Source organism: Lactuca saligna, chromosome 4 (genome assembly GCF_052625555.1).
Source record: "Lactuca saligna cultivar CGN05327 chromosome 4, ASM5262555v1, whole genome shotgun sequence".
In the NCBI taxonomy this organism is placed as follows: Eukaryota; Viridiplantae; Streptophyta; class Magnoliopsida; order Asterales; family Asteraceae; genus Lactuca; species Lactuca saligna.
In genome coordinates, this window is record NC_136420.1 from 155,968,830 (window position 1) to 156,040,918 (window position 72,089).

Here is a 72,089-nt window from a genome sequence, read left to right on the forward strand (position 1 = left end):
ACATGACCCTTAATGATCTTATCTATTTGCTTAGTGCTGTTAAATTACCAATGATTTGGAGGACTAGCAAAGAAATTTTAATTAGAAGATCAACTTTCCAAACATTCAATGGACATTGACAATGGTAACATTGGATATCAAGAAAAAGCTTTCCCTTCTCAATGGAAAGGGATCGGCCATAATCAACTCAGTTGACCAAATGGTAAAGAGAAAGGCTAACTCTGCGATAGTCCCATGAACCATTCCCAAAGAGTCCAAATGTTTCTATTGCCAAGGGAATGGGAATTGGTTGCGAAGCTGCCCTATTTACCTGAAAGATCGTAAGGTTGGTCAAGTCAAAGAGTTTGACTCAACTTCGGGTAAATTCCACTATCTAACTCTATTAAGTTCCTATTTGAGATTCTGATGTTTTGTAGAATCGAAGAGAGGAAGCTTAAAGGAAGAATATGCTTATTTTGATCACGAAGATGGATTTCGATCGCATGGTTTAGTGATCACAATTTTGAGCTATTGCTTAGGAGTTATGATAGATTGCTAGAAAATATGTAATAACATAGTTTTCATTGAAAGATGCATTGTAATGAAATAGTTTTTTCGCATTTTATAAATAAATAAAATTTTGATTTTATTTTAGTTTATATCTCCTTGTAATGGATTTTATTGAAAATCGATATTTATATGTTTCTATAAATAATGGAAATGTGAATTTGATTCTTTCATTTGTGGCAGTGTCTAAATTTGCCAAATAAGGAAAGATTCTCATCACCGAAGTTTCATTTGGACCAAAACTTGGAATCATGCAAGTTGTATAGTATGATGTATGAGAAATTTCAGCTTTGGAAAATTAAGACTAATTCCTTATGTGAACAAGGAAAGGAATAAAGGGATCGAGTAGTCATTCTTGTGCACTGGTCAAGTCCACCACAAAAGATCGATAAGACTATTCATCATGGTTTACTAAAACCTAGTAAATACAATTATACTTACAAGGTTAAGTATAATTCTAAAGTATTTGAAAAGGTTCAATGTATGGCAGAACGAATGAGAAGAATCAAATTAGGCCGAAAGATAAAAGTTTCTCAAATATGAAAAGATGGGAGAGTACTTTCGTATCATGTTTTGTGATCATCTTAATGATTAATAAACCATATCACAATTCATCCTCAAAGGAAATCTTAGTGCATTCTTATGGCTAAGAAGAGGAGACATGAATTGTTAAAGTGGTTGAATCAAGAAGATGAGTCATACTTCATTCCAAAAAAATTCTTAGAGTCATACTCCAAGATTGTAACTTGAGTGGCATATCTTAAAGAAGGGTTATAACACTTGTCAAATGTAAGAGTAAAATGTGTTCTACTCTTGTACATTTGAAATTGGTAAGTTGTGATTTTTTGTATAAAATAGAGACCAACTAAGGCCAAATGTGTGAAGTGTTTGTCTTGACAATGAATCCACACTATCTATTGAATATGTGACAAGAGAGTCTTATATGTCAAGAGGACAGTGGGAGTCTTAAAGGTTTTGAATGTCTCAAAGAACTAATCAAGGAAAAAACCTATTGTTCATCACTAGCACACGACTTGAGGTTTATAACCCATCGTGTTGACATATTCCTATTTTTGTGCCCATTCCAGTTAAAGTTGGCTTTGCATCTGAGTTCTACAAGTGCTTAGTTGTTTGCATAACTAGTTGGAAGCAATGATAGGCCCTTGTGCTGCCAGGTGGCAAGAATTTAAGATTGCACAAGTTGCCATATGAGTTTGGATTTTTCACTAACCTTGTCTTGTGATTATGGTTTTGACAAATTTTCATGTATAGGAACACACACACACACACACCATAAAATCTAAGTGTCATAATGTTTCTCTCCGATTCATGAAAATGATGGTGAGGAAACGATTTCACTAAGTTGATTTTAAGTAGATAGCAATTGTGATATTTGCATTCTCAAATTCATTAGTGGAGCGTGTGTGGTTATCCGGCACACTAACATGGACTTGTGAGAAATGGAAAAGGTCTGAACAATTGTGACTATGATTACGACATCCCTTTTCATAGTTCTAAAATTGTTTAGACACACATGTATGCTATCTAAGGAAAGGTGTATGATTTTGATAAAGTCTTATCAAAGCATCTCGTATCAGAAATATAAACTTTGGTAAGAAAGTCAATAAAGTATTGATTTCTAGAAGTCTAGTTGATTTCTGAATTCATGTCAAAGCTAGCAGCAGTATAAAAGTTATGCTAATAATCATCATGTTAGTGGGAACATGATAATTATGATGAGTATTGCAAGTTAACAATGTTATTTATAGAAAACAAAAGTTTCAATTAGGAAAAATTTGTTTTGCTATAATTAAAGGAGAGGAAATTATACTTCATTTCAATTCCAAAAGCTTAGATTGTGGTCTTAATCATCTTTAGTCAAGGATATATATATGAATCTTGTGTTGGAATGGCTCAACATAAGGAAATTCTATATATGGGTCCATTATTTGCGTTCTAAAATTCAATTATGATTACGGCATCCCTTTTCATAATCTAAATTATGAGAACATGGCAAATAGAAATAGAAATGTTATAGCAAAAGACTGGTCTAGTATCATGTCTTTATGTGAGACATCATGAATCGTGTCCTATATGCTTCGGATATAGGATCGATTGCATGTGCTATAATATTTATCCTTTCTAAATTTTCCTAATGCTCAGGTTATTAAAAGGGGAAAAGTTTTGAATTGGATACGACTAAAATGATTAAGCAATTATCGAGGACAATCTAAGGTTTACTAAAGATCGGTTGCGCAGGGACTGTTGGAAGTATGGTGTTAATCTTGGAAGGAAAATATTGACATATTCTTAAAAGAGGCAAGTCTTGTTCATAAGTGATAGTTAAAATGAGAATATGGAAATATTCCCATAGGTGGAAGTTATTAATTAAATCTGTGTAAGATTAGGAAGCTTAATGCAAGAAGGATGTTCAAAGCAATGTACTTTGAATTTGATACTTCGTTTCCATGGAATGCTCTCCATTGGAATACTCTGTAATGAATGTTGACAAGTCTTTGTGACTTTGTGCATAATCATCACAAGAGTATCAGTTCATATAAGTTTAAAATCTAATAGATTTTGGTAAATGGTAGGAACTTGGAATTCTTACATTTACGATAAGGATTTGGGATTGTGAAATGAGAATCACTGGAATTATGTTCAATCGATCTATTTCACAAAGTAAAGATCACAGACAAACTTAGTGTGAATAGTTGGTGTATAGCATAACTATTTTTTGGATAAACATAGTATGCATGCTTAGAGCATGGCATGACTATTGTTTTAATTCAAGTATAAAGTTGATAATTTGAAACAATATACAATAAATAATGTGTAATCAATATGATAATAGATAAAAGGTGTTCTATTTATATTCATAAGTTCTGAGACAATATTGAATTTGATTATTCTTGTGTTTCACTTTGCATGTTTTGACTTCCAGAATAGCTAGGTTATTCTTTCCGAATAACTAAGTTATTTAAACTCTCCATAGTCAGTCATATGTTGAAAGTAGGTATGAATTAAGAATGTCATGAATCGGGTTTGTAGATGTCTAAGATGTTAGACATAGCACGAGTTGCTACAAAATTCCTAAGTGCTCATAAGTTCTAAGTATTGGTTCAACCCATGCTCATTTGACTCACTTCATGGATTTCATCACGAGTAATCATAAGACAATAATATCTTATATTTTTTAAACCTAGAGATATGAGTTGTTGCCTATGAGTTGGTTATACATTGATTGTATGAAAACACATTGGTAACTCAATGTTATAAAATGCGCCTTTGTGTATGATTCAACAATTAGTAGAACAAGCATATGAGTTGAAGTTTATCCATTCCTTTTATCCTTAAAGGGATAAAAGCGATATATGTTGGTCCCTCGATGATTTATTAATGACACCCCGAAGTGCTTGGCCAAGCGTGGACTGATTTAATTTGTTCAATTATTCGGTCGTCATAAATAGGAAATCAGGAAACAAAAGATGGACTGAGAGAATGATTATAATCCACGTCTCAGTTGATATAATATCTAGAATGGAGGAATATATGATCCCTTAACTAATGGACGCGTCATTGATTTGTTCAGAGTTCGACATCGACTTTAAGAGCTACGATTGCTAGTTGGATTATGAAGTCATACTTGCAATAATAGTATTAGACTTATCCAAGTGGGAGACTATTGGATTAGATTTCTAAGCCCATAACTATTATTGGTGTACTTAACTCGAGAGTAGCATGGTCTATTTGGGTTGCATATGATCAGGACAATTTGTTAGGATGGACTCTTGAGAGAAGGTCATATAGGGTTTATTAATATATTATAAATTATAATATATTAATATAAAATCATATGGTTTTAATTAGTATTGATCAAAAATTAATTTGGAATTTATTTAGTGATCAAAAGGAGACTAATTAAATCTATGGGGACTAATTATGTTAATTAGTTATATTTATATGTGTTGGGCTTATGATCAATGTTAGACCAAGTTTACGTATGGATACATAAAGAGTTGGGCCACATGAACCATGGATCATACACCCATGGGTATGGATTTGGGTTATACCCATGACCCTTGAAATCCAACATATAAATACATGCTCTTAACCTAAAAAACGCCTACATGTGTATTCTTGGAGATTATGGGTGTTTTTCGGTGCATGGAATTCTCTCTCAAGCTCCTCCTTTGTCCATGATGTGTTGTGATTCCATTGGAGGCTTCCAAACTATTGGGGCTATGCTCTTAAGGCTAGATAAATCAATAATTCAAGCTCCATCATAAGGTATGTTATTTTAACTTGACTCTTGTATGGTATATGACAATTGTATGCTAGTTATAGGAATAATACCTTGGAAACACCATTGCATGTATACTTACTGAAAACATAGATCCAAGGTATTTAGGGTTGCATGAACACCTTAGGAGTGTTAGAATGCTCATAACCCAACAAAAGCAATATGAAGTCATCGGAAATTGATGGAATAATGGTGCAAAGTGTCACAAGTTGATGTTCTAGAATTTTCCGGATCGATCAAGAACATGGTGGAACTAGTAATAACCAACCCGGAGTCCCTAGAACGTCCTAGAATTCTCTAGGACGCAATAGTCTAGCATAAAATTTTATAGATGTAACACCCTGCTTATTTAAATAAATTAATAAATGTAAGTCCCAGACTAATTTGTGAAGAATTTTGAAAGTTGGGGGTTGTTTAGTAAGTTATAGAGTTGTTTTGAGAAGAATTTTAGAAGCAAGGGTATGTTGGGTAATTATTGGGTTAAAATTGAGAAAATTTTATGGGCCAGGGGGTAAAGTGTACGTTTTGGCTTGATATGAAAGGAATTTAAGAGGGCATGGTCGAATTGGTAAATTATGGACTAGGTCTGAAAAGAATTCGGAAGGAGGGGCCAGAAGTGTAATTATGGATGAAATCTTGTAATTGATGGACATAAACCCGTTACCCCTTCATATATATGCATTATGTAACCCTAAACCTAATACACTCATATTAGCCGCCACCCTCTCCATCTTTAGCTACCAGCAGCCGCAGTCTAACCGAGTCCGGCAAGCATGTCGTTTCCCAGCCGTCGTCACCATTTGATTGCGTTTCTCCGACCAGTCACATTCCGAACGAACATCACCAGATATCTCGTCCATTCTCCGATCACCTAGTACCGTCGAGCAGCCTCCAGGCATTGCTGCTTCATCGGTCGCCATCAGCAACCGGCACCGTCGAACCCTCTTGCCACCTCGTTGTTGCCGTTGTGGTGAATCCCTATGAGAAGACGAAATCGCCGATAGCCGTTGCTGCTGAAGACGAGGACAGAACGCCTCCTGTCGCTCATGGTTCCACCACCCATCACGTCCATTCGCCCGTGATTCATTCCAAGCTATAGCAACTGTTGGGCGCCGCTCATGTTGGTCGTCAAGGGTCTTGCCGACCACTAGGACCGTGGCTGTCATCGTAAAATCACCACTGCCGCCGCCTCACCGGGGTTCTGTCGCCACCAACACCACAGGTGGGTGGCTGTGTTACTATTCCGGGAAAAAGGTTGTATTGTGTGTTTAATGCAGTGTGTGTCTGTATTTCTTTTGATAGAGAGTTTTTTCTTAGCCGGGAAAATCAAGATCAGCCGCTACCACCACGACCAGCCACCGCCGGCCACCACTAGGGTGTCTTTATGTGTGTGTGTGTGTTAGAGTAGTTAGTGTGTATGTGTGTGTTTAACTGTGGATTAAAAGCTTGTAATTGTAATTAGCAAAGGATGTAATGAAAAGAACCATAACCACCACCCTGAGGTGGTGGCTACTGCTGTGAGTCGCCGTTGACCACCACTACCCGAGGTGGTAGTGGGTGGTGCCCCAGTAGCAAAACCCTAACAAACCTAGCAAAACCCTAATGGGCTTAAAAATTAGTTTTGGGCCTATTTGGCCATGTTTGGGTGGAAACCCTAATTAGGGTTTAGAAAACCCTAATGTTAGATACGTGGGCCTCAGACTTATTGGGACCCACTTTTGGGCCATTGGGACTAGACTGTGTATTAATCCCATACTACTCCATATCATTATCTAATAGAGTAAAGGACTTAATGGATTAAGATCTTAATGGGTTAACTGAGAAACACTTAACCCTAATTGTCATTTTATGTGAAACCCTAATTTCACTTTGGCCTTGAGTTGGGCCTTTTATTAGGTTTTGATAATTGAGCCAATAATGGGCGATCCAAAAATAATCATATGGACTAGAATATTTAGATGCACTCTAGGGTAAGGCCCATATGAAGGTTTGGGACCAATTTGGAAAATTGGGCCATAGATGAGCCATAGTTTGAGCCTTGATGGTTAAATAATATTGGGCCCTTAGAATACCAATTGTTGGTCTGGAATAAATGGTTGGGCCTTGTGGTAAGATATTATAAATGTTTGGGCCCAATTTGGAAAATTATGCCATGAGTTGGGCTTTGAGCCATAGTTGACTTTTGGGCCTTTGGATTGAGCCTTGGGCTTGAATAAAGCTAAGCTTGGGGTAAAGTAGTATTTATCCCAAGTATGTACATATGGTTATGTGTTGGAACCCAATTATTAGCTAAGTGTTATTTTGATGTTCACAGATCCGAGAATCTATCATCCAGCAACTAGGGTTTTGTCAGCAGGACTTCAGCAGTGTGAAGTGAGTTTTCCTCCAGTAGGAACGAGTCTAAGGCACCAATGTCGGACCATTTATTTAGTTGTAGTTTTTCGGGGTAAGCCCTATGTTGGGGTTAGCTCGATGCAGTTTATATGTTCTAGACTGTGGTCTGATGTTGCGGTGGTCCCGAGAAGTAATTACGTATGCTTGATGTCTTTGTGATGCATGCATTTTTATGTTATGTGGTATATGTTATAGACTCCAATCCAATGCCAAGCAAGCCCGACGTAGTATATGTGATTATGTTATATGTTTATGTTTTTGTTATGCTTAGTGGGTGGGGCACAAGTAGTTTCTAGACTTCGGTCCGATGTCAGGTGGGGCCCGATGTGGTGGGCGGGGCCCAAGTTAGTCCGGACTTTGTTCCGATGTCGGGCGGGGCTCAATGCAGTGGGCAAGGCCCAATATGTGCTATATGTTTTATCGTATAATATGTGGTAGTTTGGGGAGAGTCACTAAGCTTCGTGCTTACATTTTTCAGTTTGGTTTCAGGTACTTCAGTTTTCTAAAGAGGAGTTTGGGAAGGTTGCAGTGTAGACACCATTTGCTCAGCCTTAGATGTTTATACTATGATATACTTGACAGTTGTTATAAGATTTTGAGACACAATGTTTATGATTTTTATACGATAACTGATGACTATGGTTTTATTACTGATTTAAAACGAAATTTTTGGAGTGTATTTTTAGGATGTTACAAGTTGGTATCAGAGCCTTTGTTTGAGGGATTCGGGCACACTTTCAGGTGTGTTTGAACTCAAACTAAGGAATTGGTATAGAAATTTTCAAAAAGGAAAATCAATTTTTCTAAGAAGGAGTTTCAGAAAAGAAAAGAGTTTTAGAAAAAGCCAAAAGAATATTTAGAGAAAAGAACTTTGTAAATAGAAGAAGGGTGCTTTGCATGCAATCAGCTGAGCTCAAGTAAGTACTCCCAAATTACCCATACAAGTTTATGCCATGTTATGATTATCAGCTTATTTTGACCAACATTCTAGCTTAGGACTAAGGATCTTGGAAGGATGCCTTATGTGCCTGCTATATGTGTTTCGACTTTATGAGAGCTGCATGCTAGTACATATTAGTTAGGATGATAGCCTGCGTAATATATTCTTGATTATGTGTACTCGATTTCTGAATGCTACTTTCTTTGTGCTTTTAGGAGTTTTAGTTTTCTTCCACTAACTAGTAAATGAATATGTTACATTACATATTGCGAGGATTAAATAATTTCAGAATATTTGGTCTAGCTCTATTTCGTGTCTCTTGTTTGAGTCCGACCATTGTAGAGTAGGATCTCCCATTCGAAGAATTATCTAGTCTAAGTAATAAGTAATAGTATTCGCAAGCTAGTTAGGGACGAAAGCAGGGACTTCTTATGTAGCTGATGGCGGAGAATCGATTGGTGAATACCCTAGGGCAAGCTTAGGATGAGAGTAGCAGAGAGCAGTAATAGTAGAAGGGACTTGGTGGAGTCAAGATAGTTCTTGAGGAAAGTACGGATAGATGTGGAAGGTAGTATGGGCCCGTACTACTGAAAGAAAATGATCCATACTCGAATCAAGGAAGGTTGAGATAAGACCAGGGAACTTGTATTGTGTGAGATCCGTCGAGTTTTGATGAGTATTATGATGTTAATGATGGTATATTGCCGAGTATAGTGACGTTACGTGGTAGACCAGATGGTATTTTTGCTGTCGACGAGGGATCATGCTCGGACTCTGTTGTAACAACCCAAAATTTATTCCGTCATTATAACCCGTTTCCGTTAATAAAACATTTAATTTTATAAAAGTTCCGTTAATTTGGGATCAACAAATAAATAAATGTTTTATTTTATTTTTCATTTTATGTTATTATTGTCGTAATAAAATAAATAAAAACACGTAAATTACATTTCCATTTAGTTGGAAAAAGTTTATTTTTATTACGACCGTTTAACCGGGTAAAAATTTTAAACCTTGTTAAATATAAGTATCAGGTAGTCGTATACCGGGTACAACACCCAAGTCTTATATAAAGGTGGGTGGACACTCCTTAGAACTTTTTACACACTAGACACACTTTCTCTCTCTACTCTCTTTCCTCAAGTCCGATTCCATCTCCAAAAACCGCAAGTTTCCACTTCAAATCGTAAGTTCTCTCACCCTAACTTGTTCTAAACATCATTTCTTGTTGTTATGGCTCAAAAATCATTCACGAAAGCCAAGTAAAGGGGTTCATGGCCTAAGAACCTCCTTAGGCCGTAAACACCTAAAATGGTGCCAAAAATGCCCAAGTTATTCCCTTTAAGCTTAGAAACTAGTTTTGGACCTAACCTAGAAGTGTTTGAACCTTGAATCAACAAGTTTTAGGGCTTGAAAGAGGGTTTACGATCCAAGCACATGCTTAGACCATAAACACCCTCTAAGCTTGCAAAACAAGCCCAAAACACTTCCAAATCACATTTAGGCTTAAGATATGGCTTAAGGACTTGCTGTTTCGGACTTGGAACATCTAAACATCAACATTTGAAGGAAAAACTAGAGTTTACAGCCCAAGCATATGCTTAGACCGTAAACTCCCTTAAACCATGCCAAATGACCCTTTAAACCCCTAAAAAGCCTTACACCCTTACTAGAACTCGTTAGGAATGAGATAAGGATCTTGAAATCAAAGAATTGAAGGTGTCCAAGAGTTTAATACCATAAACCATGGGGTTTATGGCCGTAAACTCCCAAGGAGTGGTCCTTGGACCATAAACTCCAATGGAGTAGCCTCCTTTAACCTTAAACACACCTATAGCCTTGTATATTGCCTTAGAATCATTGCTAGAACCACAAGAGGCTTGAAATCACTCAATTACACACCTCCTATGAGTTTACGGCCATAAACTCATGGGGGATGTGGTCTCCCAACCGTAAACTCACTTAGGGTGAGTTTTGGAAGAGTAAACTCTATGGTGAGGTCTTATACTCTTTCCTTGCAACCCATTAGCCTTCTAGCACTCAACCATAGAACTTTTATTCACATTAGGAGGTCATTATGTGTTTAGTTAGAGTTTAAATCACTAATTACTTGTAAACATATGTCTCCATATGTTACTAGGGTCATAAAGGGTGTTAAAGTCTTTACTTGACACTAAACGCTCATCCAACACATCCACCCGATCAACTCATTTTAGGTGAGTTCATACCCCTTAATGAACCTTTTTAAATGTATTTACATGTTTTAGTACAAGCAAGTTGAGAACTACACTGATGATGATTTCAAGAGAGTCGAGGAGCAGGAAAAGGCTCTTGCTACACTTACCATGGCATTATTTCCAGAAATCGCTCAAGGTTTTCGTGAGTATACATAAGCAAAGGCCTTATGGGAAGCACTGATAGAAGTATATGAAGGAAATGAAGACATGAAAGCAAGTCGACAAGACATGATGCGGAAAAAGTTCAATATGTTTATCTATGTCTTGGGAGAAACACTTGAGAATCTGTTGCAAAGGTTTATCAGACTCACCACAGAAATGAGCTTTGCTAGTGTGATGGTTACAAGCTCGGAGATCAACAAAAAGCAGTTGAACTCTTTGCCAAAATCATGGGATATGAATGTCTCAGTGATTAAGAAGACCAAAGTTTTGAATCGTTTGAGTTTGGCTGAAACGATGGTGATCATCAAGGCTTGTGATCTCAATGATAAGCAAAGGGAGATTGACCATGTCAATTCATATGCAATAGCACATCTTGGGATCCAAACCACTAACAACACTGCTTTCTCAAGCTTTTCTACTCCTCAAGCTCCTCAAGTTCAACCCAGTCTGACTCATCAGCCCACCTTATACGTTACACCTCAAATGCAATACATTCAAGTTCCTCAACCTCAAACTTTAGCTCAACAAGTTGGTTCTAGTGTTGGTTCATCCACAGTTGCACCAGTTCAATCCCATGGAATCAGTCCTCAAGTTTCATCTTTAAAAAAAAGGAAGAAAAACTGGCCCTCAACACTGGTTTGGTAAACAGTTACAATGCTTTTGTGGCTAGAGAACTCTCCCCATAACTCTCATTTGCTGACCTAGAACAGATCCATCCCGAGGATGTGGAAGAGATGTGCATTACATGGCAGATGGGCATGGCGGTTTTCAGGGCAAAGCAGTTCTCCAAGAAAACACGAAATAACAATTAGAGTGTGAATTCGAACAAGAAAGTGGGATTCAAAAAAGGAAAACTACGATGTTACAACTTCCATGAGCCTGGGCTTTTTTCAAGGGAATATACAAAGCCAGATCGAAGAGAGAATTCTGAATGAACCATGGTGCTGGTGACCTATGTCAACAAGGGATCTTCTTCAAGCAATCAGAATGCTAACTTGGCAATGGTGGCCCAATCCTTTAATTGGGAAGACCAAGTTGATGCTCTGAATATTTCAGGACCTGAAAAAGCACATCTTGCCAATATCAAGAATGGTGTGGAAGAAGCAACAGGGAAGGATCCTGAAGAAGAGATGATGAATCTTCAGTTTGCATTCATGGTGCAAACCACTCCAGAGTCTGCCAAACCCGAGGTTAGTGATTTTGGTTGCTCTCAATCTTGTCTTAAATATGTTAAATTTTTGTGAGACCAAATTGAATTAATCAAGAGAGAGAATGAGGACCTTAAATATGAGGGTTACACATTTAGGAAAAATCAAAAGCATTTAACGACACAATTAGAAAATAAAACAAAGGACTTTAAGAAACTGCAAGAGGATTATAGCAACAAATGTGAGAACTATGATCATCTCAAAAGAAAATTTGTTGCTGTAACCGCTGAACTTGACACATTGAAAAATCGTCTTGAAAATGCTGAATTTATTTTTAACAAATTCGATGGGTGAAGTGAAGTAGTTACAAAAATGATAGAAGGACAGATGCAGTGGAAGGATATTACTTGTGGTAATCAGATAAAAGTAGGATTAGGATTTGAGAGTTTCCCCCTCCCTTCAATCATAATTACATTGCTATTCCCTTGTCTCAAGAAGAAATTGATAGAGAACCTTTCATGGTTTATGGGAAATCAGCTTCTGAACAAGGAACACGATCTAATGATAAAATCTTGGACACTAACATTTCTACCTCAAGTGCAGGTAAGTCAATAGTTCAGGGGGAGCAAAAAGCTGAAAAGTCTGAGTTGAATAATTCTGTGTCCAAATTTGGTGTTAAATTTTGTGATTAATTTGTGTTAAATTCAAACACTAAAGTTTTTGTTTATGGTGGAGTGTTGCTTCACACTGATAATTTTGAAAATAATGGTGTTGTTTCTGATAAAGTTGTTAAATCTGATTTGAATGCTTCTACATCTTCCACGTTTGCTACACAATCTAGTGCTTGTTCTTGCAAATGTGAAAATTCTAGAAAAGATAATAAAAACCAGAAATATGACAAGAGGAGTACTTAATCCAATGATAATAAACAAATCTGCTTCAATTGTGGTACTGTTGGTCATATTGCCAGAAATTGTTTAAACTGAATGTTTGTACATCACATGTCAAAAAGGGGGAGAGAATGAGTCTAGAGGACGATCTTTAATTAGAAAAATCCTCCAGAACCCGCTCTCGAGATGATGAATAGAAAACAAATCAAAACAAGAAGATGGCAAGTTTTAAAAAGAACAAACAGGTTTTCAATAAATTCACAAACAGTTTTCCAAAATCGACCCAAGCTAAGCGAAAGTCGATTTCGTCAAAGAGTAGGTATGGATCTTCAAACTCTTCGAGTAGAAAATCCACCTGCTCAAAGTAAACTGAAAATAAAACTGTTTCAAAACCTAAATATTAATGGATGCCAAAATTAAAACCTGATCAATCATCATCCTCCTCTGTATCTGTTGAAAAAGGACAATCAAAAGAAAAATTGAAAGATGAATCTATGAAAGTTAAGGGTCAACCCAGGACTGTAATGACCTGGGCCCCCAAATCTAAATGATTCCGCTCATTGTGCAGGGACAGTTGCGGAGGAATGTCGTTAGACCCTGGTATGTCGACATCGGCTGCTCTAGGCACATGAGTGGAGATATCTCCCAACTGTGCGACATTCAGACATTTAATGGGGGATATGTCTCCTTCGCAGGCGAACAAGGTGGAAAGATAACGCAGAAGGGAATGGTGAACAACGGAGTGCTCAGTTTTGAGAATGTCAATTACGCTCCTGAGCTGAAGCATAGTCTATTGAGCGTCTCTAAAATATGTGAAAAGGGTTACTCAACACACTTCACCAATAAAGAATGTCTAATCTTACAGTCGGGCAGTATCATCCAGGAGGAGTGGATTCTCGTAAAATCAAAGCGGAACGGGAATGCCTATATTATCGACATGAACAACAATGTACCCGATGAAGTCACTTGTCTCTTTTCCAAAGTCTCAGAACAAAACGCAATGTTGTGGCATCGTCGACTTAGCCATGCAAATGCAAAGAATCTGAATCATCTTGCTAAGAACGAAATGGTCTGCGGTTTGCCTGTAAGAGATTTTATTACATTTGAAAAATGTGTTTCCTATGCTCAATGCAAACACCATCGGAAACCACATCTGCCACAACAAGTCAACTCCATCAGTCAGGTGCTCCAATTGTTGCATATGTACTTGTTTGCTCCGGTCAACTTCCTCAGCATCAACCGAAATTTATATTGTCTCGTTGTGATAGATGATTTCTCTCGTTTCACATGGGTATTCTTTTGGTCCAACAAAGCTAGAATCACCGATCTTATCAAGAAGTTCATTGTGATGATCGAGAACCAAACCAACATCCAAGTGAAAGAACTTCATACAGACAATGGAACAAAGTTCATAAACGCTGTTCTTGATCATTTTTGTGCTGAGAAAGGGATCATGCGTTAATTTAGCTCTGTTCAGACGCCACAACATAACAGTGTTGCTGAGTAGAGGAATCGGACATTACAAGATACCGCAAGGAAGATGCTTTGTGATTCTAAACTTCTAGTTTTCTTCTGGGCGGAGGCGATCAGCACAACTTGTTACGTTCGAAATCATGTCCTGATCAACAAAGCCCAGATGACAACACTGTATGAGATTCTCTATGGACAGAAGCCATTTGTCTGTCATTTCCGCGTATTTGGTTCACCACCATGTTCAGAGATGCGTATGTTCCCCTGGTGGAGAGGGATCGGCTGATTCAGGAGTTCTTGACCCTCAAGCAGGGTAATGATTCGGTTACTGTGGTCACCCTGAAGTTTCATGAGAGGGCGATGTTCTGCCCTGAGCAGGTGTATACTGATATGGTCCGGAAGGCATAATGTTATGGGATGGAAGGCATTATGTTATGGGCCGGAAGGCATTGTGATGTGGACCGGAAGGTCGACATGGGTAGGACCGGAAGGTTTACTGGGTTGGGACGGAAGTCCCCTGAGACACATGGACCGGAAGGTCATGGCCTGGAAGGGTGTACATGTGTAATTGGTATTTTGGGGAATTCACTAAGCATTTATGTTTTCAGTTGTTGTGTTATGTATTTCAGGTACTAGCGAGGACCGTGGGAAGGCGCCGGCATGATCTGTACACATTAATGGAAGATTTATTTTATGATCTTGGGATGTATTTTATTATGATGACATTTGCTAAACATGAGACTTAAGAATATTATATGATGGTTTATATTGTTTGAGAAATGAAAAATTGTTTTGAAAATTCACGTTGTTACATGCGGTCTATCAATGCGAGCGCTACCAGGCTAATCCTAAATTGCCTCATCTTATTGTTGTTAAAATGATTTTTCGGTACCTCAAAGGCATCCCAAAACTGGGTCTTTGGTATCCGAAAAATTACGAATTTGATCTTTATGCTTTTACAGACAACAATTATGGAGGTTGCGAGCTTGACAAGAAATCGACTTCAGGCAGATGTCAATTTCTCTGAGATAGGTTGGTGTCTTGGCAATCCAAGAAGCACAATACTGTCTCGACCTCAACAGCAGAAGCTAAATACATAGCTGCATCTTCCTGTTACTCTCAAATAATATAGATCCAACATCAGTTGTTGGATTACGGTTTGAATTTTCAAGAAACCCCTATATTCTGTGATAATGAGGCTGCGATCCAAATTGCTAAGAATCCGGTTGAACACTCAAAAACCAAGCACATCGAAATCAAAGTTTATTGTATCAGAGGTTGTTATGAGCGCTCGCTCATTCGGATAGAATAGGTTTACACTGATAATAATGTGGCAGATCTGTTCACCAAGCAATTTCATAAAGCTCGATTCGATGTGCTGGTAAACTTTTTGAAAATGATTCGCTTTGAGGATTAATTTTTTTAAGGTTAGTTTAAATTTTGTGCATTTTAATTTCATTCTTTCCCATGGACAAATTTTGGGGGAGAAATAATCAAAAACCAAACAAAAAAAAATAGAAAATAAAAAAATCCCAAAACGATAGAAAATCAAAAAATCCAGAAACATTAGAAAAACAGAAAAATAAAAAATATTTCTGTTAAGTGATGTGATGGGAAGTGATAACAAACAATCTGAAACTGTGTAAGGTACCAAAGTTGAAATGTCTAGGCTCTGTGTTTGATGCACCGGTAGGCACGAAAAGTTTAACAAACTTGACTAGGTGCAGATGAACTTAAGGAATCTAGAGACTTGATAAATCTTGACCTATATAGTTCCGTTTAGCTTGACAATATGACACTTGAGTAGGTTGAGCAGGGTGATATACATGAGAATCGACCAGTCACATTAAAGAAACACGTATCTAGAAATGTGGATTAACTTTTCCTCGATGTACGGATTCTATCCTTAATTCCGATATTGATGGAGCCACTGGGGAATTCCGATAAAGTAGGTCTGTCGAAAATTATTTTCTTTCTTTCATACTTTTAGTCATATGTTGCCTCCTCTGTGTGATCTAAAGATCCAACCTAGACTGCAACATATACAACTCCGTCTCTCTGCATCTTCTATCTATGCTATTGTTTCTATCTGTTAGCCATATGTTGTCACCTTTGCGTGATTAATAATCCGACCTGGTACACAACATATACAACCTTCTACGTCTCAATTCCTCTAAAACTCTAATTAGTCATACTCTATATCTATCATCTCTCATAATAATTGTTTGCTCACCTAAAGTAAGGAGTATCTCGGAAGTTCTTGATTGTTGGGGTATGTCAGGAAGCAAAAAACATGTTCTAGTACATCTAAAATTGAACAATTCTAGATTGTCTGTAGATCTCGCTACTCAATTTAGGTGGACAACAATATCCTTGGTCATCGTCAGATAAATGGTCCTTAGGAATTTTTATCTAGTCACTTAGGATCAATCTGTCCGGTCACTAATAGCATTCCTAAAATTTGTCACAATTTTTCGTGCTTAAGTGGACTACAATACCGGCAATCAACCAGATCTATTCATGAATGGAGAGGTACTGATAAATGGAAAATGATTGTCTAACAACTTTGATCTCATATCACAAAAGGTCAATCAATTTCAAGATAAAGGATTAAATTTAGTTTGAATTAAAATTTTAGTATTTTATTTTATTTTCACTTTTTAGGATTGATAAATTTTAGAAAATGTTTTTTATTTTATTTTATTTTTATTTTTAGGATTGGTTAAATTGAGAAAATTTTATTTTATTTTATATTGAAGTTAAACCTCAAAATGATTTATTTTTGAAAATTTTGAGTATTGGGCTTAATGCTAATTGAAATCGGGATCAGCCTATGGGTGAAGAACTAGGTTTGGGCCAGGTATATAAGGAAAAAGGGACACCGAATTCAGTTCTTCCCTCATTTCATTCTCTCAGACTATAAACCTCCAAGAATCCTTTAAACCCTCAGAAATTTTTTTGTGTTATTTCTTCAAATCAACTTGTTTTTCTTGAACGTATGAAGATTCCGACCATGCCTATGTGCTTTTCGCTGAGAATCAACCGTGAAATCGTGGCCAAATGGTGAAAAAGAGAACTGTCGCTGAGTTTTCGGTCGAAGCCGTTTTCGGTCTATCGGCTAACCGACTATCGGTCAAGCCGGCTTAGACGGCTCTTAGTCAATGCCATGATTCAGTCAAACTGGCTCATTTAAGCCTTTTTTGGTTCTAATTGGTCCATGAGTTTTCGGTCTGACTGTCTTGACCAGAAACCCATGTTTTGTTTAGTAAAGTTCAATTTAAAATGGCCAATATTAATGGATTTAATTGAGAAAATAAATTTAATTTGTTATTATCAAATGTTTTCTCATCTGGCTTGTTTTGTGCAGGTAAAATGGCAAATCTCAAAGTTGCAGATAGTCATAATGTGTCCATTCTTCTTGATGTTCCTCCAGTAGCACACAACGAGTTCAAATCAATGATGTACACGCTAAGGGAGTGATGCATCTCAACTGCACTTACCGGGAACCCCATAATTTATATGAACTTGATCAACGAATTCTGGAGTTCTGCAAGTGTCAAGAAGTCGAAGGATCAATTCCCGCTCTATCCAAGATTTATTCAAATCTTCATCAACAACCTATTTCACGATCTGGTCAAGACAGGAGAGATACTTGACATGAAAGCCTTCGGACCAAACACTGTGAGCCAAATCAAACAGAACCGTTAAGGGAAAATCATGCTTCATGGGAGGTACCCTCTCATGAAAATTGGAAAGTTTACTGAGCTGTCAGACTCTTCAGAATCCCATGGGTTGTCTGAACAAATGTCAACTGATCAGTCTCAGTAACTTTTCAAAGTTGCAGATAGTCATAATGTGTCCATTCTTCTTGATGTTCCGCCAGTAGCACACAACGAGTTCAAATCAATGATGTACACGCTAAGGGAGTGATGCATCTCAACTGCACTTACCGGGAACCCCATAATTTATATGAACTTGATCAACGAATTCTGGAGTTCTGCAAGTGTCAAGACTGAAGACACCTTGGTTACTAAGCTGTCAGACTCTTCAGAATCCCATGAGATTGAAAATGCTGTTCCGTCCACCTTGGTTGTTGAAGAGCATGATCTCACAAATGTGGCGGTTCAGAGTGACTTCAGTAAGGGAATTACAGAAGAAGTTACTGAGACTGAAGGAGGAAAAGAGGATGAGTATGAGAATCTTGATCTGTCCGGTTATGACGAAGATGATATTTCAATGCAGTTTACTAGACTTGAGCACCCTTTCCCGAATGAAGAGCTCGATGAATTCCTCAAAGATATCGATGATGGTGCCAATTCAACACCGGAGATAAGGGAGAAAGCTGACGATCGAGAAGTTGAGCCTTCGGTTACCGTTCAAGCGGCTGATTTTTCAACTGATATGGATACATCATCAGGTATTCCACCCCTTGATAATGTGGTTCCTACATCCATGCCAATTTCAAGTGATACCCAGTTTGTCCTGACCTCCCAGTCCCCGATGAAAAGATGCAAAATGGATACAAGGTAGAGACTAGTTTTTCCTGAACCAATTCAAACCACAAAGACTCCTCCATCTACAACATTTCCTCCATCCTCATCTGTACCCATTCAAGAGAATCCCAGCTCTATCCATGAAGTTGGTGGTTTGTCTGCTGGCCTGAGATTGTCTCCTCCAAGGCCTTATCATGATACTTTCTCGGAGAGACTAGCTATTCATTTGGCCAAGTCATTAAGTCCAACTCACTCCTCATGCGGAAAAGGAATATCCTTTGAGGAAGGTATATCTGGAGATGATGATGCCTCAGTCCCTGAGCTGAGAAAGGAGATTAGTGTGCTGAAGTAGAAAAATATCGAGCTTGATATCAAGGTTGCAGACCTTCAAACTGAGAATGCCAAGCTCAATACTCAAGTTGCTGATCTTATTAAAGATAAAGCTCAGAAAACAAAGCAGATCATTGAACTTCAGACGCATTTTGTTTTGTTGAGCGCCATCTATTATGATTTGAAGAAGAAGCTGGAAGAAGAATTTGGTGACAAATTCAAATCATCTGTCAATGAGCCAAGATTCTATCTTCCTAATCAAGACGCTCGCGTAGTTCCACCTCCTACAAGAACAACCACAGTTGTCAATCGTTTTGACAAAGAACCAGTGCAGGCTCAAAATGTCGTGGCGTTAAAACGTGTTAGAAAAGCCATGTTTGCCGAGAAGGGTCAACTTTTGTTCAAGAGGATCTCAGATCAGAATGCTCTCGTGGATCAACCAAACATCACTTTTACGAATCTTGGAGAAAATTACTTCAGAGACATTTATGGTGATAGGTCTGGGATCATTTCATGACCCTCTGAAAATGTGGATTGTAAGAAGGAGTTGTGGAAATACCGAGTTGTATAAAGACACTCACGACTTCAACTCTTGGACCAGGGTTGATCTTACAGAATTATCTAAGGCTCCTTTTTCAAATCAACCAAATGAACCCAAGGCGACATAGTTCAGGTTACTTTTTGAAGGTCAAGTGGCAAAGGGCTTTCCCTCAATGAAGAGTGTTGAATCTATCATCAAGGTTTACCCAAATGCCATTGATCCCAAAACCAATCAACCTCTTCGGATTGTGATGTGGCCCGCTACTAATAAATTAAAGCGGATTCTTATCCTTCAAAACCATCCAAATGGATCTCTACAATCCATCCAATACTGGGTGTTTGATGAATCTACAACTTCTTCTGTCATCAAACTTAAACATGGATGTATTCGTCTATATGACAAGAGGGATCTGCTGCTGTTTGGAAAGTGGGCTATTCATCAGTTTTCTATTCATCAAATCAAGATGGCTAAAGACATTTTTGAGTCTGATGCTAAGGAATACATTGGCATGGTTACTGATATTATTCAAAAGGAGATGTGGAATGGAGCTATGGGAAGGTCAGACGTGCTGCTGGTTGATAAAGACTGAATCATGCTAGCCCCAAGCCAAGGGAGAGATTGAAGGGCCAATATATATATGGTTTGGGCTAGGGATCAATGTATGGATTTTTTAGGGAATTTGTGAATGTATTTTGGAGTCTTTTGTGTATGCTTAATGTTTTCGGTCAAGGAAGTTTTTGGTTAAGGTGTGACCAAAAACCAGTTTTCGGTCTGCTAACCGAAAACTATTTTCAGTCCTTGACAATATATATAGGCGTCAGGCTGTGAGAGTTTGTGTCACTTGTACTTTTGCTAGTTTTTGGTCCCTGAGTTGTTTCAGACTGTTTCAATTGTTTAATCGTATGCAAGCTCAGTTTTATTCATCTTCTACTCCCTTTCTTCTTTGTTTTGTTATGCTTGATTGATCATTGGTGAAGATCCTTCCATTCAGGACCTTACATTCGACACATGGAATCAATCGGTGAAATCAAAAAGTTATTAGAGCAACAGTGGCAATATAGCTAGTGTAAAAGAGGATTTCATCCGAAAGTCGTGTGAGGCAACTAAGTGGGAGTCCTTTGGCTCTGCAGCCGAGCTGGAACCCGGTATTTCAGATGAATGACAAATGAATTGAGGCCAGGAATGTCTCGATAGTTGTTGGAAAGAAACCATGTAGCAACATGTTGTTTCAGGCTGTTCAGTGTTTCAAACAGTTCATGTTATATGTTGGTCAGTGTTTCTGGCAGTTTAGTGTTTTAGGAACTTCAGTGTTTCAGGTAGTTCAGTGTTCAAGTAGTTCGGTGTGTCAGGCAGTTTAGTGTTTCAAGCACTTTAGTGTTTTAGGCAGTACAATGTTTCAGGCAGTATAGTGTTCAGGCAATTCATTGTTTCAGACAGTTCAATGTGTAGGCAGTTCAGTGTTTCAGGCAGTCAGTGTTTGAGGCAGTTCAGTGTTCAGGCAGTTCAGTGTTTCGGGCAGTTCAATGTTCAGGCAGATCAGTGTTTTAGGTAGTTAGTGTTTCCGACTGTTCAGTGTTTTGAGGCAGGTTAGTATTTCAAACAGTTTTGGGTCTCCAGCAGTAATGGTATTCGAGGATCTCATGTGTGGTAAGCATAACAAATAGCTGAGTAATGCTAAGTCACCCACCGTAGGGTTCATCTATAATGATTTAGTATTAGTGGTCTGTCAGGGATTCAGACCGTCTCAAGAAAACATATTTCAGACGGACTGGATGTGATCTTTTTGCAAGGAATTCGTTCATCTGCAGAATTTAGGGCCTTGCGAAGGATAGTCACAGTCACCCTGGGGAAGACTCGGGTGTGCACAGGATTATGACCATGTTATATGAATGGTTTGGCGTGCAAGGAATGGTAAGGAATGATTTCGAGGACGAAATCTAATTTAAGTGGGGGAGAGTTGTAACACCCCGTTTATTTAAATAAATTAATAAATGTAAGTCCCAGACTAATTTGTGAAGAATTTTGATAGTTGGGGGTTGTTTAGTAAGTTACGGATTTGTTTTGAGAAGAATTTTGGAATCAAGGGTATGTTTGGTAAGTATTAGGATGAAATTGAGAAGATTTAATGGGCTAGGGGCTAAAGTGTACATGTTGGGCTTGATTTGAAAGGAATTTAAGAGCGCACGATCGAATTGCTAAATTATGGACTAGGTTTGGAAATAATTCAGAAGGAGGCTCCAAAAGTGTAAATATGGAAAAAATCTTGTAATTAACAGGCATGAACTCGTCATCCCCTTCATATATATGCATTATGTAACCCTAAAGCTAATACACTCATCTTAGCCGCCACCTTCTCCATCTTCTGCTACCGGTCGCCGCAGTCTAACCGAGTCCGATAAGCATGTTGTTTCCTAGCCGCGGTCGCCATCTGATTACGTTTCTCCGACCGGTCATGTTCTGAATGACCACCACCATATATCTTCTCCATTCTCCGACCACCTAGTACCGTTGAGCAGCCTCCAGGTGCTGCTGCTTCATCGGTCGCCATCAGCAACCGGCAATGCCAAACCCTCTTGTTGCGTCCTTACTGCTGCTGTGGTCAATCCCGATGAGAAGACGAAGTCACCGATAGTCGTCGCTGCCGAAGATGAAGATGGAGTGCCTCCTATTGCTCACAGTTCCACCACCCATCATGTCTCTTCACCCGTGATTCGGAACAAGCTATAGTAACTGTCGGCCGCCGCTCATGTTGGTCATCAAGGGTCCTGCCGACCACTAGGACCATGCCTGTCATCATAAAATCAACACTGTTGCCGCCTCTCTGGGGTTCGGCTGCCGCCAACGCCACAGGTGGGTGGCTGTGTTACTATTCCGGGAAAAAGGTTGTATTGTGTGTTTATTGTAGTGTGTGTGTCTGTAATTCTTTTGATAGAGTGTTTTTTCTTTGCCGGGAAAATCAAGATCAGTCATTACCACCACCGTGAGGTGGTGGCTGCCGCCACGAGCCACCGCCGGCCACCACTAGGGTGGTTGTGTGTGTGTGTGTTAGAGTAGTTAGTGAGTGTGTGTGTTTAATTGTGGATTAAAAGCTTGTAATTGTTATTAGCAAAAGATGTAATGTAAAAAACCATAACCACGAGTATCACTCGCCATTGACCACCATTACCTGAGGTGGTAGTGGTTGGTTCCCCACTAGCAAAACCCTAATGGACCTAGAAAAACCCTAATGGGCTTAAATATTAGTTTTGGGTCCATTGGGCCATGTTTGGGTGGAATCCCTAATTAGAGTTTAGAAAACCCTAATTTTAGATATGTGGGCCTTAGACTAATTGGGACCCACTTTTGGGCCATTGGTACTGGATTGTGTATTAAGCCCAAACTACTCCATATCATTATCTAGAAGAGTAAAGGATTTAATGGATTAAGACCTTAATGGTTAAGTGAGAAACACTTAACCCTAATTGTCATTTTATGTGAAACCCTAATTTCACTTGGGCCTTGAGTTGGGCCTTTTATTAGGTTTTGGTAATTGAGCCGATAATGGGCCATCCAAAAATAATCATATGGACTAGAATATTTAGATGGACTTTAAGGTATGGCCCATATAAGGGTTTAAGCCTAATTTGGAAAATTAGGCCATTGATGAGCCATAGTTTGGGCCTTGATGGTTATATAATATTGGGCCTTTAGAATACAACCTGTTGGTCTGGACTAAACGGTTGGGCCTTGTGGTAAGATCTTATAAAGGTTTGGGCCCAATTTGGAAAATTGGGCCATGAGTTGGGCTTTGAGCCATAGTTAACTTTTGGGCCTTTGGATTGGGCCTTGGTCGTTAATAAAGCTAAGCTTGGGGTAAAGCAGTATTTATACCAAGTATGTACATAGGGTTATGCGTTGGAACCTAATTATTAGCTGGGTGTTATTTTGATGTTAACAGATCCGAGAATCTGTCATCCAGCAGGTAGGGTTTTGTCAGCAGGACTTCAGCAGTGTGAAGTGAGTTTTCCTCCAGTAGGAACGGGTCTAAGGCACCAATGTCGGCATGTTTATGTAGTTGTAGTAAGTCAGGGTAAGCTCGATGCCAGGTTAGCTCGATGCAGTTTATATGTTCCGGATTGTGGTCCGATGCCGGGGTGGTCCGGAGAAGTAGTTAGATATGCTTGATGTCTTTGTGATTCATGCATGTTTATGTTATGTGATTCATGCATGTTTATGCTTGATGTTATCCAGTTTATATCTTCCGGACTCCAATCTGATGTCGGGAAAGCCCGATGCAGTATATGTGGTTATGTTATATGTTTATCTTTTTGTTATGTTCAGTACATTCCGTACTTCGGTCCAATGCAGTGGGCAGGGCCCAAGTATTTTCCAGACTTCGGTCTGATGTTGGGCGGGGCCCGATACAGTGGGTGGGGCCCAAGTTAGTCTGAATTTCATTCCGATTTCGGGTGGGGCCCGATGCAGTGGTCAAGGCCCAATATGTGGTATATATGTTACCATATGGTATGTGGTAGTTTGGGGAAACTCACTAAGCTTCGTGCTTATAGTTTTCAGTTTGGTTTCAGGTACTTCAGTTTTCAAAAGAAGAGTTCGGGAAGGTTGTAGTGCAGACACCATTTGCTCAGCCTTATATGTTTAAACTATGATATACTTGACAGTTGTTATAAGATTGTGAGACACATTGTTTATGATTTTTATACAATATCTGATGACTATGGTTTTATTACTGATTTAAAACAAAAATTTTGGAATGTACTTTTGGGATGTTACAAGTTGGTATCAGAGCCTTCGTTTGAGGGATTCGGGCACACTTTCGGGTGTGTATGAACTCAAACTAAGGAATTGGTATATAAATTTTCAAAAAGGAAAATCAATTTTAGAAAAATCCAAAAGAATATTTAGAGAAAAGAACTTTGAAAAGTGAAGAAAGGTGTTGTGCATGCAATCAGCCGAGCTCAAGTAAGTACTCCCAAATTACCCATACTAGTTTATGCTATGTTATGATTATCAGCTTATTTAGAGTAGCATGCTAGATTAGGATTAAGGATATAGGAAGGATGCCTTATGTGCCTGCTATATGTGTTTCAGCTTTATGAGAGCTGCATGCTAGTACATATTAGTCAGTGTGACAACCTGAAATTTTTTCGTTTGAAGACACAGTCAATCAACTCAACTGAGTGTCAAACTCATTAGTACAGAGATCTAGCCTGGTTAAAAGTCATTCTAAGGAGTTTTGAGCCTAACACACTTAAGGAATAAGTATTAGGAAGTACAAGTTAGGACCACAACATAGCATACAAACCTTAAACTCCATCAAGAGGAGTTTACAACCAAGTTACCAAGAGTTTACGGTCGTAAACTCAAGGGGACTGTAATCCCACCTCTCTTTCTTTCTCTCTCTCTCTCTCTCTATATATATATATATATATATATATATATATGTATCTTGGCCATTCTTTCCTTTCCTTGGCCTATTTTCCCTCATTCTCTCTCAACTATCATCCAAACTTCTTCCTAGATCTTCAAAAGACTTAAGTATTCCTCCTATATTAGTTGATACATCTTATTGCTTTCATCCTTGAAAATCATATTTGTCTAGATCTTCAAGTTTCACCAAGAACACACACTAGTGTTCTTGGACAATATCAAACATTTCATGCTTCTAGATCGTAAGTACTCTTCCTTATACTTCATATCTAGTTAGGAATCATGTTTAGAGACTTGAAAACATCAAGAACACAAGGACAAAAGGATTTTATGGCCAAGCCATCTCCCATGGCCGTAAACCCCTTAAATGGTGCCATTTTGGCCATCAACCCTCCTAGATGTAAGGCTTGTGACCCAAAATCCTTCCTTGATGATTGTAATACCTTAAACTACTCTCATAAACATAAATGACTCGTAAACTCATCAAAAGCCTCAATGAAGGTGGTCTTTCTCATCCTAGTGTAGAGCATAAGTCGCTATAGCTTCCGTAGCCTTCAAACATGCACTTATATATGAGTGACCATAAGTTTATGGCTGTAAACTCCCTTGTGCCATAAACCCATGGTAGTAAACTTATGTGAGTGCCATCTACCTTCCTTTGTTGAATCACATGTGATTCCAACACTTGGTCAAAGTGTTTCCTAGTCCTAGAAGGTGTTTCCTTTCATATAGTTGTATATAAATAGTATATTAATACCAATATGTGTCATTATATGTCATTTAGGACTTGTTGTGTCTCAGGAATTCATTCGTGGAACTTCTCATCGTCAGACGGATACTTGTTTGAATCACCCACATCAGGTGAGTTCATACCCCGTAATGAATCTTTTAACTGTTTTAAATGCTTTTAAGGGGGTGAATACAAGTTGAACAAAATGATAATTGTGTCATTTTTTGTTATAAACATTGTTCAAAATGTTGCTTATGTCTTCTATAAGTGGTCAAAACATTTCAAAAACTATTTTACAGTTATGTTGCTTTGTAGTCTAACAAAACTCTGTTTTTAAAGTACAAGGAAAACTTGGTAGTAAAATGAGTCTTGTAAATAACTGTTCAAGTAGAATACTAGTAAACTATAATGGGTATAGTTTAGGGAGACAGTTCATACTAGATACAGTACACAATAACATAAGAGAACATACAATAAAGAGAAACAGGGAGGAATATACAATTCACGATAACAGAACAAACATAATACGATGCTATAGAATGGAACAATTACGGGATCTAACTATACCAATGAATCACTAACGCATTGTTCTAAACAAATGGTGATAGGTATATTAGGTATACATGATCATATAATCTTAACGTGGATGTTCACGGCTTGCAATTATTGTAGAGGTTGAGTTTGGTTCCCAGAATCTTTTGACATGGAGAGCGTTTAGTATGGGATCTAGCGATCATATTATACCTTAATACCCAGTTTAAGGCAATTAGTTCAATAATAGTCACTTTATACAATAATACAATATTTACAATTTACAAACGACAAACAGAACACTCGGGTCTAGTACATTCAGTAGAAAAGGACAATAATGCAAACCTTATGATTCCCTAATGTATACATTAAGGGATATATAAAAATAATATCCGAAAAGTAAGAGGATGTGTGCCTTCTGCTTTATTTCCTGTTCTTTGTTTGGTAGTGGGCTTAGAGCAGATTCACCCAACCTATTATCTATTCGATTTTAGTTATATATATGTTCTGTACACATTAAGTCATCATAAGGAGTACCAGGTATGGGTCAAGTCATAGAATACTAATTCAATGCACATTTTTTATAGTACAAAACATACTTTTCAAACAGAAGTTTGGATATACAGAACTAGAAACTTACCAGTAAAGGCTTTAATCCATTTTATTAAACCAGTGTAGACTTAAAGGACTTTAGGTGATCGACTCTATAATACATTGGTTTATACATCGTGGTTATATATCATTAATACCCAATAGGTCGTTAGATGTGTGCTTTCTGCCATATTTCCTGTTCCTTGTTTGGTTGTGGGCTTAGGGCAGATTCACCCAATTAATTATCTATTCAATATTGCATTATATATAGCTAGTATAAACTAAGTAATTATAGAAGTAATCACTCTAGTCACTTTGTTACTATAAGAAATAAGGGTTTTCTTAAAAAAAACTTTTCATAAAATATAAAGGAACTATTACAATTAACTCCATGAGTAACAAGCGAATACACTAGAGTTATATACAAAAAAGACCTAACAAAGAATGTGATGCATGCTACCCGCTTTACTTCCTGTTCCTTGTTTGCTTATGGAATTAGGTCAGAAGCGTACAGTCGATTGTTTGCTTAATCCGAGTTTTATATAACTTGTATTCATTTAGTACTCATAGTAAGGACTGTAGAATCAGTTTTACGTATCTTTCATCTAAGTAGGAAATATAGGATTTCTGGAGGAACATGCAAACTTTTCTAAACATAACTTACACTTTACATAACTTATAACTTACAACATTTTACAAAAAAATTCTTCAACTTACATACATCACTAAAATCTTATGAACTCACTAGCTTAATTGCTGACAAACTCTATTAAATAACTGGTATTCTCAGGAAACTAGTAGACAGGTACTCGCTCTGTGAATTCAGAAGATGGAGCAATATAGCTTCAAGTCTTGTTTTGTTATTTGCTTATGTACTCTATGTTTTGTGAACACACACATTGTAAACACTTTCTTTCTAATGAAATGGTTGTTCATTAATTTTCTTACTATGATGCATGTCTTGTGATACTAAACCATGACGTCCTCCACCCCCAAACGTTTCCGTCATTCTGGTTTTGGGGGCGTGACATATTGGTATCAGGAAATTGTTTATAGTGAACTAAGTATATCAACCTACAGAATATATACAACTATAAATACAATCGGGCTTAAGTGCTCTGGAATCTGATTTATTTTAAGAGTATAACAATAAGTTATAAAAATATACCTACTTGCTTATACATGTATACATACTAGAACGAGTATCACAAGGAGAACAGAACTAAAGTATTTAAACGTTGAACACTATCGTCAAACCTGAACAGTTATGTAACCATAACTAGGATCAATATAGTCTGATAAACTATATTCATCCTAGATGTGACCAACATGTGTTTGGGAGTGATGTAGTGTTTCAATAGTCTTAAAACTTACCTTACACCAATCAAGAGAATTCTAGATTAAGTACATTACATTAAAATACTGTAGGAGTATTTTAGGCACTATAGACCATTACGGATAGGTATATAATCTTACAATGTATACTCCCAAGGATTTATATAATTTAGATCCTATAGACTTAGAATTTGTGATCTGTGCTTCACTACCATTCCTCATTAGGTTGCGGTTTTGGAGTAGGATCACTTATTCGAAGGCCTATCTAATCTTAAATTATATACAACTTGTATACATTGTACAATTATAGAATGACTTTGTAAGGATCACCCCATAAAGTTACCTTAAATCTCATAGATTCTTTAGTCACGTTCATTCTTGCACGACAAAACCCAAACAACAGAAGAGTCAAGGAGGAACAAGAGCAAGTTCATAACGTCTAACACGTCACACTAATAAATAATAATCTTGTTAATTTAATGAGCAAGTGGAGAAACTGCTCACATTATGTGTTAGGATTATTTTCTTATATGCAGTTAGTAATAGTTATACATGAAACAGATATTCATTCGTGGATAGTTATTTCAAATTCATAGAGTTTATTAGGTATAGACTCTTTATTGAATTATTTCTAGAACCCTATAGAAGTCAAGACCCGATACATCCAGTCTTTCAGCTTTCGGCTTTTATCCATTGTTATAGACTCATTTCCTTTCATCTTGTATCCTCTTTAGCAAGATGCCTCCATGACGATCAGCTAGACACACCACTCTGATAACTCCAACTCATTCTCCACAAATCGATGCAACAACTCTTAATGTTGCAGTAGCTGCGGATGTGGCAACAACAATGGCTGAGTATCATCGTGTTAGTTCCTGCGGAGGTCGAACACCTGTTCATTCTACTCATAGTAAGGTCCCCGTGGGCTCGATGGAGTGCTCCTACAAGGACTTCACCAAATGAAAACCCCTTTCATTTAACAGAAATGGTGGAGTCATCGCTCTGATGCGATGGTTCAAGAAAACAGATTCGATCTTTGAAATTTGTTCATGCCTAGAAGGGAGCAAAGTGAAGTTTGCTACCTGCACCTTCTCCAACAAAGCCCTGACATGGTGGAACAACCATGTTAAGTCACTCACCGTATCAGTGGCTAACTTAATAGGCTGGGAAAGCCTGAAAGAGTTAATACTGGAAGAGTACTGTCCACGGGGCGAGGTAAAAAAGCTGGAACAGAACTATGGGAACATACCATGGTTGGCTCAGACATAGTGACCTACACTGACATCTTTTGCGACCTGACAGCACTATTCCATGAAATGGTTAGTCCAGAGAGTAAGAAGATGGAAAGGTACATATGGGGTCTGACTGCCCCGATCCAAGGAGATGTACTGTCTTCTAACCCAGCCACATTCGATACCGCCAAATGCCTGGCCCAGTGACTCATTAACCATGAGTCCGCCATGGTGTAGAAGTCCTCGTTTCTGAATCATCAAAGGGAAAGGACCATAATCAGAATTCAGGGAACAAGAAGAAGAAGAAGCGAACAACCCAGGAAACCCCCGCAAGAAGAACAAGCAAGTACTGTGTACGGCACCACAACGCCTTCTGCTCCAACACCTACCAGTTGATATGCTGGAACCCTCCCAAAGTGTGGAAAGTGCAACTACCACCACCCTAGAGTTTGTCAGGAAATGCAGTGTGTGAATAGCCATAGAAAGGGACACACAGGCCGTTTCTGCAGGGCACCGGCTCAACCGATCTCCCAAGTCACCCGTGTTGAAGAAAACCAGGCCTACTATGGATACGGTCAGGCTAGACACAACCAAAGGAACTGCCCGATAACAAAGAGCTCAGACGCGGACAGAAGAATCCTGATGATCACTATAGGAGAATCAACCCCAGATCGTCAACGAGCAGTGGTACGGCTTCGATCTAGTAAATTCTTTAAAAACTAATTTATATTTATATAAGATTAAAACTAAGGGTAATAAACATAAAAGTAATCTTAATCACTCACATATAGAAATAGGTCAGGGTATTCAAGGGAACTAAAAGATTCGTTTACAGAAGCTACGATGGTCTAGCATATACATCAGGGTTGTGCATAACTAAGATGTTGCAGATTTAGAGTGAGTGATTCCGTCTTAATTCCTATTCCTTGTTTGGTTGTTGATTTAAGGCAGAGTTACTCAGTTGACCGTCTTATTCATCTTAATTATTCATAACTTGTATATGACAGGCGATCGTAGTGGTAACAAGGAGGATCATTATATTAAGTATCATCACCAGTTATCAAAGCACTTTCAATTGTATGTATGCGCACATAGCGGTACGATACATAGGAGTGTTAACATCAAAGGGAAAACACAAAGCACAAAGACATTTGCAAAGAGTACATTATCGAACACACTAGGAGTACATTATCGAACACACTAGGGATATATCACCGTAAAACAGACATTTGTTTCAAATTGACCAAAACTTTGTTCAGTAAACAGTCCGTTACTTTCATTCGTCATGAATTGGCGTCTTCCTCAGCATACTAAGTTCATATGTTTCTATCGCCTCGACCGTCAAGTTCTCGAAACCTTCATCATTAGTATCGACAGCCCGACCTAAGCCTCAGTTTTATCTTTCATATTCTAAACCTCAAAGTACTTGTGCGAAGAGTACTTTGTCCTCTGAAGCCCTATCGTCAGATGTCCACAGACCATCATGAAATACCACTCGTCCAGTAGACCAAGTTCGAGCACAGAGGCTACGGACAAATACAACTCACCTATCACTATTTTGTGTATATGCAAGGGTGGTATATGATTATAATTACGTAGATCTAGTATGTATGTTTCTGCCCAACTTCCTGTTCCTTGTTTGGTTGTGGACCTGGGTCAGAGTCGCACATCCGACCGTCTTACTGATCCTAATCATATATGAATTGTATACACGAGGTAATGATAGATGGGCCGTATGAAATCCTATAATGAACACTAGGCCAAAATTGCAAGATCTACGAGTGGTTATTCTGCAAATCAACGGAGCACAACCCCAGTAATACTGTAAGAAAACTAATTTCGAGATGAAATTCCCTCTAACAGGTGGATGATGTGAAATCCCGAAATTTTTTTGCTTTGAAGACACACTCAATCAACTCAACTGAGTGTCAAACTCATTAGTATGGAGTTCTAGCCCAGTTAAAGGTCATTCTAAGGAGTTTTGAGCCTAATACACTTAAGGAATAAGTGTTAGGAAGTACCATCTAGGACCACAACATAGCATACAAACCTTAAACTCCATCAAGAGGAGTTTACGATCAAGTTACCAAGAATTTACGACCATAAACTCAAGGGGGCCGTAAACTTACCTCTCTCTCTCTATATATATATATATATATATATATATATATATATATATATATATATATGTATATATATATATATCTGTGTGTGTGTGTGTGTGTATATATATATATATATTTATATATATTGGCCATTTCTTCCATTCTTACCTTTCCTTGGCCGATTTTCCCTCATTCTCTCTCAACTATCATCCAACCTTCTTCCTAGATCTTCAAAAGATGTAAGTATTCTTCCTAGATTAGTTGATACATCTTATTAACTAGATTCATACATTGATTTCATCCATGAAAATCATGTTTGTTTAGATCTTCAAGTTTCACCAAGAACACCAAGAACACACACTAGTGTTCTTGGTCAATATCAACCATTTCAAGCTTCTAGATCAATACTCTTCCGTATACTTCATATCTAGTTAGGAATAATGTTTAGACACTTGAAAACATCAAGAGCACAAGGACAAGAGGAGTTTACAGCCAAGACATCTCCTATGGCCGTAAACCCCTTAAAGGATGCCATTTTGGCCATCAACCCTCCTAGATGCAAGGCTTGTGACCCAGAATCCTTCCCTGATGATTGTAAGACCTTAAATTACTTTCATAAACATAAATGACTATGATTTTACGGCTTTAAACTCCTTTGGTCCGTAAACTCATCAAAAGCCTCAATGAAGGTGGTCTTTCTCATCCTAGTGTAGAGTAAAAGACCGTATTGCTTCCTTAGCCTTCAAACTTGCACTTATACATGAGCGACCATGAGTTTATGGCTGTAAAGTCCCTTGGGCCATAAAGCCGTGGTAGTAAACTCATGTGAGTGCCATCTACCTTCCTTTGTTGAATCACATGTGATTCCAATACTTGGTTAAAGTCTTTCCTAGTCTCGAAAGGTGCTTCCTTTCATATAGTCGTATATAAAGAGTATATTCATACCAATATGCATCATTATATATCATTTAGTACTTTTTGTGTCTCGGGACTTCATTCGTGGAACTTCTCATCCATACACGCATACCTGTTTGAATCACCCACATCAGGTGAGTTCATACCCCGTAATGAATCTTTTAACTGTTTTAAATGCTTTTAAGGGGGTGAATACAAGTTGAACAAAATGATAATTGTGTAATTATTTGTTATTAACATTGATCAACATGTTGATTACGTCTTCTATAAGTGGTCACAACATTTCAAAAACTATTTTACAGTTATGTTGCTTTGTAGTCTAACAAAACTCTGTTTTTAAAGTACAATCAAAACTTGGTAGTAATGAGTCTTTTACATAACAGTTCAAGTCGAATACTAGTAAACTATAATGGGTATAGTTTAGAGAGTCAGTTCATACTAGATACAATACACGATAACATAAGAGAACATACAATAAAGAGAAACAGGGAGGAATATACAAATCACGATAACATAACAGACATAATAAGGTGCTATAGAATGGAACAATTACAGGATCTAACTATTCCAATGAATCACTAACGCATTGTTTTAAAAAAAGGTGATAGTTATATTGGGTATACATGATCATATAATCTTAATGTGGATGTTCACGACTTGCAATTATTGTAGTGGTCGCATTTGGTTCCCAAAATCTTTTGACAGGGAGAGCGTTTAGTATGGGATCTAGCCATGATATTATACCTTAATACTCAGTTTAAGGCAATTAGTACAATAATAGTCACTTTATACAATACTACAATATTTACAATTTAAAAATGATAAACAGAACAGTCGGGTCTAGTACATTCAGTAGAAAAGGACCATAATGTTAAACTTATGATTCCCTAATGTATACATTAAGGGATATATATAAATAATATCCAACGGGTAAGAGGATGTGTGCCTTCCGCTTTATTTCCTGTTCCTTGTTTGGTTGTGGGCTTAGAGCAGATTCACCCGACCTATTATCTATTCGATTTTAGTTATATATATGTTCTGTACACATTAAGTCGTCATAAGGGGTACCAAGTATGGGTCAAGTCATAGGATAGCAATTCAATGCATACTTTTTATAGTACAAAACATACTTTTCAAACAGAACTTTGGATATACAAAACTAGAAACTTACCAGTAAAGCGTTTAATCCATTTTATTGAACCAGTGTAGACTTAAAGGACTTTAGGTGATTGACTCTATAATACCTTGGTTTCTACATCATGGTTATATATTGGTAATACCCAATAGGTCGTTATTTGTTTGGTTGTGGGCTTAAGGAATATTCACCCAATTAATTATCTATTAAATATTGGATTATATATAGCCAGTATAAACTAAGTAATTATAGAAGTAATCACTATAGTCACTATGTTACTATAAGAAATATGGATTTTCTTAAAGAATCTTTTCATAAAATATAAAGGAACTATTACAATTAACTCCATGAGTAACAAGTGAATATACCAAAGTTATATACAACAAAAGACCTAACAAACAATAGGATGTGTGCTGTCCACTTTACTTCCCATTCCTTGTTTGGTTGTGGAATTAGGGCAGAAGTGCACAGTCGATTGTTTGTTTACTCTCAGTTTTATATAACTTGTATTCATTAATTACTCATAGAAAGAATTGTAGAATGATTTTTACGTATCTTTCATCTAAGTAGGAAATGTAGGATTTTCTGGAGGAACAGATGAACTTTTCTAAATATAACTTACACTTTACATAACTTATAACTTACTACATTTTTCAACCACATTTTACAACAATTTTCTAAAACTTACTTACATCCCTAAAATCTTAAGAACTCACCAGCTTAATCGTTTACAAACTCTTTTAAATAACTTGTATTCTCAGGAAACTAGTAGATAGGTACTCGTGTTGGGAATTCAGAAGATGGAGCAATATAGCTTCAAGTCTTGTTTTGTTATTTTCTTATGTAATCTATGTTTTTGTGAACACACACATTGTAAACACTTTCTTTCTAATGAAATGGTTGTTCATTACTTTGCCTACTATGATGCATGTCTTGTGATACTAAACATGACATCCTCCACCCCGAACATTTCCGTCGTTCCGGTTTTGGGGCATGATAGTCAGGATGATACCCTGAGTAGTATATGCTTGATTATCTGTACTCGCTGTCCGACTGCTGCTTGCTTTGTGCTTTTAGGAGTTTTAGTTTTCTTACACTAACTAGTAAATGAATATGTTACGTTACATATTGCGAGGATTAAATAATTTTAGAAGGTTAGGTCTAGCACTATTTTGCAGCTCTTGTTTGAATCCAACCGTTGTAAATTTGGATCTCTCATTCGAAGAATTATCTAGTCTGAGTAATATGTAATAGTATTCGTGAGCTAGTTAGGGGACGAAAGCAGGGACTTCTTATGCAGCTGATGGCGGAGAGTGGATTGGTGATTACCCTAGGGCAAGCCTAGGATGAGACTAGCAGAGAGCAGTAACAGTAGAAGGGACTTGGTGGAGTCAAGGCAGTTCTTGATGAAAGTACGGATAGAAGTGGAAGGTAGTATGGGCCCGTACTACTGAAAGCAAAGGATTCGTACTCGAATCAAGGAAGGCTGAGATAAGACCAGGGAACTTGTAGTGTGTGAGATCCCTCGAGTTTTGATGAGTAATGTGATGTTAGTGATGGTATATTGTTAGTATAGTGACGCTACGTGGTAGACTAGATGGTAGTTCTGGTGCCGACGAGGGATCAGGCTCGGACTCTGTAGCCAGGCAGCTCAATGATCACATGATGGAGTTCATTCCATCTTAGATTACGCGTAGTATCATTAACCAGGCTCATGTGATCCTTAGTATGATCAAGGAGGGAATTATAGAGATTTGTGATGAGAGGCCAAGTGCATTCTGCACTGAGATTGCAGTCATGATAGGGACCCGTACGTTGATGTTTCAGGAATTCAAAGCTTGTGAAGCTTCAGATTGTCATGGGGGTTGGGGACCCAATTTTTAGCAGTAGATAGTTAGCAGAAGTTACCAAAACTTTTCGTACCAGACATTTTCTCGAAAGGAGACACGATCTGACTTACTTCCTATCTCCTATAGGGCATAACATGTGATGTTATTTCATGGGATGACTTTTCGACCAGATAAAGGGGCAGATTTTGAATAGTGAAACTGGTTTTGTCACATCCTAAAACCGAGAACAGCAGAATACGTTCTAGGGTGAAGGACGTCATGTACAGTATCATAACAATTGCATAATAGTAAAAACAAGTGACAACAACCATTGCATTAATATAGTGATTGTAAATACAAACATGTTCTGTACAGTTAATAAATACCAAAAGTAAAAAAAAAAAATAAACGATGGGTCTATTATATGCTCCATCTTCTCAAAAGCAACACCAGTACCTGTCTATTTTTGACCTGAGAATACAAGTTATGTTGAAAACGAGTATCAGCATAAACCTGGTGAGTTAATAAGAATTTTAATGTTGTTGCTTGTATAAAAGTGTTAAAAATCATATAATGTAAAAGTTGTGATTAATATTTGAAAATAGTAAAAATCCCTAGAAAATCCTATATTTTCCAGATTCGAGTATTTGTAAGTTTAATCATTCAAGTGTATAAAAGTATTTCCGGCTGGATGTAGTAGTGTTGCAAACTTCGAATAGTAATATATTTTTATTTACTTCTGGAAGTTAGTTTAACCTTTAATTCTTAGTATATTAATTTGGATAAGGAATTGATTTCTCGTGTAACCAATCTGAGTGATAATAAAGAGTCCGATGACCTTTCCGATCATGCGTAGTGTAGCGATGATTTGTCACCCCTGGGCCTAGTCGGCTCGCACTGTAGTTAACAGTCGGGATGTAATGGTATCCGTCCTGTATAGATCTATACATGTAGTGTTGCTTTCCTTCCGGGAAGCTGTGGTTACATGGTATTCGCGCAGTAGAGTGCCGTATAGAGGGATAGTGTGTCACGTTCTGGATTAGTGTATTCTCTTTTATTATAGTATAGTGAACTTTTAGTATAGTATATAGAGTGTTCTCTTTAACATGTATTAACTTGTATTAGTAGAAATTATAGTGGGTATCAGAGTGATAGAGGTAATGAGCAGTAGTCTTAACTATACCTATTATAGTTAATTAGAGTGTGGGATTGCATACCTTTAGTTTACAAAGGTATTAAATAAGGTGAAGACGTTCATATCTAGCAAAAATATATATGATATATAAGTAAGAATTCAACGACAGTCGGACGGATAATAATATACCCTAAGACCACAATCAAACAAGAACAGGAAATAAGGCAAGCTATTGGTCCTAAGTCCTTCAAGTCTTACTTATATAAATATATTGGTGTAGATATAATTTAAAATAAAAGTAGTTTAAACACAGTTTGAAAATAATTTAACAACATTTTAACCTAGAAAATGCATTTGATAATCATTTAAAATAGTTTTAATGATAAGTAGCTAAAAGTATAGAAAATCCTTTTTTGATTGCAAGTTATAAATCGCATATGATTTCATACTAAACCTTATTGCATATAATTTGTATCCCCCCTAAAACATGTAAAACATTTGAAAAGGTTAATTAAGGGGTATGAACTTACCTGTAGCGAGTAGATAGGGTGAAGTGTCGGATGAGCATTTGGTGTTAAGTAAAGACCCGAACACACTCTATGACCCTAGTAACATATGAAGACATATGTTTACAAGTAATTAGTGATTAAGACACTAATTTAAACACATATAAACATCCTAATGTGAATAAAAACTCTTTGGTCAAGTGCTAGGAGGCTATTGGGTTGCAAGGAAGGAGCGTTAGGCCTCACTATGGAATTTACTCCTCAAATACTCACCTTGGGTGAGTTTACGGCTGAGGGACGACTTCCCCCACGAGTTTACGGCCGTAAACTCATGGGAGGAGTGTATTTGTGTGCTTTCAAGTCTCTTGTATCACTAGGAAGGGTTCCAAGGTAAATTCCAGGGCTTCAGGGGTGTTTAGGGTTCAAAAGGAGCACTCCCTTGGAGTTTGCGGTCCTAGGATCACTCCTTGGGAGTTTACGGTCGTGAACCACATGGTTTATGGCCGTAAACCCTTGGACACCCCCTTATACTTCGTTTTTGAGGTCCTTAGCTTACTCCTACATGTTTCTATGTGAAGGTCCAAGGCTAAATAGGGGTTAAAGGCTCAATTTGCATAGTTTGAGGGAGTTTACGGCCTAAGAGTGTTCCTGGGCCGTACACCCTCTTTTAAGCCTCCAAACACAAAGTTTAATGTCTAAAACACTTCTAGGGTAAGTTCTAAGTTAGCCTCTAAGCATAAGGAAGAGATTTGGGGCATTTTTGCACACTTTTAGGGTTTTACGGCCTAAGAGGGTTCTTGGGCCGTAAACTCCTTGTTCTTGGCCTTCTTGGATGATTTTCAAGCTATATTGACATGTAATGAGTTTTAGAAAAATCTAGGGTAAGAGTACTTACAGTTTGGGAGCAGAAACTTGCGGATTTTTGGAAGAATCGGGCGTTAAAGAGAGAGAGTAGAGAGAGTGACTAGAGTGGTAAAAAGTCTAAGTTGGTGACCACTCAACCCTTATATAGGGTTTGAGTTTGTGGTCAGGTGGAAGTCTACCCGATACCAACGTTAACCGGGCTTATGGTCGTACCCGATTAAATGGTCGTATTTTAACTTGTTTGTAACTAAAACTTTTTAAAAGAATATTGAGGGTGTTTCCCGTGTTCCTAATTTATTCCGATCCTTATGAAGTGATAATAAAAATTCAAATTTTAATTTGTCTGATCCCAACGTTAACCGAAAAGTTTAATAAGAACGAGTTCTATTAACGGAAAACAGGTTATGGTGACGGAATAATTTCAGGTTGTCACATCATCCCCTCGTTAGAGGGAATTTCGTCCCGAAATTAGAGTTCAAACAATCATGTTTTTACAAGATAACTAAGCGAAAAGATGGGGATATTTAAGTTTCATTTGATCCTTGCGCTCCCAAGTGAACTCTGGCCCTCGCTTGGCTTTCCATTGAACCTTCACAATTGGGATGCGTCTTAGTTTTGTTCGTTTGACCTCCCGATCCATAATTTCCACAGGTTCTTCCACGAAGTTGAGGCTTTCGTTGATCTTGATGTCCTCTAGTGGGATTACGAGGGTCTCGTCGGATAGGCAATTTTTCAAGTTCGAGACATGGAAGGTAGAGTGTATGTTACTGAGTTCGTGCGGTAGGTTAAGTTTGTAGGCTACAGGGCCGATCCTAGCGAGAATCTCGAAAGGCTCTATGTATCTTGGATTCAGCTTACCACGCTTCCCAAAGCGTATCGTGCCCTTCCAGGAAGAGACTTTCAAAAGGACTCGGTCTCCCACCTGGAATTCCAATGGTTTTCTCTGTTTGTCTGCGTAGCTTTTCTGGCGAACTCTGTAACACCCGTTTATTTATTAAATAAAGAAATAAAGAAATAAAGAACTCGTACCCCTAAAATAAATAATTATGTATAAATGGATGGTCTCGAACAGCTAATTGCCACCATTTTAGAAGTCATGGGTTAAAAGTGTAATTTTCATACTCAGTTTATAATTAATTATGAAGATAGGGGCTCTGTAGTAACTATTTGAAAATAATGATCTTTGAGGAGTTGGAAGTGTAATATGAGCAAAGGTGTGCATATGAGTGGGTATTAAGCCTGTCACCTTCACCATAACCTTAGCCCTAATTGTTGGAGCAGCCACCACCCTCCTTATGTCTCCTTTCGCCTATACCGCTGCATCGTCACCTGTGAAGCCGGAAAGCCACCAAAGCTAGCCGCCGGAGCGACTACCAACATCAGCAAGAGCATCGCTGTTGACGCCAACATGGTGGCCAGATCCGAGAGTCCGCGATGTCACTGTCGTCCATTGGAGAAGATGCTAATCTCGTATCGATGCGGCCACCCCCCCTCCTTCTTTTCTGTGTCGTTTCAATCTAGCCGACGTTCGCCAAGGTCCATATGGTCTTGAACGATGTTGTTTCTCTGAACTCCGATTAGTCTACCGTTCCAACCATCTTTCAGCCGCCGTTAAGGCTCTGGTTTCATGTGGAAGCCTTAGCTTGGATGTGGGTTTCAAACATGTATGTACTCAGTAGAATACCTATCCGTTTATGTTTATTGTGTGTATATGGAGTGTTTGTGCCGCCGGAAAACAAGGGCACCACCATGGCAGCCAACCATGGTGGTTTTCGCCGTTGACACCTTTTCTGCCGCCACCAGCCACCACAAGGGTGGATGTGTGCGTGTTATGATGTGTTAGTGGGTCTAGCCGGAAATCAAGAATTACCACCGCCACCACCATAAGGTGATGGTTGCCGCCATGAACCACCGTGTGTGTGTGTGTCTTAGTGGTTGTGTGTGTTTAGTTGAGATTAGCCTTGTAAAATGTAATATGAAATTTGAATAATAAAAGGAATTGAAAACCACCACCTTAGGGTGGTGGTTGCCGACACGGGCCGCCGTGTTGGGTGGCGGTGTGCTTGTCTTGTGAGTTGACTCGATTAGGGATGCTTGAAACCCTAATGGGCCAAAATAAGCTCTAATGGGCCTAATGAAGCTTAATGGACTCTAATGGACCCAATAAAACCCATATGGGCTTAATAAGATTTTAGTGGGCTTATTAGGCCAACAAAAGCCATAATTGTCATAAAAGGCCAACAAATTGATAAATGGGCTAATATTTGGATTGGAATACCCTAATGCCAATGAAAACCTAACTTTAAGAATTAATCGGGTCACACACACTAGAATTATTTAATAACTTGAGATATCAAGTAATAATCATGGAAAAAGATTAATTTAAGCAATATTGGACTTTATGGATTATGTCCTTAATGGATTAAGTCTTTAATGGGTTAAGTAGGAAACTTAACCCTAATCATCATTTTATGTGAAACCCTAATTTCACTTGGGTTTATTGTTGGGCCTCTCTATTGGGCCTTGATGATTGGGTTATTAAATAAACTATCCAAGATCAAGCAAATGGTCTAGAGTAATTTAATGGGCCTAGGGTAAGGCCCATGCAAGGGGTTTGGGCACAATTTGGAAAATTGGGCCATAGATGGGCTTTGACTCCTAATTGACTTTGGGCCTATGGATTGGGCCTTGGGCATAAATAAAGCAAAACTTGGGGTAATTTAGTAATTATTCAAAGTATGTATTTGTGGTTATGTAGTGGGACCCAATTATTAATTAGGTGATGTTTTGATATTGACAGATCGGGAATCTGTCATCTGGATACTGGGGTTGAGTCTGCAGGACTTTAGTAGTGTGGGATTGAGTCTGCGGGACTTCAGCAGTGCCAGGTGAGTCTTCTCAGTATGCTGTACCTGGAAGGGTATCTATGTGTGACTAAAAGTTTTGGTATGGTATAAGATATATGCATTGTATGTGATTAGTTACCTGTTTTGTATGTGTTATGTATCCTATGTTTGATATGGGCCGGAAGGCATTATGTTATGGGTCGGAAGGCATTATGATGTAGACTGAAAGGTCAGGGAGTTATGGACCGAAAGGTCGACACGGGTAGGACCGGAAGGTTTACCGAGTTGGTACGGAAGTCCCCTGAGACACATGGACCGGAAGGTCATGGCCTGGAAGGGCGTATGGGTGTAAGTGGTATTTTGGGGAACTTACCGTGTTATGTGTTATGTGTTTCAGGTACATTGTTTCAAAGGAAAGGATCCGGCTTGGTCGCAGCGCATCACACTATGTTTTCCGCACACTGAATCCTTGGTATTAGACTCTGATATGGTTTTATGATACTTTGTTTGATTATTGACAGTTTGGTTTTGATATGAGATTTTATTATGGAAGTTTTTATATTGATCGGTTTTATGCAATAACTTAAAATAAGAATGAAATTTATGGCTTCAATTTTAGGACGTTACAAGTTGGTATCAGAGCCTTGGTTTGAGGGATTCGGACTTACTCTCGGGTGTGTTTGAACTCAAACGAAGGACTTGGTATGAAATTTTTCAGAGCTAAAATCTTTTCATAAAAGAGGTTTGAAAAGAGAACAAAACTTTGAAAAGAACAAAGTGTGTGATGCGTGCAATCAGCCGAGCTCATGTAAGTTTTCCCCAAGATACCCATACATGTTATGATACGTTATGTTATGATATGATTATGAAAAATGCATGCTAGATTAGGGCTAAGGATCTTGGAAGGATGCCCTACATGCCTATTATATGTGCTTGTAGACTTGCATGCTAGTACAGATCAGTCAGTGATAGGATAACCTGTTTTGGTTATGCCTGATTGTATGAGCCTTTTAGCAGCTGAGGACTAGGTGAGTTTGGGAACCTAGGATAGCCTAGGATACGTTTCAGTGGGTTAGTAGTGAGGCTCAGTGAGACGTGGGTGTACCAGTTTGAAGAAGTGACTTAGAGGATTCGGGAGGATTGCTGAGGAAAGTATGGATAGGTGTGGAAGGTAGTATTGGACCCGTACTACTGAAAGCACAGGATCCATACTCGAATCAGTGAGAGTCTTGGAGAATCTAAGAAGCTTCAGGGAAGAGTTTGTGACCCAGTGAGAGCCTTGGAGAATCTAAGAGGATGTTCCAGTTATTCCAGCTTAGCAATTGGCAAGCAAGCTAGTGAGTGTGACAGTGTGTCAGACCCTGAAGGTTATGATTTCCATGAAGTTGTAGATGCGAGATCCATTTGGAGCACTTTGAGAAGAGAGATCTGTGCTAGGTGCGTATAGTAAGGGTCACGGGAAGAGACCCATGATTTCTGATCATCGGATGAAAGGCTAGCAGGGCTTGAGTTAGTGCAGCGTGTACAAGAAAAGTACACCAGGGAGTTTGTCACTCCAAGGGTTTAGTCTGCTACAAATGTGGTAGGGTTGATCATGTCAGCTGGAGGTGATTAGGATTCCTACAGATGTTGCGGGTATGCCATCTTCTACTACTATTAGATGGATGTTTGGAATAAGTATCGCTTTAGGATTGTGAATGAGTTTGGATAAGTTAGATCCCGGGTCGATTTTCTGCTAGTGTTGGGTTATCAAGGATCATATATGCCATCATGCATACCGAAAAGTCCTTGATGAACCCACACAGGGAGGCATCTTGTGGAGTGGGTTCCGTACGTACCGTTAGGGATCTATGTAGGATTCTTATTTAGAGGTTACTCGGTCAGGGTTGGAGTGATAGTTCCAGTGAAGTCAACATTCAGGGATTCTACCATGTGCAGGTGTGGTCGGTGATTGTTTATGGATGAACCTTGGAGTTCCAGGTACTACCGTTGCTAGGGCAGAGTAGGTGACATGAAAACGGTAGTGTCAGTCACGAGTGCTAGATGCATAATTGGTTGGTCATCGCATGATCAAGAGAATTGTATTCTCGTGTGGGGTATGTTCGGTTAGATTTCAGTGGCGTTGCGAGATTGGAAGTGGGAATAAGGATTCGTCAGCCAGAATGAAGATTAAGGGTCTTCAATTGACAACATGGGAGATGGATTGAGGCGTTAGATTAGACCAGATTTCAAGAGTACTCCTCAAGATTTAAGAGGATTGGCGATCTTAGGGTTTGATTGGTGATGAATCGTTAGCACTGGTAAGTGCAGGCTGTTGTTAAGGGGATACTAGGAAGCGAGAAGGATCGGAAATCCTTCAATTATTGCGTGCAGCGAAGACTTAGTCGAATCTAAGTGGGGGAGGGACTTTATATAAAGTTATCTGAATGTGAGTTCTGGTTGCACGGGGTGCAATCTCTTGGGCACCTTGTCAACTAGAATGGGTATTCTAGTTGATCCGGCGAAGATAGATTTCGTGATGCAGTGGAAGATTCTGAGGTCTCCATCTGAGATTTAGAGTTTCCCGGGTCTAGCAGGTTATTACCGAAGACTTATAAAAGACTTCTCTGGGATTGTGGTTCCCTTGACCCGATTGACCAAAAAGTTGGTGGCCTTTCGTTGAGGGCCTGAGTAGCAGGTAGCCTTCGAGACTCTCAGACAACAATTGTACGAGGCACTGATTCTCGCCCTACCAGAGGGTGTAGATGATTTTGTGGTTTACAATGACGCCTTGATCACGGGCATGGGTGCGGTACTAATACAGTGGGGTCACGTGATGGCAAGTTACGAGAATCAAGTGAGAGTTCCGGTTAGGACTCTAGTTCAGTGATGTGTTAGGTCGAGTATGTGTTCAACCCAGTTTGGAAAGTGTTGTAAGGCTACGGGGGTAGCCGTAGCATTCACTAGTAGTCAGATGGTATGGAAAGTGTTGTAAGACTACAGGGGTAGTCGTAGCATTCACTAGCAGTCAGATAGTATGGAAGGCGTTATAAGACTACGGGGGTAGCTGTAGCATTCACTAGTGGTCAGTTAGCATGGGAAGTGTTGTAGGACTGTGGGTGTAGCCACAACATTCAGTAGGGTAGTAGATAGTGGGATCGCGTTGTTAGGACGCGGAAGGAACAATAGTACCCACCAGTTCGGGTGTAGCAGTAAGGATGAGGAAATCCACGGATTGGATTTCGGAAATTCCCAGATGGATTAGGTCTAGTTGAGCCAGTGATAGGACTGTAGGAGCGCCACTAAAGTTGTGAGATCAGAGAAGCAACGGACTGCTTCAGGACATGCAAGATAATGCTACCATTGGTTAGGTAACAATCACTTTCAACCTTGGATTTGAACATGAAAGGATTTAACGTATGGACCTGATCGGTTATATCATAAAGTAGTAGAGTCACAGTGTCATGATAACTAGTGGCAACTAGTTCCAGAGAAGGATTTCATTCAGAAGTCGTCTGAGGTGACTAAGTAGTGAGTCCTTTGGCTCCACAGCCTGGCCGGAACCCAATATTTCATATGATTGGCGAGCGAAATGAGACCCAGGAGGTCTCGGTAGCTTGTGGGAAGCAGCCATGTGGCAGCATACTGCTTCAGGCAGTTCAGTGTTCGGGAAGTCTCAGCATTTGGCCAATGTTAGTATTTGTGTATGGGGTTGCAAGTACTCACGGAATAGCTGATTTTTGAGGAGTGACGAGTCACTCACAATAGGAGTATCTGGGCCTTGGCCAGGTACAAGTGATCTGCAAAGATAATTAGGTCTACGATCCTGTTTTATAATGGGAACCTCGAGTTATCGGAAATTGAGTAGCCAGTTGAAGGATAAAGTGGACTGGGTCCAATGATATTGATTCAGTAAGAGTGGTCTGTCATGGATTCAGACCATCTCAAGACAGCAGATTCAGATCGAGTAAATGTTACCTTGTTGCGAGAAATTCGTTCATCTACGAATTGTAGGGCTTTACAAGGATTAGTCATGGCTACCCTAGGAAGGCTAGGTGTACCCAGGATGGTGACCATGTTACTAGAATGATTGGGTGTGTAAAGAATGGTAAGGAATGATTTCGAGGACAAAATCTAATTTAAGTGGGGGAGAGTTGTAACACCTGTTTATTTATTAAATAAATAAATAAAGAAATAAAGAACTTGTAGCACTAAAATAAATAATTATGTATAAAAGGATGCTCTTGAACAGCTAATTTCCAGCATTTTAGAAGTCGAGGGTTAAAAGTGTAATTTTCAGACTCAGTTTATAATTATTTATGAAGATAGGGGCTCTGTGGTAATTATTTGAAAATAATGGTCTTTGAGGGGTTGGAAGTGTAATATGAGCAAAGGTGTGCATATGAGTGGGTATTAAGCCCGTCACCTTCACCATAACCTTAACCCTAATCGTTGGAGAAGCCGCCACCCTCCTTATGTCTCCCTTCGCCTATAGAGCTGCATCCTCACTTGTGAAGCCGGAAAGCCACCGAAGCCAGCCGCCGAGCAACTACCATCAGCAACGAGAGTATTGTTGTTGACGCCAACACGGTGGCTAGATCTGAGAGTACGGGATGTCGCTGTTGTCCATTGGAGAAGATGACAATATCGTATCGATGCAGCCACTCCTACCCCTCCTTTTCTGTGCCAATTCAATGTAGCTGATGTTCGTCAAGGTCCACACGGTCGTGAACGATGTTGTTTCTCTGGACTCCGATTAGTCTGCCGTTCCAACCATCTTTCAGCGGCCGGGAGGGATCCGGTTTCGTGTGGAAGCCTTAGTTAGGATGTGGTTTTCACACATGTATGTACACCGCAGAATACCTATCCGTTTATGTTTATTGTGTGTATATGGAGTGTTTGTGCCGCCGGAAAACAAGGGCACCACCATGGCAGCCAACCATGGTGGTTTTTGCCGTTCACACCTTTTCTGCCGTCACCATCCACCACAAGGGTGGTTGTGTGCGTGTTATGATGTGTTAGTACGTATAGCTGTGTGAGATGTGCGTGGGTCTAGCCGAAAATCAAGAATTGCCACCTCACCACCATAAGGTGGTGTCTGCCGCCATGAACCACCGTGTGTGTGTCTTAGTGGTTGTGTGTGTTTAGTTTAGATTAGCCTTGTCAAATGTAATCTGGAATTTGAATAATAAAAGGAATTGAAAACCACCACCTTAGGGTGGTGGCTGCCGTCACCGGCCGCCGTGTCGGGTGGCGGTGTGCTTGTCTTGTGAGTTGACTCGATTGGGGATGCTTGAAACCCTAATGAGCCCAAAGAAGCTCTAATGGGCCCAATGAAGCTTAATGGACTCTAATGGACCCAATAAAACCCATATGGGCTTAATAAGATTTTAGTGGGCTTATTAAGCCCAATAAAGCCCTAGTTGTCATAAAAGGCCAACAAATTGATAAATGGTCTAATATTTGGATTGGAACACCTTAATGCCAATGAAAACCTAACTTTAAGAATTAATCGGGTCACACACACAAAAATTATTTAATAACATGAGATATCAAATAATAATCATGGATAAAGATTAATTTAAGCAATATTGGACTTTATGGATTAAGTCCTTAATGGATTAAGTCTTTAATGGGTTAAGTAGGAAACTTAACCCTACTCATCATTTTATGTGAAACCCTAATTTCACTTGGGTTTATTGTTGGGCCTTTCAATTGGGCCTTGATGATTGGGTTATTAAATAGGCTATCCAAGATCAAGCAAATGGTCCAGAGTAATTTAATCGGCCTAGGGTAAGGCCCATGCAAGGGGTTTGGGCACAATTTGGAAAATTGGGCCACAGATGGGCTTTGACTCCTAATTGACTTTGGGCCTATGGATTGGGCCTAGGGCTTAAATAAAGCCAAACTTGGGGTAATTTAGTAATTATTCAAAGTATGTATTTATTGTTATGTGGTGGGACCCAATTATTAATTGGGTGATGTTTTGATATTGACAGATCGGGAATCTGTCATCCGACAACTGGGGTTGTGTCTGCACGACTTTAGTAGTGTGAGATTGAGTCTGCGGGACTTCAGCAGTGCCAGGTGAGCCTTCTCACTATGCTGTACCTGGAAGGGTATCTATGTGTCACCGAAACTTCTGGTATGCTATAAGATATATGCATTGTATGTGATTAGTACCTGTTTTTTATGTGTTATGTGCGCTATGCTTGATATGGGCCGGAAGGCATTATGTTATGGGCCGGAAGGCATTATGATGTAGACCGGAAGGTCAGGGAGTTATGGACCGGAAGGTCGACACGGGTAGGACCGAAAGGTTTACCGGGTTGGGATAGAAGTCCCCTGAGACACATGGATGAGAAGGTCATGGCCTGGAAGGGCGTATGTGTAAAAATGGTATTTTGGGGACCTCACTAAGTATGCGTGCTTACCGTGTTATGTGTTATGAGTATCAGGTACATTGTTTGAAAGGAAAGGAGCCAGCTTGGTCGCAGCACATCACACTATGTTTTCCGCACACTGGATCCTAGGGATTACACTCTGATATCGTTTTATGATACTTTGTTTGATTAGTGACATTTTGGTTTTGATATGAGATTTTATTATGGAAGTTTTTATATTGATTGGTTTTATGCAATAACTTAAAATAAAAATGAAATTTCTGGCCTTAAATTTTGGGACGTTACAATCTCTAGCGGCTTTTAGTCGTTCACGTATCTGTATGATTTTCTCGGTCGTTTCTCGAATTATTTCCAAATCCGTGTGAGCGCTGTCAGGAATGCATCCTTTAGCTAATTGATTGTTACCCACCTTGGCCCAACACAGAGGGGATCTGCACTTGCGGCCGTAGAGGGCTTTGAATGGTGCTGCCTTCATGCTCGTGTGATAACTGTTGCTGTAGGAAAACTCAACAAGGGGTAAGTGGGTATCCCATGCGTTACCAAAGTCGATCACATTGTCCTCTCACTATGTCCGTCAGTCCACGGATGGTAGGTTGTACTCATGTCCAGCCTCGTCTGTAATGCGTTTTGCAGTGATTACCAAAACCTCGAAGTAAACCTACTATCTCTATCGGAGATGATAGATATAGGGACACCATGCATTCGTACAATCTCCTTAATGTATGTCCTTCTGAGTTTCTCCATCTTGTCTATTTCTTTGATGGGCGGGAAGTGTGCAGATTTTGTCAATCTGTCGACGATGTCCCATATGGTATCAAGTCCACCCTTTGTCTTAGGTAGCTTAGTTATGAAATCCATAGTGATCCGCTCCCACTTCCACTCCGGTATCTCCGGTTGTTGTAGAAGACCTAATGACTTCTGGTATTTGACCTTGACCTTAGCGCAAGTAAGGCATTTGCTAACGAAGGTAGCAATCTTTGCTTTCATGTTAGGCCACCAGTATGACTTTTTAAGATCCAGATACATTTTATCAAATCCTGGGTGAACAGAATATCGAGTGTTGTGGTCTTCCTGCATGACCAAGTCTCTGAAGCCACCATGATGCGGTGTACAGATTCGGTCTATGAGATATAAAGCTCCTTCATCCTTGACTTCCAAGTTCTTATCCATTCCTCGCAGGGATTCTCGCACCTCATTTTCAGGCTTCAACGCTTCGAGCTGAGCTTCCTTGATCTGTGCGGAGAGATGCGAATGGATAGTGATTGTTAACGTCTTGAATCTTCGACCAGAATGTTCCTTCCGGCTTAAGGCGTCCGCTACCACATTGGCTTTACCCGGTTGATAACGAATTTTGCATTCATAATAATTGAGTAGCTCGACCCATAGTTATTGTCTCATGTTGATCTCCTTCTAGTTGAATATGTGTCGTAGACTTTTGTGGTCGGTGTACATCGTGCTCTTCGTACCGTACAGGTAATGTCTCCAGATCCTTAGGGCGAACACAACTGCTCCTAATTCGACGTCGTGCGTGGTGTAGTCGACCTCGTGTGTCTTCAGCTGTCTTGAGGCATAGGCGATGACCTTACCTGGTTGCATCAGAATACAACCAAGCCCCTGATTTGATGCATCACAGTATAACACGAAGTCTTCTATCCCTTTACGGAGGGATAGTATTGGTGTGGTGCATAGGGCTCGCTTGAAGGTGTATTGCCACGCTTTTCTGAGTCAACGTGGTGAGGGGTTTCGTAATCCGAGAGAAGTTGTGAATGAATCTGCGGTAGTGGCCAGCGACGCCTAGAAATTGATGAATTTCTATAGGTGTCTTAGGTGCTGACCAGTTTTCAATAGCTTTGATTTTGGATGGGTCCACTTGGATTCCCTCTTCGCTAACCACATATCCTAAGAATTCAACTCTTCGGATCCATAATTCGCACTTCGAGAATTTCTCATATAACTTCTCTGATCGTAGGGTTTCTAGGACTTGTCGTCGGTGATTGTTATACTCCTCCTTACATCGAGAGTAGATGAGTATGTCATCAATGAAGAGGATGACGAACTGATCCAAGTATGGACGGAACACCCTATTCATTAAATCCATGCATACTGCAGGCGCATTGGTCAATCCGAACGGCATTACTACGAACTTGTAGTGTCCGTAACGAGTTCGGAAGGCTGTTTTTGGGACATCCTCCTCAAGAACTCGTAACTGGTGATACCCAGACCTAAGATCTATCTTGAAAAATTAACTCGCCCCTTGCAGTTGGTCGAATAGGTCGTCAATACGGGGAAGAGGGTAGCGATTTTTGACCGTCAGCTTGTTGAGTTCTTTGTAATCGATGCACATACAGAAAGATTTGTATTTCTTCTTTACGAACAAGACCGGTGTTCCCCAGGGTGAGAAGCTTGGTCTTATACAGCCCTTAATGAGCAGCTCGTGAAGTTGACCGGATAGTTCTTGCATCTCAGCAGGTGCTAGACGATAGGGCGATTTAGTCACGGGAGTAGCTCCTGGAATTAGGTCGATTCTGAGCTCAACTTGACGTTTGGGAGGTAAACCTGGTAGCTCCTCTGGGAAAACGTCGGGGAAATCGCATACAATCGGGAAGTCTTTTAGATCTTTTGTTTTCTGACTCATGTCGACAACGTGTGCAAGAAATGCGTGATATTCCTTACGCAAGTACTTATGGGCTTGAATACTCGAGATGATGCGAAGGCTCGTACTGGGTTTGTCTCCGTAGATTAACAAAGTTTCTCTATTTGGTAGGTTTAGACGGATTGCTTTGTCAAAGCACAAGATATCATCATGATGGAGACTCAACCAGTCCATGCCCACAATGACATCGAAACTCTTGATCGATACTGGTATGAGGTCGATTGGGAATGAATGATCATCTAGTGTGAGGGTGCAACCTATGTAGATTTCGTTAGAGCTCTCTGTCTTTCCGTTAGCCATTTCTACGATGAATGTTTCATTTAGTGGTTGTGAGGATTGCTTAAGTAAGTGTTTAAGGTTTTGGTTTACGAAGCTTCTTTCTGCTCCACTATCGAATAACACACAAGCATAAGAGTTCTTGAGAAGGAACGTACTCATGACTACTGTCGGGTCCGCTACTGCTTCATTATGGCCAATAACGAGTAGTCTTCCTGTTCCTCCCGTATTCCCGACCTTCAGACAGTTTTTCTTAAAATGACCAACTTCACCGCAGCCATAGCAGGCTTGGCTCACTCCCGAGCTAGGGACTTGGGAGATAGGTTTGGGTTGGGATCTGCAAAACCGGACAATATGGCCATTCCGGTCGCAGTTGGTGTAGTGTAATTCACGGCAGGGGCCGTTGTGATGGAAGGCGCACTTGGGACACTTGGGTAAGTTTCCAGCATAGGATTTGGCTGGTACGGGGGTAGCAGGAGTGGTGGCAGCATGGACGGCGACTATCTGTTTGTTTTTAGAGGAGGATTGAGTTTTCTTGCCCTTCTTCTAATCCCAACGCTTCCTCTTGTTTTCAGTTGATTTGCGCGTGGGTCTAGCCGAAAATCAAGAATTGCCACCGCCACCACCATAAAGTGGTGTCTACCGCCATGAACCACCGTGTACGTGTGTGTCTTAGTGGTTGTGTGTGTTTAGTTGAGATTAGCCTTGTAAAATGTAATCTGAAATTTGAATAATAAAAAGAATTGAAAACCACCACTTTAGGGTGGTGGCTGCCGCCTCCAGGTGCCGTGTCAGGTGGTGGTGTGCTTTTCTTGTGAGTTGACTCAATTGGGGATGCTTGAAACCCTAATGGGCCCAAAGAAGCTCTAATGGGCCCAATGAAGCTTAATGGACTCTAATGGACCCAATAAAAACCCATATGGGCTTAATAAGATTCTAGTGTGCTTATTAGGCCCAATAAAGCCCTAGTTGTCATAAAAGGCCAACAAATTGATAAATGGTCTAATATTTGGATTGGAACACCCTAATGCCAATGAAAACCTAACATTAAGAATTAATCGGGTCACACACACACAAAAATTATTTAATAACTTGAGATATCAAATAATAATCATGGACAAAGATTAATTTAAGCAATATTGGACTTTATGGATTAAGTCCTTAATGGATTAAGTCTTTAATGGGTTAAGTAGGAAGCTTAACCCTACTCATCATTTTATGTGAAACCCTAATTTCACTTGGGTTTGTTGTTGGGCCTTTCAATTGGGCCTTGATGATTGCGTTATTAAATAGGCTATCCAAGATCAAGCAAATGGTCTAGAGTAATTTAATGGGCCTAGGGTAAGGCCCATGCAAGGGGTTTGGGCACAATTTGGAAAATTGGGCCATAGATGGGCTTTGACTCCTAATTGACTTTGGGCCTACGGATTGGGCCTTGGGCTTAAATAAAGCCACACTTAGGGTAATTTAGTAATTATTCAAAGTATGTATTTATTGTTATGTAGTGGGACCCAATTATTAATTGGGTGATGTTTTGATATTGACAGATCGGGAATCTGTCATCCGGCAACTGGGGTTGAGTCTGCACGACTTTAGCAGTGTGGGATTGAGTCTGCGGGACTTCAGCAGTGCCAGGTGAGCCTTCTCACTATGCTGTACCTGGAAGGGTATCTATGTGTGACCGAAAGGTCTGGTATGCTATAATATATATGCATTGTAGGTGATTAGTACCTGTTTTGTATGTGTTATGTGTTCTATGCTTGATATGGGCCGGAAGGCATTATGTTATGGGCCGGAAGGCATTATGATGTAGACCGGAAGGTCAGGGATTTATGAACCGGAAGGTCGACACGGGTAGGACCGAAAGGTTTACCGAGTTGGGATAGAAGTCCCCTGAGACACATGGACCGGAAGGTCATGGCCTAGAAGGGCGTATGTGTGTAAGTGGTATTTTGGGGAACTCACTAAGCATGCGTGCTTACTGTGTTATGTGTTATCTGTTTCAGGTACATTGTTTCAAAGGAAAGGAGCCGGCTTTGTCGCAACACATCACACTATGTTTTCCGCACACTGGATCCTTGGGATTACACTCTGATATGGTTTTATGAGACTTTGTTTGATTATTGACACTTTGGTTTTGATATGAGATTTTATTATGGAAGTTTTTATATTGATCGGTTTTATGCAATGACTTAAAATAAAAATGAAATTTATGGCCTTAAATTTTAGGACGTTACAATCTCTAGCGGCTTTTAGCCGTTCACGTATCTGTACGATTTTCTCGGTCGGTTCTCGTATTATTTCCAGACCCGTGAGAGCGCTATCAGGAACGTGTCCTTTAGCTAATTGATTGTCACCCACCTCGGCCCAACACAGAGGGGATCTGCACTTCCAGCCGTAGAGGGCTTCGAATAGTGCTGCCTTGATGCTCATGTGATAACTGTTGTTGTAAGAAAACTCGACAAGGGGTAAGTGGGTATCCCATGCCTTACCACAGTCGATCACATTGGCTCGCATCATATCTTCCAGGGTTTGGATCGTCCTCTCACATTGTCCGTCAGTCTACGGATGGTAGGTTGTAGTCATGTCCAGCCTCGTCCGTAATGCGTTTTGTAGTGATTACCAGAACCTCGAAGTAAACCTACTATCTCTATCGGAGATGATAGATATAGGGAAACCATGCATTCGTACGATCTCCTTAATGTATGTCCTTCTGAGTTTCTCCATCTTGTCTATTTCTTTGATGGGCGGGAAGTGTGCAGATTTTGTTAATCTGTCTACGATGTCCCATATGGTATCAAGTCCACCCGTTGTCTTAGGTAGCTTAGTTATGAAATCCATAGTGATCCGCTCCCACTTCCACTCCGGTATCTCCGGTTGCTGTAGAAGACCTGATGGCTTCTTGTATTTGACCTTGAACTTAGTGCAAATAAGGCATTTGCTCACGAACATAGCAATCTGTGCTTTCATGTTAGGCCACCAGTATGACTTTTTAAGATCCAGATACATTTTATCTAATCCTGGGTGAATGGAATATCGAGTGTTGTGGGCTTCCTTCATGACCAAGTCTCTGAAGCCACTGTGACGCAGTGTCCAGATTCGGTCTATGAGATAGAAAGCTCCGTCACCCTTGACTTCCAAGTTCTTATCCATTCCTCGCAGGGATTCTCCTGCCACATTTTCAGGCTTAAATGCTTTGAGCTCAGCTTCCTTGATATGTGCAGAAAGATGCGAATGGATAGTCATTGTTAACGACTTGAATCTTCGACCAGAATGTTCCTTCCGGCTTAGGGTGTCCGCTACCACATTGGCTTTACCCGGTTGATAACGAATTTCGTATTCGTAATCATTGAGTAGCTCGACCCATCGTCATTGTCTCATGTTCAGCTCCTTCTAGTTGAATATGTGTCGTAGACTTTTGTGGTCGGTGTATATCGTGCTCTTCGTACCGTATAGGTAATGTCTCTAGATCCTTAGGGTGAATACAACTGCTCCTAGTTCGAGGTTGTGCGTGGTGTAGTTGACCTCGTGTGTCTTCAGCTGTCTTGAGGCATAGGCGATGACCTTACCTCGTTGCATCAGAACACAACCAAGCCCCTGATTTGATGCATCGCAGTATACCACGAAGCCTTCTATCCCATTGGGGAGGGATAGTATTGGTGTGGTGCATAGGGATCGCTTCAAGGTGTGGAATGCCTTCTCCTATTTCTCTCCCCAATCAAATGTCACGCCTTTCTGAGTCAACGTGGTGAGGGGTTTCGCAATCCGAGAGAAGTTCTGAATGATTCTGCGGTAGTAGCCAGCGAGGCCTAGAAATTGATGAATTTCTGTAGGCGTCTTCGGTGCTGACCAGTTTTCAATAGCTTAGATTTTGGATGGGTCCACGTGGATTCCCTCTTTGCTAACCACATTCAACTCTTCGGATCCAGAATTCGCACTTCGAGAATTTCCCATATAACTACTCTATCGTAGGGTTTCTAGGCCTTGTCGTAGGTGATTGTTTTGCTCCTCCTTACTTCGATAGTAGGTGAGTATGTCATAAATGAAGAGGGTGACGAACTGATCCAAGTATGGATGGAACACCCTATTCATTAAATCCATGCATACTGCAGGCACATTGGTCAATCCGAACGGCATTACTACGAACTCGTAGTGTCCGTAACGAGTTAGGAAGGCTGTTTTTGGGACATCCTCCTCAAGAACTCATAACTGGTGATACCCAGACAAGGCCTAGAAAAATTAACTCGCCCCTTGCAGTTGGTCGAATAGGTCGTCAATACGGGGAAGAGGGTAGCGATTTTTGACCGCCAGCTTATTGTGTTCTTTGTAATCGATGCATATACAGAAAGATTCGTCTTTCTTCTTTACGAACAAGACCGGTGTTCCCCAGGGTGAGAAGCTTGGTCTTATACAGCCCTTAATGAGCAGCTCGTGAAGCTGACCGGATAGTTCTTGCATCTCAGCAGGTGCTAGACGATAGGGCGATTTAGTCACGGGAGTAGCTCCCGGAATTAGGTCGATTCTGAGCTCGACTTGACGTTTGGGAGGTAAACCTGGTAGCTCCTCTGGGAAAACATTGGGGAAATCGCATACGATCGGGAAGTCTTTTAGATCTTTTGTTTTCTGACTCATGTCGACAACATGTGAAAGAAATGCGTGATATTCCTTACACAAGTACTTATGGGCTTGAATACTCGAGATGATGCGAAGGCTCGTACTAGGTTTGTCTCCGTAGATTAACAAAGTTTCTCTATTTGGTAGGTTTAGACGGATTGCTTTGTCAAAGCACAAGATATCATCACGATGGAGACTCAACCAGTCCATGCCCACAATGACATCGAAACTCTTGATCGATACTGGTATGAGGTCGATTGGGAATGAATGATCATCTAGTGTGAGGGTGCAACCTATGTAGATTTCGCTAGAGCTCTCTGTCTTTCCGTTAGCCATTTCTACGGCGAATGTTTCATTTAGTGGCAGTGAGGATTGCTTAAGTAAGTGTTTAAAGTTTTGGTTTATGAAGCTTCTTTCTACTCCACTATCGAATAACACACAAGCATAAGAGTTGTTGAGAAGGAACGTACTCATGACTACTATCGGTTCCGCTACTGCTTCATTGTGGCCAATAGTGAGTAGTCTTCCTGTTCCTCCCATATTCCCGGCCGTCAGACAGTTTTTATTGAAATGACCAACTTCACCGCAGCCATAGCAGGCTTGGCTCACTCTCGAGCTGGGGACGTGGGAGATAGGTTTGGGTTGGGATCTGCAAAACTGGACAGTATGGCCATTCCGGTCGCAGTTGGTGTAGTGTAATTCACGGCAGGGGCCGTTGTGATGGAAGGGGCACTTGGGACACTTGGGTAAGTTTCCAGCATAGGATTTGGCTGGTACAGGGGTAGCAGGAGTGGTGGCAGCATGGACGGCCATGATCTGTTTGTTCTTGGAGGAGGATTGAGTTTTCTTGCCCTTCTTCTGATCCCAACGCTTCCTCTTGTTTTCAGTTGATTTGGGTGGTGCAGTAATAATCGTCGTGGTTGTTGATCGGGTGTAGGGAGTTTCATGATGAATTAACCTTTGGGCCAATTCCTTGGTGCTATCAATGGTTGTAGGATGTGATGCTAACACGTTTCCTCGATACGGGGGAACTAAACCCCATATTTATTGTTCTATCTTCTTGCTTTCAGAAGGGATCATATTGGGACACATAGCTACCAGGTCACAGAACCTGGCAGTGTAAGCTATTATATCAGTCCCTTTCATCTTGAGATTGCAAAGTTCTTGTTCGAGCTTCTGAACTTCGCCCCTAGGGCAGTACTCATTCATGATTAGTTTCTTCAGCGTGTCCCAACCCATTGCATTGGCTGTTACCAAAGAGAGTGATTTGACATGGCCATTCCACCATGTCAAGGCCCTTTTAGTGAAAGTGGCAGCATCAAACTTTATTTTGCTTTCTTCAGGGCATGAGCACATTTCGAAAACATCTTCAGTCCTTTCAGTCCATTGGGACAAAGCAAGGATTCCTCCGGTCCCATTGAAAAATGTCGGTTTGCAGTTCATGAAATCTTTATAAGTACACCCTTGCGCTCGTAAGGGATTTCACCGTGTCTGGAGTTGATGCTAATTCCAGCTCCAATGGTATCACCGGAGTTCATTTGAGCCATAGCGGCTATTACAACTACAGTTACAGCCGTTTGAAACATCATAGGATTGAACTGTGGAGGAGGAGGTGGTGGAGGTGGAGTTTGAGTTGCAGGTCTGCCTCTGTTCGGACGCTTGCGGGGAGGCATCTTTTACTGGAAATTTATAAAGATGAATATAATAGTGAGAATCGATTGTAAATAAGTTGTGAGAGTTTCACAGACCAAACTGTCATAGTTCAATTATCAAATAGAATCATAGCAATATAGTAGAAAAACAAAAAAGTTTAGACTTTTGCACAAAGTGTGTAGCTGCCAATATTACTGGTATTAATGATGTAAAATGAATTCGGGAAAAGCAACCTAACAGTAGGTCTTACATCAAACCATAAGGAAAATGTTGGTAGCCTAGAGGCCTAATTAGAGTACTTTGAAAGTTAGGAATGTTTACAGACAAGTGCTCTACCGAGCATAGAAAGAGAAAGGCTATTCCTTAAACAAAAGGGAAAGATAAGTAGATATCTTCTACAGATGACGGGTACTCATTGGGCGAGCCCTAAGATCAGCCAGTTTGTTGAACAACTTCCTAAAGATGTCTCTCCTGAACCCTCTGATGTGCTCGGAGTTCCCTAACTTCGACTCATGATGCAGCTAGCTGTTGCTGCAGAGCCTCATTGGTCCTCCTAGTCCTATCCATGGCTTCTTCCAGTTGGCGGATACGGGCAGTGTTAAGGCTGGACTTGGCATCAATTTCCACGACTCTGTCGATGGCTGCTTGACCTTGTTCGGTGTTCCTGGCAATCCTACGGGCCATGATGGGCAAGACTCGGTCCGCTGATCCTCCTTCGCTTATGTTGTAGAAGCTTTGGTCTCCGTCAAAAGGTGCAGGCTGATCCTGCTCATTGCTCCATCGGTTCAAGGTTATTGCCTACATGGGAGTGGAACCTTCAAATGTCGGACGGGGATTAGGGTTTGGAGCTACTGGGGGTAGATTGTTGACTTCTGGTTCGGAGTCGGAGTTTTCTGAAAAATCTTCAGCACGATGATCATCCAAAGGGATCGGGTGATCATCTTTTGGCTCCTCATCGAGCCATCCTCCATTGCCTTGGTTCGGATAATATGGATTGCCGGGATGGTGGAAGCCAGCCATACTATCTACGCGAGAATGGGGAAAGAAAGGTTAATACATGTACTAATCTAGGATACTTATAAGATGATCGTTCTCACTCGACCCAATACTTGCATAGTGCATACCAATTACATGTAACCGAAGCAAGATAGTCCTTCGAATAAGTGACCCTAACTCCAGATCCCGAATCAAACAATAACAAGAAATGAAGAAAAGGTCACAGATTCTAAGTCTACAGCGCCCTAGTTACATGTAACTGGGGTGTATCCACTTAGCAAGTATTACCCTACTAGTAACGAACCTTTTAGTTATCACATATGCAGTTAGTATAATACATAATACTCCTATAATATTCTTGTTCTAACGTTCTTGTTGTAGTGTTGGTAAGTTTTTAAACTTGTTACAAAGCCACAATCACTCTTAGGCACTTGCTAGTCACTCCTGGAAAAATGTAGTTGATCAGGCTACATCCACCCAAATGTGACTATATGTCTCTAAGCCTAATTGTGTTGTTCAACAATCTTAATACTTTTGTTCTGTTCCAGTATGATACTGACCCTTTGTATTGGTGAATGTATATACATATACTTAATTAAATATTTTAGTATTCAAAAGTATATATTTTTCGTCAAAGTGTTTTAGTCCCGAAGTGTTTATAGTTCATATATCTTTTATGTGTTGATATACTTGATTCACTATAAACAATGCTCTGATACCAATTTGTCACACCCCAAAATGGAGAATGGTGGAATACGCTTTAGGGTGAAGGACGTCATGTATAGTATCATAACAATTGCATAATAGTAAAAACAAGCGACAACAACCATTACATTAATATAGAGATTGTAAATACAAACATGTTCTGTATAGTTAATATACACCAAAAGTATAACAAAAAATAAAAGATGGGTCTTGTATATACTCCATCTTCTCAAAAGTAGCACAAGTACCTGTCTATTTTTTACCTGAAAATACAAGTTATTTTGAAAACGAGTATCAGCATAAAGATGGTGAGTTCATAAGAATCTTAATGTCGTTGCTTGTATAAAAGTGTTTAAAATCATATAATGTAAAGATGTGATTAATGTTTGAAAATAGTAAAAATCCCTAGAAAATCCTATATTTTCCATATTCGAGTATTTGTAAGTTTAATCATTCAATTGTATAAAAGTTTTTCCGGCTGACTGTAGTAGTGTTGCAAACTTCGAATAGTAATATATTTTTATTTACTTCGGGAAGTTAGTTTAACCTTTAATTCTTAGTGTATTAATTTGGATAAGGAATTGATTTCTCATGTAACCAATTTGAGTGATAATAGAGAGTCTGATGACCTTTCCGGTCATGCGTAGTGTAGCGATGATTTGTCACCCCTGGGCCTAGTCGGCTTGCACTGTAGTTAACAGTTGGGATGTAATGGTATCCGTCCTGTATAGATCTATACATGTAGTGTTGCTTTCCTTCCGGGAAGCTCTGGTTACATGGTATTCGCGCAGTAGAGTGCCGTATAGAGGGATAGTGTGTCACATTCTGGATTAGTGTATTCTATTGTATTATAGTATAGTGAACTTTTGATATAGTATATAGAGTGTTCTCTTTAACATGTATTAACTTATATTAGTAGAAATTATAGTGGGTATCATAGTGATAGAGGTAATGAGCAGTAGTCTTAACTATACGTATTATAGTTAATTACAGTGTGGGATTGCATACCTTTGGTTTACAAAGGTATTAAATAAGGTGAAGACGCTCATATCTAGCAAAAATATATATGATATATAACTATGAATTCAACGACACTTGGACGGATAACAATATACTCTAAGACCACAATCAAACAAGAACAGGAAATAAGGCAAGCTATCGGTCCTAAGTCCTTCAAGTCTTACTTATATAAATATATTGGTGTAGATATAATTTAAAAGAAAAGTAGTTTAAACATAGATTGAAAATAGTTTAACAATAATTTAACCTCGAAAATGCGTTTGATAATTATTTAAAACAGTTTTATTGATAAGTAGCTAAAAGTATAGAAAATCCATTTTTGATTGCAAGTTATAAATCACATATGATTTCATGCTAAAGCTTGTTGTATTTAACTTGTATCCCCCTTAAAACATGTAAAACATTTGAAAAGGTTAATTAAGGGGTATGAACTCACCTGTAGCGAGTAGATCGGGTAGAAGTGTCGGATGAGCATTTGGTGTCAAGTAAAGACTTGAACACACTCTATGACCCTAGTAACATATGAAGACATATGTTTACAAGTAATTAGTGATTAAGACACTAATTTAAACACATATAGATATCCTAATGCGAAGAAAAACTCTTTGGTCAAGTGCTAGGAGGCAATTGGGTTGCAAGGAAGGAGTGTTACCCTCGCAATGGAGTTTACTCCTCAAATACTCACCTTGGGTGAGTTTACAGCTGAGGGACCACTTTCCCAATGAGTTTAAGGCAGTAAACTCATGGGAGGAGTGTATTTGTGTGCTTTCAAGTCTCTTGTATCACTAGGAAGGGTTCCAAGGTAAATTCCAAGGCTTGAGGGGTGTTTAGGGTTCAAAAGGGGCACTCCCTTTGAGTTTGCGGTCCTAGGACCACTCCTTGGGAGTTTATAGTCATGAACCCCATGGTTTATGACCGTAAACCCTTGGACACCCCTTATACTTCGTTTTTCATGTCCTTAGCTTACTCTTACAAGTTTCTATGTGAAGGTCCAAGGCTAAATAGGGGGTTAAAGGCTCAATTTGCATAGTTTGAGGGAGTTTACGGCCTAAGAGTATTCATGGGCCGTAAACCCTCTTTTAAGCCTCAAAACATAAAGTTTAATGTCTAAAACACTTCTAGGGTTAGTTATAAGTTAGCCTCTAAGCCTAACGAAGAGATTTGGGGGCATTTTGGCACACTTTTAGGGGTTTACGGCCTAAGAGGGTTCTTGGTCCATAACCTCCTTGTTCTTGGTCTTCTTGGATGATTTTCAAGCTATATTGACATGTAATGAGTTTTAGAACAATCTAGGGTAAGACTACTTACAGTTTGGGAGCGGAAACTTGCGGATTTTTAGAAGAATCGGGCCTTGAAGAGAGAGAGTGGAGAGAGAGTGACTAGAGTGGTAAAAAGTCTAAGTTGGTGACCACTCAACCCTTATATAGGGTTTGAGTTTGTGGCCAGGTGGAAGTCTACCAGATATCTACGTTAAACGGGGCTTATGGTTGTACCCGATTAAATGGTCGTATTTTAACTTGTTTGTAACTAAAACATTTTAAAAGAATATCGAGGGTGTTCCCTATGTTCCTAATTTATTCTGATCCTTATGAAGTCATAATAAAAGTTCAAATTTTGATTTGTCTGATCCCAATGTTAACGGAAAAGTTTAATGAGAACGAGTTCTATTAACAGAAAACGGGTTATGGTGACGGAATAATTACAGGTTGTCACAGTTTTCGTGTGCATCTTTAACCATACTATGACTAATGAACCTGCCACAATGTTTCGCAGGCGTCGAAAAAGATAATGACACTTGTCACCCCAGACTTTCCAGTCTAGCTGTTGCATGCAACTTAGGTCTGGGTTTGTCAGACCCAATATAGATCGATACACAACTATCACGTTCTCTCCCTACAAGAGACTTTGGTTATAACTACCAGGAATTTTAACCTGTACTCTACGATTACTGAGAAGAATGTCTCACAATTTACGTTAACAAGTTTACATGTAGCGTGCGTTAGTGTAAAACCTTTTTCTGTGGGAATAAAACCTTCTGAAATGTGTTTGTTGTGGAAACATGTTATAATGTATATGAAACATCAACTATACTTATCATAGTTTATCATAAATGTTTGTAATGTATACAAAACATAAACTATACCTATTACAGCTTATCAAAAACGTTTTGTAATAGTATAAATCCTTTTACATATGATGTAAACCTCTGTAATGAGGTAAACGACATGAAATATAACCAACATGTATTTATATATGATAATACGCACCTTACTCAGCAAGTTACAAGGTGTAAATGAGTTATCAATAATTTGCTAGTGTTATCTTTTATGTTCCTGTTCTTGGAATAATTATATAAAAATCATACGCAGTCGAAAACTAAATCCGTAAATTCTGAGAGTTTAGAAAATGTGTCTAGTTTGTCCATAAATTTTATTGTGATATTTAGAAGTCTCTAACTAGTGTGAAGACGTTCATATTCACTAACAGGTCCCAATTCGTAGCTACAGTGATAAGCAGTTTTGTAAAAATCACCATAAATAGTAGAAACATCGTATGGACATGTGCAAGTAGTCATTTTAAAGGTAGAAACCTGAACTATTTGAATGTAATACAATTTTTAAGCCTAAAATGTTAAGGTTGACCAAGATAGTCCATGAATGTAGTTAAACTTTTCTGATGAAAGTTGTTGGATGAGTTTAGTTGTGTTGTTGGTGTTAAAACTTGTATGCCCCCCACCCCCCCCCCCTTAAAACTGAAGAAGAATGTGAAAGGATAGGGGTATGATCTCACCTTGTTTTATTTAAGTGGATGGATGTCGAAGAAAAGAAGTGTTGAACACAAGAACACTTAGAAGATTGCTTGAAGATTCGAAGATCTAACATAATTGTGATGATGTTTGTGTAAGAAATCTATGATTTGCGTTGAGAAAAAAACTTCGAGACACACCTGAACAAACATTAGAACAAGTATATTGCGGAATAGTTAATCTTGAAGGATCTAAAAGCTCAAAAATAATATTTAGATTTAGATGATTAGATAGTTAGTTGCGGAAAATTAAAGAAATGTAATGACAACAATTGTTATATCAAGTATACACTTAATCTGATTCATAACGAGGAATGCATTCAAACCAAGTTAATAAGTGATATCAAACTTAGTGATTAAGTGTCTAAAGACTTGCTCCGGATAGAGAATGTAAAAAATTATGAGAGTAAGAAGAGTGAGTAAGAGATATAGAAAAGATAACCTCAGATATTGCAATTCAGAATTATATGTGTGTCATTGAATACAGGAGAATGAGCTCCATTTATAGAGACTCATGAAGTACACTAGATTACATCTCTAAGAGTAGCCATGTAAGGCATACTGGACAATAGAGAGTATTACAAAAAGACAAATAAATAATCTAGTAAAGAGGTTGCGGTAGGTAGAGACTGTGGTAGCGGTTGCTAATGAAGAAGCTTGACTGCGGGGGCATGATGAGTGCGGTAGCTGAAGTTCAAGAGGGTCACTTTTTATGATTCAACAATTTCCCCCTAAGTGACCTCTTTAACTTTTGATCAGCTATCAAGCTTAAGAAAATTGATCATGATCCACCAAAACTTCCTGATGTTCTCCAGCCAGATGATTCTTCTTATGATCTCGAGCTCGACTTCTGCAGTAGTGTGCTTTGATTTTTCAACAGCGATTCGGCAGATGTCAAGTTGTTTCCTGGTGAGGTGATGCATGGCAGTCATAGGAATGAAGTATTTGACATTATCGGTCTTCCTTTTGAAAATGACTCCAAGTTCAGGGTAGTTGGTTGCACCTAAGGATCTTTCTTCATAGACTTCAGTAGGCATTGGTGCGGGCTCAAGTGGTGGCAAATTAAATTTCTTGGCAATGGCGGGGTAGATGTCTGGGTCGATTTTAGCAAAATCACAAATTGTTTCCTTCAAGAAAGTATTAGCCCTTTCAAGTGCAATCTTCATCTTATGCTGCTTCTCAGACTTGTGTTTGAACACCTTTGCAATGAAAAAGACTTCATCTGGATTTATACAAGGAAAGTTAGCATGGATGCGGACATAATCCTGTTTCCTTCTAGTCAGAGTGTACTGGATGAACTCAGCCTTCATGAACTTCCTGATTTTGTTGTTCTTGACTGCAGATGGTCTATTATTAGACCATATATTCTCAATGGGAGAGGCATGCTTAGCATAAAAACGACTAAGTCTCTCAAATTCCATTGGTAGTCTTTTGGCATCTGGAAGGCTGCGATGAAACTGCTCAAATACTGTGAAGTATCTGGCATTTGGAGAAATTGGGACATCCCAGTAGCCATCCGGAGGGGGTTCCGCATAGGTGAGGTGAGGAGTGTAATCGTCATCAAGTAGTCTGCGATGAGGATTAATCCAAGAATTTATCAAGGATTCATCCATGACAGTATGAAATCCGCATTCTCTCCATATGAGCTCAGCAAGTTTGGCTGTCTTCCAATCTCTTTTCCTTTGGGTGGTTGCAGGTGAGTCATTTGAGCTAGGAGAAGACATGTCCTACGTAAGATTTTTGATGTGAGGGGGATTTTCTGGTTTCTCAGGAGTTATTTCCTCTTGTGGTGGAGAGTTATGAGGTGGAGTATGATGAGATGGTTGCGGTGAAGGTATCTTTTCTGATGAGATTTATAAACTTCTTTGATCGATTAGATCTTCGTAACAGGTAAACAATGAATGTAAAACAATGAAACAATACACAAGTATGGATCTGAATGAGTCGAATGATTAGAACTTTCAATCCTCAGCAGAGCTCGATTAAGAACTTCCGCTGTAGAGGATTTTAGGGTTACAAAAGAGATCTTCTAAATCACACGTAAAAACGATCTATCAGATTTGGAAAAGATGCATGCAAGCATCTATTAATACACAAACCCTAATAAACAAGTCATGGATAGACAGGCCCGTACCGGATACAAAATGGGCTAAGAGACGAGCCCAAGACGCAACACCAAATACCCAACAATCTCCCCCTTTGCGTCAATAGGGGCGAGACCTCACTCCTGCGGCACTGGCTTTCTTCACAGTTTTGAATAGGCAGGGAATGATAGCAAGAAGTGTTTGTCGGAAGTGAATGTACCAATTGATCATATCGTTGAAGTACTTCTTATCACTCTTCGAGTTCTGTTTGCACCGATTGATGATAACCGGAACATGCTCCAAGCAGGAAGTGGTGTAAAGATGTTTGTCAGCCAAAGCAAATAAGCATTTCTGACCTTCTACCCTGGTAAACATGACCGAGTTTCGTTTCGGATCAATCTTTCCCATCTGCATTCTGTTTAAATCGCTTGAAGAACCGACTGGAGTGATAGTGGGCTTCTTCCTGAGAACATTGGCAACTTCTTGATCCAGCTTACCAACCTCCAAAATATAACACACCAACATTCTCTTGAAATGATCTATGATCGGACCATATTCCACTTCATTAACAAGAAGAATCTTGTGCAAGATTATCCAGTCATGAGGGTTTAAGTTAGGAAGATCAGCTAGAGAGATGGAATGCTCGGTTTTGTCGGATCCCCTTAAGACCTTGAATCTAACATTGGTGAAGTTGCCGTCCCGAACAGGTTTGAGAACCCAAACGTTGATGATCTTCTATGCGCTCCACGTCTGATACTGAGGTTGAGCTGTCCTCAGATAGAAGTCTACAAGCTCCCTATCAACCTTCGGGTGAGGATGAGGAACTTCAGCTATGTGGGCGAATGCATGGAAGATAAAAGCTTTTCTTGTCAGGGGCATCTCAAATTGGGAATCCACTGAATTAACCCGGTCCAATGAGATCACTGGTTCAAGCCAAAGAGTGCAGGGGGACTCGATAGCTTCTTTGACAAGCTCTTCAAGAGTCCAAGGAGGAAATAGATTTTTTCTGCTTTCAAGGAGATAATGAGCCTCCTTTATCTTCCTCTCTTTTGCTTCAGCCTCTCTGGCAATACGAGCATTTTCATCAAGCTCCTTCTCTCTGGCCTGTTTCCTCAGTAGGTTGGCAATCGGTTCTTGGTCCTCACTTTCATCACTGTCATCGAGGATTTGTTTGTCTTTGCTTTGAGCACTCAAACCTGATGCAGGAACAGTTGTTGGTTTGGGTGCTTTCGGAGGAACTAGTGATGAAACTGGGAGTGATTGAGCTTTGGAAATCGGAGGGGGTTTTGATTGAGCTGTGGGCTTGGGCTTCCATTCTCCCCCTTGTTTCAGATGTTCCTCCTGCTCAGGAATCACTTCAATGCGGCTAAGCAAGTCAAGGGCACGAGCGAGCTTCTCTGCAAGAGTGCGCCTCACCGAGTAGTTAAGAATCGGATCATGGGCTTTGATGATGTTGGATAGAGCTCCATGAACATCCAAAACACAACTCCTAACCACAGCTTTCTCAGACCGAAGAGAATCGATCTCCTTCTCGGCTTGGGAGAGCTGATGAGTTGCAAGAGTAAGCTCGGAAGATTTACGAGCAAGCTCTTTCTTTGTAGTAGACTCGGCGGCAAGAGTTGCTTGAAAGGTGAGAAGACAATCCGCAACCGAAGACTGAAAAGACTGGTTGTCTTCTTTGAGGTTCTGACGGAAGCTGGCATAGTGGTCTTTTTCTGTTTCGAGAGAATGCACCAGCTTCTCCACAACGGTGCGAATCTTCTTGGTATTGGTTTCAGATGTCGCCTGCAAAGACTCCATCTAAATCTGAGCATCTTGAAATAGTTCTTCAACTTTTTCGGTCACCTCAGCACTAGCCTTTGTAGATTTGTCGATAGCAGCAGCAACTGAGCTAATGGAGGCTTCATGTGCTTTGGTGAGAGATTCCACTATCCCCTGAATTTCAGCCTCAGAAATGTGAGATTTTGAGGTAGAGGAAGAAGCCACAAGATTATCAATCTTCTTGTGGAGTTCCTTGATGTGCTTTTTGGTAACAGGAGCATCATCATCATCATCATCATCACTTTGGAGTTGGTAGGGGCTGTAGCAGATAGAATCAAAGACCATATCCTCCCCTCCCAAAAAGGTTTCGGTATCAGCAGAGGGAGTGGGAGATAAGGGTGTGGCAGATGGTTCGGTAGTGGAAGTGGGTTCGGGTACGGAAGTAGGGTCGGGTTGTGAAGTTCGAACCCCCGTATCAGATACGTTGGTTGGAATCTCACTGGTGGTGGTTTTGGTGGCTTCAGTGAAGATTGGTGGTGGTATGGAAGTAGTTGTGGGTGGAATGGTAGTAGAGGTAGTTATGGGGGGAATAGAAATAGGGTTAGATATGGAGGGAATGGAAATGGAGGGTGTTATGGTGGGAATGGAGGGTATGGGGATATGAGAAGGAGAAGGAGGTTTTGATGAAACTGGTACCTCATGAGCAGGCGAGTGAGGAGGAGTATCGCCTCTAGCTGACTCGTCTGAGTCAGATTGGTTATCCTCTGAATCTCTGGATGAAGAAGAGAGAATAAGTTTCCTCTTCGGCTGAGTTTTCTTCTTCTTCACTGGGGGGAAAGATCTGTCTTTGAGGGTTTGCGCTTCTTAGGAGAAGGACCCTTTGCTCCCTTTGCTGCTTTCTTAATCTTCCCTTTCTCCGGTTTCTTCCCTCTAGCAGCTGGTTTATCTGCATCATTGATGGACTGAACCATTTCCGCAGAAAGTTCCCGTGGGCCCGAAGGACAAAAGTCCTTGTAGGCCTTCATGATAACACTCTCCTTGGACACACCAGCGGACATAGAGTCCGGAATGGATCCGACGAAGGAGAACTTGGTCGGATCAGTGACAATGATCTTGGTGGTGTGGAAGACACTAATGGAGGAGAGGAGGGAATCGGCAACAGTAGGAACATGAAGCTTATCCATTTCCCACTTGGTGATCAGTGTCCAAAATATGGCATAGGACACTTCAGTATGGAGAGAGGAGGAGGCAAGGCTCTGAATGAGTTGTTGCCATAGAACCAAGCCGTAGTCGAGGTTGATGCCATTGTATAGACCATAGAGAATGGTCATGAACAATTTACTGGCCCCATCAGAACCAGAACTTCGCTCAGAGAGCCCCTTGAACAGAATGGTGAAGAAGCCATTCCATGGAGGAGGAAGACACGACTTTTTGAACTTGGTAACAGTCGTGAGTATTTCTGTGTAGCCCATGTTGTAGAACATTGAGAATAACTGTCCTACAGTGATGGAGTCGGGATTAACCCTAGATTCATCAGGTTCAAACCCTAGGAGCCAGCAGAATCGTTGCTTGGAGATGGAGGTCTTGTGAGAAAGGAGGTCAAAGTAGATTCGATCCACTGATTTATCGTAATGAGTAGTAGAGAAGACCTGGGAAAGACATACCATGGGCAAAATCTCGACCTTCGAAAGGGATAGAACCAGTGGAGAGTATTTGAGACACTCCACCATGGGATACATATAATTCTCGTAGACTTTAGGGTTTAGATCGATCACCAGGCTTTGTTGAGCGCGAATGGGAAGAATGTTGGTGCGTGAAGAGGTTTCCTGAACTGAGGAAGACTCCGCCATTGTTGAATGCAATGTTGAAGACGATGAACAGTAGAGAACAGATCGCTTGATTTTGCTCGTTTAATTTTTGATTGTTGTAAATGTGGAATGAATCAGGATTGTTGCTTTTATACTGTGGGTAGAGGAGAGAGAAGAATCGTCCCCCAAATCTTCTTAATACATGTAACGGTTTCGGATGTGACAGAATCGCGACGGTTGGCAACCCCGATGATTACGCACGAGAGAGAAAAATTGTTCCGTTTTGCACGTGTGCCCGTCAACTCACTATTGAAGCCGTTACTCTATCGGCTGAGTCAGCACCGTATCTATTAAATAGCTGTCATCCAAACAAAGGATAATGATGGAACCGAACTAGACTTTTGGAAAATCAAGGATTTTCGTGCATAGAGTGTCAAAGATAAGGAAATAAAGCGATATTTATGTGGGAATTTGTGATGTCAATATAGATACAAAACAATTGATCCCAGGCACGAATCACTTTCTTCAAAGTCAAGAGAGACCTTAAAGTGTCTGTATAGATTCCCGTTGAATTACGATCAATCACTTGTAAAGAAGTGTTGAAAGGCATTTTTTGATATGGCTTAAAAGGGTGGCTTTCTCTTCAGTTTAGAATCCCGGACCTTGACATAAGACCGAGACTAAATGAAGTATCTGTGAGACCGATGTGGTATGTTGAACAAGTAGGTTGAAATATGTATATAGTGACTCATTGAAGATGTGTGTTTAGGAAATCTCAAAAAAAATTAAAACTGGATTCTAAGGGAAGAAATGTTATGGTAAAGAACAATTTCATAAGAATCTCACAACGGAAAGAGATTTCATGTTTACCGTCAATTCATGTTAGGTATTGAATTTAGGGTTTCACTTAGCACGTAGTGACACGAGGCTAAGATCATAAACATAGAGATTGTGTAACCATAAACCTCAGTGGTTATTTCTGAGACCCTCAAGGGTTACTATATGGAACCGAAATATGATGGAGAAAAACATTGAGGTGGTGAAGAGAAACTAAAGTACCTCTGCTGAAAATAGTGACCAAGCAGTAAACTCTTAACCCATATGAGAAAAGAGTATGGTAACTCAAGATCGGAATAAATGTAGCACCCTTATTGGGAAGACAAGGTTTGTATATACCTAGTCATTAAGGCTTTATTTAAAATCAGTTGAGGCTTTGGACAACATGCAACAACATGCTTCTAGGGACGCTTAACTAGTATAAAGTGTGAGAACGAAACCAGTCCCATCGATATTTAAACAAGAATGGAAGAAAAAGTAAGAAAATACTTTTGGAGATTTGAAGTTTTTTTTATTTGAAAAGAGAAAAACCAAACAAAACAAAATAAAAAAAATTTGAACCGAACCCGAAATGGACCGAACGCTTTGTTCATTTCGGTTCCTAAAAAAATATTTTTGGATTTTTGGAAAACACCTTTACAAAAGTATACAACCATAGACAACACCTTTTGGAGATTGAGCGAAAATATGTGCAATGGGACCGAACCCGAAATAGACCGAGCGTTCGGTTCATTTCGATTCCCATGTGAACCGAACCCGAAATAGACCGAGCGTTCGGTTCATTTCGCTTCCAACTTTTAACTTTGAGATGGTGTTTTTGGTACTGACTCTGATTCGATCCTTCCTAGACCTTGAAAGATTTTATTGAAACTTGCTTCAGGTAGGGCTTTGGTGAAGATATCGGCCAGTTGATCAGTGGTTCGAACAAAGTGAATTTCGACATTTCCATCCTCCACATGATCCTTAATGAAGTGATACCTCAGTGCTATGTGCTTGGTCTTAGAGTGTTGCACTGGGTTATGACAGATCCTAATTGCACTTTCTGAATCGCAATATAGTGGGATCTTTTTCATGTTGAGTCCATAATCACGAAGCTGGCTTTGGATCCAAATGACTTGAGATGTACAAGAGGCGACTGCGATGTACTCTGCTTCGGCTGTAGAAAGAGAAATGCAGGTTTGTTTCTTTGACTGCCAGCTGACCAACTTCCCATCAAGAAATTGGCAACCTCCTGTGGTGCTTTTCCTGTCTAAACCGCATCCTCCAAGGTCTGCATCTGAGAAGGCTTGAACGAAGAAGACTGAGTTTAATGGATACCATAGACTGAGATAGGTGGTTCGTTTCAGATATTGGATTATATTTTTCACTGCAAGCATATGTGGTTCACGAGGATTCGCCGGAAACCTAGCACAATAACATACAGAAAACATTATATCAGGCCTGCTAGCAGTAAGATACATTAAGGACCCAATCATCTGGCGGTATAGCGTAATGTTGACTGCCGGTTTTTCTAGGGAAGGTGTGAGTTTGGTGCCGAATGCCATTGGAACTTTGACTTTTGAGTCTCCCATCATACCAAATTTGGCAAGAAGAGTTTTGGTGTACGCTTCCTGGTTGATAAAGATGCCTTCGGGTCCCTGTCTAATATTTAAACCAAGGAAAAAGTTAATCGGACCCATTGAGCTCATTTCAAATTTAGTCTCCATAAGCTTTCTGAATCCAGCTGTTAAGCTGGGATTCGTTGAGCCAAAGATGATATCATCGACATAGATTTGTACAATCATAAGGTGGTTACCTTCCTTCTTATGAAAGAAGGTTGGGTCAACCAAACCTTGTTTGAATTTGGACATCTTTAAAAACTTATTTAGAGTTTCATACTAGGCCCTAGGTGCTTGTTTCAGGCCGTAAACTGCCTTGTCCAGAATATAACAGTGATTTGGATACTTTTCATTGACAAAACCACGAGGTTTCTCCACGTAGACCGTTTCATCAAGTTTTCCATTCAGAAAAGCGCATTTTACGTCCATTTGGTAGACCTCGAAGTTTTTGTGCGCAACATATGCAAGAAATATTCGAACAAATTCCAGTCTTGTAACTGGAGCGAAAGTCTCTTCGTAATCAATTCCTTCTTCCTGGCAGTATCCTTTCACCACTAGACGAGCTTTGTTTCTTATTACATTGCCTTCCTTATCCATTTTTTTTTATTTGAGACCAACAACCGAGGCATCTTGAGGAGTTGGAATTAGATGCCAAACTTTATTTCTTTCGAACTCATTAAGTTCGTCTTGCATAGCTTGAACCCAATCAGAGTGATCAAGAGCGGTGTTTACTATCCTTGGTTCAACCTTTGAGACGAAAGAGTTAAACATGCAGAACTCTACTTTAGAAAATAAAGAAGTTTGCTTTGCCTTCAGTTGAGATCGGGTCAACACCTTTTCAGAGACATTACCCACAACCTGTGAAACAAGATGATCTCTAGTCCATTTGACAAGAGGAGGGTAATTTGGATCATAGGAAGGATCCAATTCAACATTCACCATCTCTTCCAATTCAGATTGACTGTCTTCGTCATAAAACGTATCGGCATTCTCCCCCTCGAATGATGAGCTTTGTGGTGCAGCACGACTTTCGAGTGTGGTTGTGCTTTCTGACGGTGTAAAGTTCTCTGACAGTTTTGAGCTTTCGGTTGCTACAGTACTTTCGGGTGCTGTGGAGCGTTCGGGTACTACAGTACCTTCGGGTGGTGTGGAGCGTTCGGGTGCTACAGTACCTTCGGGTGCATTGGAGTGTTCGGGTGCTACAGAACCTTCGGGTGCATTGGAGCATTTGGGTGCTACAGTACCTTCGGGTGCATTGGAGCGTTCGGGTGCTACAATACCTTCAGGTGCATTGGAGCGCTCGGGTGCTACAGTACTAGAGTGCTCCCCCTCAACTAGTAAGCTTGTCTATTTTGAAGAAGATGGATCCTCCCCCTCAACTGATGCATTGTGCTGAGAAGTTTTATTTGGAGCTGATTCTCCGTCACCCAGTCGTTTGGCAGCTTCATCGACGATTTGCTTCAGATGGTTGATTTTGTTGTCTGCTGCCTTGGCTTCCGAGAGAGTAGCTTCCTCAGGTTCATCGAATAACTCCCCAAACAGCTCAAAAAAATTAGCAATCGAGGCCGTGACATGACCTGTTTGAGTGAAAATTTCTCCAATTGCTTCTTCAGTAGCCTTTATCCTTTTGACGAAGTTGTCATCGAAAGTCACATAATATGTCTCTTCAATCTTCCTTGACCGCTTATTTAAGATGCGATATGCTTTTGAAGTTAGAGAGTATCCCAAAAAAATCCCTTCATCGGCTTTTACGTCGAACTTGTTACGATGTTCTTTAGAATTGAAGATAAAGCATGGTGAGCCGAACACGTGGAAGAATTTGACGTTTGCTTTTCTGTTGTTGATGATCTCATAAGGGGTGAGAGTGAAACGCTTATTGAGATAGGACCTGTTCTGCGTAAAACAAGCTGTTGAAATAGCATCAGCCCAGAAATATAATGGTAAAGAAGCGAAACTTCACATGGTTCTGGCCGCCTCACACAAAGATCGGTTACGTCTTTCAAAAATTCCGTTTTGTTGAAGGGTGTAGGGAGCTGAGAAGTTGTGACTGGTTCCTTTTTCCACTAAAAAGTTTTCAAATTCTTTATTTTTGAATTCCAGCCCATTGTTGCTTCTGATGTTGCGTACAACTTTCCTCAGCTGCACTTCAACTTGCTTGATAAATAGCTTCAGCTTGAGAGTTGCCTCAGATTTGTGCTTCAAAAAGAACACCCATGTAAAACGTGAAAAGTCATCGATAATAACAAGAATATACTTGCTAC